The sequence below is a fragment of the Vanessa tameamea genome, chromosome 12 (assembly GCF_037043105.1).
Source record: "Vanessa tameamea isolate UH-Manoa-2023 chromosome 12, ilVanTame1 primary haplotype, whole genome shotgun sequence".
In the NCBI taxonomy this organism is placed as follows: domain Eukaryota; kingdom Metazoa; phylum Arthropoda; class Insecta; order Lepidoptera; family Nymphalidae; genus Vanessa; species Vanessa tameamea.
The window spans coordinates 4,678,614-4,750,702 of NC_087320.1; the positions used below are offsets into that span (position 1 = coordinate 4,678,614).

General features: G+C 31.2%; 1 protein-coding gene across 1 annotated transcript; it reads right to left on the reverse strand.

The window, feature by feature from the left end:
• Positions 1-20,259: 20,259 nt before the first annotated feature.
• On the reverse strand, positions 20,260-51,729 carry LOC113393079 (homeobox protein abdominal-B-like). Its single transcript, XM_026629777.2, has 5 exons — positions 51,676-51,729; positions 34,455-34,546; positions 30,465-30,511; positions 26,160-26,762; positions 20,260-22,810 (listed from the first exon to the last, which is right to left on the reverse strand). The coding sequence occupies exons 2-5, from the start codon at positions 34,463-34,465 to the stop codon at positions 22,416-22,418; spliced, it is 1,056 nt and encodes a 351-aa protein (XP_026485562.2). The 5' UTR covers positions 34,466-34,546; positions 51,676-51,729; the 3' UTR covers positions 20,260-22,415.
• Positions 51,730-72,089: the final 20,360 nt, after the last annotated feature.

Sequence of the window (72,089 nt, forward strand, 5' to 3'; positions counted from 1 at the left end):
CCGCAAAAGTGTAAATATTTTATTAGGATGTTCTAAGCTTATTTTCTCTGTACCTACAGGACGAGAAGAATTTAATAAAAGTGCTTAAAAATATTATGTTTAACATGAACCAAAACTTGTACTTGATGCACAGACAATTCAGGTTGCAGCATAAAAAAAAACAAAATTTCTTGTGACCTTATTGATAATAAATACCTACCATCTGAAGAAAACAATATTTTTATTTTTAAGTTTCATGTAAAAATACATAACCTCAATACATTGTTAATTGTGTTCTATAAAGAATTATAATTTATATATATATATACATTCCGAATTTTAAAATGTCTATCCATGTTATTTCTAATAAAAGTAACAATAGGTATATAATTATGTAATATAACTTATAATATCATCTTACATTTAAGTTTAACCGTTAAAGTCGTATTTTTGAACTACAAGAAATATCACATTAAAAAAATATGTTGTTCCTAAAACAAAACGAGTTCGTTATTTAATTATGAGATATTTTTCATCAAGTACCAAAATAATAATGATATTTTTAAATAAGTATATGTACACATATCTCTTACTGCACTTACTGCTCTAAAGGTGTTCTTTAAACTTTAAAGCGTGCCCCGCCTATTTCATCATGGTGGTACTACTGCCTTAGCATCTTAAACAATCTGTCACAACTAACACGCGTCTGTTTATCTCTCACTGAATGAGATATCTGTATAAAAAACTACATGCATCTGAAAGAGATAAGAGTACGGGCGCAAACGAGACAGATATATTTCCAGGTGCACTGCACTAGGTTGAATGATTCTTACTAAAGTGAGCTCGGCGTGATTCATCGGCAATGCAAGTGCAACCTTATTTTCAAACCTAGAGAGTTCTATTTCAATTGCCTTGTTGAATAGCTCTGTTATTGTATCTTGGCTGGTTAGAAGAGATAAGGAATAGAAAAAAATATCATAAGTTAGAATAAGAAAGAAAATAAATGGATTCCAAGTACTTTAAAGTTTCTTCGAGTCCTTGGGTAGTTATGAAGACTTTTAAAAGATGGCGCTACCAGTAAGTAATAATAAGTAGATGAAATAAAAATGATTTGACGAATAAATGGTTGTTTCGATGATGTAAAAGTTATTGACGATTGCATATCGATATATTGCTTTTCAATGATAAATCTGAAAATATTCTATAATTACCTATAAGGTAAAGGTATAAGGTAAAGTAAAAATTAAAATGTATCTATTTAACCCATGTAAGTAAATAAGTTATTAACATTTAATATGTAAAATGTTACAAGATACACTGTTACATAACATATACAATTTCATGATCATACTAAATATTTATAGAATTTATTTTGAATAAGCAACGTAAAGCTGAAGGTAAGTAAATAGAACTGAAACATACATAAGCTTAACGATGAATGAATTGTGGCTTAAAAAGTGCGTTAGTCATTTTCTAACCTAAAACATATAAGTAAATTAAGTTTACCAGTTGCAAAGTCAGATTGAACCAGAAACGTTCAAAGTGTATCTGTTAGGAGATAGAGTTCCTTACATTTTTGTTGATTACTTTCAATACCTAGTGATTACAAATATGTTATTTGTATGATTCTATTTTTAGCTTGCTCTGTTACATACCCGTTAATTTTTCCATACCTACTATCGAATTCAAATTAAGTCATATTAGATACGAACTTTGTATTGGTGCTTATATTAGGGTTATACCTACACATGGTTCTTTATCAAGAAGGTATAGTTTCACAGATTCAGCAGCAGCAGCAGCAGTACTACTTAAGATTTATACTAATATACATATTTTTATTATTATAACATTCACTTATTAGGTATTAAGCAAAACGTGCTACCTTGGCATTGAGAGAAACAGGCTTATAGATAAAATAATCCAATATACTTGTTTAAATTGCCTAAAGCAACGAATATTCTAATTGAATATGATTTTCCTACTGCTACTGACACAGTGTAGTTTTAGTCAAGGTTTAAGTATAAGGTATGTATGTTAAAAATAGTCTTCTCTCTTTATTTGTTCAAAGTTCTTTGACTCGCTGGGTCTTGTAATTCACTTTTTGTCAGAAACTAAAATGTATAAATTTGATAAATTATTAAAACCTATTACTTACATTTGTTTGGAAGCTGGAAACGTCAAACTAGTTGGAAAACACATCGCGTGCGCTCGCCGCGACGGCGTGCCGCGGCGTCCACGCGACGACACCGGTAATCGCGCGATTTTGCATGAAAAACACATAGTTTCACACAAGTAACACTGACGAATTTCGGTAAAAGTACGGAGCGTGCCGAGATGTGTCGTCCGTGGCCGCGTTCGCATCTAAACGGCCCGAGTTTTATGTTAGATTACAGACGTAACTTTTATAGATCCTCGGTGCTATATAACGCGGTGGGCGTGTTCGGGGAACAGTGGCCCTTATGTGGTGTAGTTAAGGAACATAATGGCGCACGGGTAGCGTTGCACGGGTGTCATTAAATGTCGCGCGACGAGGGGCGAGGCGGGCAGAGGTGTGTGGGTAAAGTTTTGGGTATTGATTGAATATGAGTCGGATTAGTCACTAATCATCACCAATTGGGTGTCGGCCAACTTAATTGACGTGAAAGGGGAACTCGAGCTCAAAGGGTAGCTAACAAATATATACCTATATATATGAATGTATGTATAACTTGAAAAATCTTATACCAATTATAAAGTACTATAATTTTTATTTAATGATTAAGTTTTTAACGAGGGAGAAACAATAAGAATGTGGGTGTCCTATTTCTTGTGTCGGGAGGTACCGATTGAGATCGTGTTGTTTACATAGATCTGATAGAGACGTCCGTGAATGCTTCAAGTAGTAGGTTGAACGAGTAACGAATATTTCCGTGTGGAGGCTATCCGGTATTCTTATCTATCGGGTTACTGAACTTCTTAAGTCTTAATATTGACATTAAATAACCCTATAAATCGTACGGTAATAACAAACCTGATCATGTAACAATGATTTAGAGGACTTCTTACACAATAATAAGAACAATACAAGATCGATTAATTCCAGTATTTACGATTGTATTCCTTATTCAGAATTTGTAAAGTAATAAATAAAACATTATAAAATCACGTATCTGTGAGTATCAAGTGAGTGAGTGACATACAATCAATCGTTCCTTCTCACGTCCACACTATCTGATCGATCCCTTTCAACGAAGTCTTATGAGCAATTTGGATTCGCCTCACATCGAGTGCAACACAAGATATACCCACAAATGTAATACGAAGGATTGTACAAGTGTTTAAATACTATAAACACGACCTATCTAATTTATTATACCTACACGAAATTAAATTGTTGTGAGTGATTGATATAACTAAGATATACTTACCTAAATGAATTCATTTAAAACCCGTTCTTAACGTACTATGTTTATTTTCTATATATCTGTTATATTATTTTAATTTAGAGTCACTTTAGATAATGTATTTCTTTTGCCGGTTCTTGTCTCCGAACGGATGGTAGATTTTACTGTTATAATCAATAATTTAATAAAGAACTTTAAATCTGAATTAGAAATTTAAGTTAGCTGATAGATAACTAAGTTATCTTAAGTATTTTAGAAGTAATATAAAGAAACGTAAAAACTATAGTCATAAATTAACTTATAGCTTACCTTATGTCGTTATTTTTGAGAATAACCAAAGAAGTTAAACGTACATTTTTAATTAAAATATTATGCTCTACATTTGCCTTAAACATTTTTCTCAATACAATTTTATTTTTGTTAACGCAAACTAAATTCAAATCAATTCATAATTCATCAGTTTGTTAATATTTCGTTTGTTCGAGATCAGTATTTATATTTGCATACGAAAACAATTCTTCTTTACATTAAACTAATTACTAAATCCTTTTAAGATGTAATACGTCTTGTTGAGATTCATATCACTCCAAAAACATACGAGTATTTGAGGACAGAGTATTAAATAAACACGTCGTTAAAACTGTAATTTATTTTACATGAACAACAAATATTTAAGCATGTACGTATATACAAAGCTATACTTTGTACATTTTTTTTTAGCATTAGCAGCCTGTACATTTCCCACTGCTGGGCTAAAGGCCTCCTCTCCCTTTGAGGAGAAGGTTTGGAGCATATTCCAGCACGCTGCTGCAATGCGGGTTGGCGAAATACACATGTGGCAGAATTTCGTTGAAATTAAACACATGCAGGTTTCCTCACGATGTTTTCCTTCACCGCCGAGCACGAGATGAATTATAAACACAAATTAAGCACATGAAAATTCAGTGGTGCCTGCCTGGGTTTGAAATCATCGGTTAAGATGCACGCGTTCTAACCACTGGGCCATCTCGGCTCTGTATACTTTGTACATCAAAATGTATTTTATTTTTATAACATAGGATCAATTTGATAAAACTACTGTTTGTTGTAGCTAGGTACAGCCTAAGCCAGCGTTGAAGGTTTGTGTATAAATTGTTGTGTGTAAGTTAAAAATATGAAAATTATTTTCAGGATTTTATTCATATAGTTTCAAATATGTTTCTTCAAAAGTGAGAAGATCTTCTTCAAGCTGTTAAGCAATAACGGTCCGTAAGTTAACTTTAAATACAAAAGTATTTCAAAAACTATAACTAAAGAAAACTCTTCAACTTTACACAGTACCACATAATATTTGTAATATTTATTCTAATTCTTATGTCACTCTGCCTAAACCAGCTCCACCCTACCTGCACTTATAAATACTGTCACGTTTCATCATAATACCTGCGCTCTTTATGTTTTATTATGTTTGGCTCTATAAAACAGAACTGCTACGCGTCCTATATATTTAAATAATACAAAAAGTTATTTCATTTTGCTTATTTATTAATAATAATTTGATTTGGTTTTCTTTATTTTTATTTAATTACTTAAGAACGAGCAAAGAGCCTATCTAGGTAATAGTAAGTGGTGACCGTCGCTCATAGACACTGATAAATATAAGGAGTATTTATATGCCACTAAATGCACCGTCAATGTGCAAGCAATCGTAGAAATAAGACAGAAACACCTTGTGTCTGTAATTACACTAGCTCACTTTAATTTAATTATAATAATAAAAAAAATTATAGCTTAAGTTGTCCTTACGAGTATATTAAAAGTTAGATTAATGTGAATCGAGTAAAACTTTTTAATTGTTTAAAATTTTACAATAATAAATAAACATTTGAATGTGTATTAATTTAGAAGTATTATTACAAGTAATTGTAAACGTCACTATTATATTTTATTGTCAATTATACAAGTTAGCTAACTACTTAAACCGAGTATCACATTAAGGAGCAGACGGAATGAATTTCAACCCCTTCTAAGACATTGAGGAGTTTCCTTCACCGCAGAGAAGCATTAAGGGGTCTTAAGGCTTAGTCTTGTTTTAGTCCCTCGGTGCCAAAAACAAAGAGCAGACCGGGTGGGGGTGAATGTGGGGGAATGCGGCTGTAACAGTTTTACGATCGGATATTCGCAGTGCTCATGCGCGTTGCAGCTCCAGTCCAGAATTTGCATCAGATTATCGACACGTCTACGCTGTCCGATTTTTATGTAGTTAGATACACTATGATCCAGCACGGTTGTGAATTCGGTCTAGGGTTAAGTTTTGAATCGTCGACATTATTAAGCAAATGTATAACCTAAATTTATATAAATATTATTTACTTTACCTTAGATCTATGCATAAGTGTATGACAATAACTTAGATATTTCTCTATCTTAGAAGATATATATCTTAAATTATTTAAGTTAAGTTTAATTTATTTTTCAGATGTAGATGGCACACATTGATATGTACCTACACTAATGTTTACGAAGAGTGTGAAAAAGATCGATTGATATTGATAAGTAGATGATTATTAACACTAGCATCCAAACAGACACAAACATTCAAACGGATATAAATGTCACACACAAACCTAAAACTAACTTATGCTTTCCAGTAATTGTACAAACTTTGCATTATGGAAGATACCTTCTAACTTAGATATTTCAATACTTACTGGCTTTCTAGTAGGTATATTCATGAATGTTAAAGGAACGAAATAAACTTTTTTTGAAATAAAAGTTTAATAGACAGTTTTCTTAGTACCGTATACCTTAATCTTATGTGCCCTTATCTTAATACTTTTTTCGTCTCGAATTTTTTCTATTTTCTGATTATTTCTTTAAAGAATCATCTTGTTTACATTTGTTACAAAGGTATCTTAAACAAAATAAATGCTATCCATCCGTACAAAATTATTCTTTTTTTAGTTTTCTTGCGATCCATAGATATTAGAATAAATAGTCTTATAAGAAGTTCAAATGTTTTAAATCAAATCTGGCTATAAATCATCATTCAAGCAATTGTCAAGCGACAGACGTTCACACTATTTAATTACTCCTTGCGTGTGTTGTCAGTTATTATCAATTGAAATGATTCTACGCTTGCTTACTTTAATTTAGGAAATCGTCATAAATAACGGTTTATGATTGGTGTGCAGGACTCACTGGCATAATTTAATAAATACTCTAATAAAGGATATTAACTGAATAGTTCAATTTACTGCAAAATATATCAATTATTATATTAAGTGTCATTGACATTTACCAATAAATGAATACATAAGTTGTGTTGTAATGATAAATACCTACTAATAAATAAGGTATATTGTACTGTAAAACATAGGTATAAATGATTAAAGAACACGGTGTTAGTCTTCGCAGATTTTCATAAAAGATTCAAAAATTTAATTGAATATTATGATGAGAGTTTCTTGAAGTTGAGTTTTCGATAAAATGCACATACGTATTTTTCTTTTATAATGAAGATTCAATAGTTTCTGTATATACCCACCGACTTGAATAAAGAATATTTTAATTTTATTAGTACATGGAATATATCTTCCATACAGCATTGTTATATTAGTGGCTAGTACTAAATTCATTTCATCCATTTGAACTTCTTAAAATACTAAGACTTAAAATAATGGCATGACTGTAATCTATACCTATGCCTACCTACCTACTGTTGTGGCAGTCATTTGTCTTCTATATAAAATATTAAAGTATGTGCAACGCATTACTAGCTTCAGGGATGTAACGCTTATATGTAAGGGAGGGAAATCTTTTTGTGTCAGAAACTTTTTATTTCGTAACTTTGCTTTTCTCAAAAATCGCGATCAAATTAAAAACGAAATTTCTGAGTCTAAGTTTATCTTTACAATAAATAATCTGAAGCGTTCAAATAGCGCAAATAGTAAGTTTAAATACTTACTATATAATATAGTATTTGTTAGTGCATATAAAATTTCGAAAGAAATACAACCGCCTTAACACCAATAATGTTTGCAAGAAGTCTGGTTCATATCGTATCAAATAGTAAAACGGCAAAGAAAAATGTTGCACCTTCAATTTAATTTTTCGATTCATATTATTCTCAGGAAGTAGATTAACATTTAAAAAAAAAAGACTAAAAAGAAACTTACTTAATTCATACAAAGTTAATTGAAAAGAATAAAAATCAATGCAAAACGTCCTATTTAATACGAAATTTATTGATCAAGTTCAAACAATACAATAAATTGTCTACTCGTATAACATTGACTCTACTCAGTAAAATGCATAATATTAAAGGACCAGTAATTGAGGTCATAGGGTTCCAAGAAACTAAGGCTTGTTTATGCGCGTAGGTAGATACGTACATAAGGCAATATATTCAAGTGGCGTGTAGGCAGTCGTTTATTAAGGAGTAAATACGAGAAGGTATAACAAAAGCGATGCATTATTCCTTATCTTATTAAATATTTACCAAACTGTATAATTTTGTTCGATAAAAAATGTATGTATACATTATATATTAAAAATACTGGAATCTATGTGAAAACTCAACGCTTTGCTATTTTCAGATAATAGTCCAAAAAGATAATGTTAAATTGAGTTGAAATTTATTTATAAAATATAAGTAATGCAATGAAGAATGCCAGTGCATTTTATTAACATAAGTTATCTTTATTAAATACTGTTAATTTATTTCAAAACACTAAGTAGTATTCAATAGAAATAAAACTAAAGTAAGTAATAAATATGCTAACTAAGGTAGCTAACTCACCCTTCGTCAGTCTGAAATTAAAGCGGACACTATAATTTAGGCACTAAATTTTTAAAATAATACCTCACTACACAAGTTCCACCGTTTTTTAATCATATAAAATAGTATATAATTATTACTTACTACTCAATAGAACTTATTTAAAATAAAACGTTATTACAAAAAATAACTTTCAAAAAATCAGTGTTATAGCGTCTTGACACTTAAGCGTGTAAAATTATATTGATTGTCGATATAAATATATAATTAATTAAGTCGAGAAGTCACTTAATTTATATTCGTAATATTATACAGTGACCATGAAATTGTAACATTAATTCCGGGAATATAAAATATTAATAATTAAGATTAATATTATTTTTGCTCATAACGTAGGACGTATAAGCTGTTATGTAATATATTTGTCAAAGATCCATTACGATCAATGAACGGTGTGCAATACACTTATAAAGTAAAATTCAATTAGTTAAATTACTAAACGATGAATCAAAATTACCTATATCGAATCTATATTAATATTTTAAATACGTCAAATTTATTCTACAGATCCAATTCTAAAATGTATTTCACCGGTATAAAGTTATTATTATTAGTTAATCTTAAGTTCTATATGATAGGCAATAATAATATTTATATCATATCATTTTCTTTATTAATAAATCGTGAGGAGCCGGGGCGGGTCTACTAGTTAATATTATGTCAAAATTGGAATTAATTCAATTAATAAAAAATAAAATCAAATTAAATATTTACGAATTTCATAATAACGTTTTGCCAATTACCATTTAGGTATCATTTTTTTTCTTAAACATGTTCAAAGTCAATCCTTTGAGCTCTATTGGTAATTTTGTTAAAACATGTTATTGAAAGAATTACTACCTATAAGTACTTATCTATAATATAAGAAACTATACTATTTAAGTACATGTAGGTATTACCTTTTAAAATGCCATGTTTACTTACTAATTTACAAGTTGATTTTTATGTATTAAAAATTCAGAATTGTATAGGTGGGTACCCTATATAATTCCGAGAAACCATTTACGCAATATAGGTAGATACATATGCATTCAGTTTTTATGGGATGATTTTAAACTTCTTATCAATGTTATTTGTAATTCCTGTATATTGATTATTTTTGTATTTCTTATCGATACTTTAAAATTATTAAATTCATTGGGTATCAAATTATTACTTTAATGATTCGGATCACCAGTTGAACTCACTCGAAGACTGGATCAGAGGATAAGAAATATACCTAATGTACCTCAGGTAAAAGTTTTGATTAGAAGGTAGGTACGTTCCTTAAAATACTCGTCTACTTATAATTTTATAACCTATGTAATAAAATTATTATAGTGGGTATACCTACATACATCTTAATAATTGAATATTTTATTATTGATAAGGTAATAAATTTGATTAAATATTTAGCTTTTACCATTTATAAAAGTATGAAATAGTTTTGGTTAATGACAATAAAGATTAAGTAATCTTGAACATCCAATAAAAAAATATACATATTTATATTTCATATGAAAAATAACTGTCTTTTAATTCTAATAAGACAAATTGGCCACGCATACGTTCATCGGATATATGTATTTGTTACTTTCAATTGAAGCAATCCAGCCGTGTTGCTATTAAATTATAATAATAATTTTTAGTGTAAAGGGTAATAAAGAGATATTTAAAAAAAAATTAAGCACACTTACCAACACACACACACACACACACATAGACACAATATATATCCTTAAAAGACAGAAATGAAATCAAGTACATTTCTGTCTTTTTAGAAAGTTTATTAAGAAACGCGCTAGGCGTTGAGAACTGTCAAATTTGACCTCTGTAATCGAACTAAGTAATAATTCTACCTATGTACATACTTTATAAAAATAAGTTGGGTATTCACTAAATATAAGACAATTGCTCGCTTAAATTATAATAGGTGTATATTATATTGAGATGTGTATGTAAAACCTATTTGAGTTCACACACATAATATAACACGCACAATTTTTCACGCACATTTTACAAGTCTTGAATTGTTTTGTTAATAACAGTTTGTTAACGAATTGCTAAATATTATTTTCTGTAACGATCACAAGCCACTGGTGTTACAACGAGAAACGAATTCAAATTGCTTAGGTTCAGAAGTGAAGGCATTGACGTAGTCAAGTTGATTTGCATGAAAATGATAGCCCTCCCTCGTCGACAAACAAAAACAACTCGGGACCGACTTTCGAAAGACTACTGGCTATTTAATTAACATATTCGTTAAGCAAACTTTGTACCAAAATATGATTTAGGCATGCGAGTAGGTACTATTATGTACCAGTAGGTACATGGTATTTTATCAATTTGTTACAAAAGTACCTAATAAATCGAGTCTACGGAATATAAACTATAAAATATTATTTTTCGGTTATAGACACTAACGTATCTTTTTATTGAAATAAAATATCGAAAATATAATATGTCTCCTATTATTTGGATTTGGGTTTGAAGGAAGGAATTCTTCCATCCTTTATTATGTAAATTGGGTGTAAGCCTGACGCGTTCCACGGAAATCCAGTTGTTAATATCATTCCAATAAATATCGCGTGACAGACTGACTAATATATGAAAATATATGTATAGATCCATCCTTTATTTATGGGTATTCATATGTATTTATTTATTTTTTTATTTTCAAGGATTCAGAATGAGTTAAGTTTAAAAGTAACACAATGATAGGAAAACTACATCCTGCTTTTGTTACTTAATAAAAAAATTTTTTTTAAAGTAGTTCCGTATTAAATCATAAATTTCATTATGTTAATTCAATTGAATGAATTCGTTTTAATAGCAATTACACATTTTATACTAGACTAAATAGCACACCGTTTAATTAAATTGATTACATAACATTTAAAACAAGTTTATTTATAGGTATTATTAATATGTAATAATGACTACGTTAATTTGTTTTAAATATTCGAAAGCGTGCGCTCGCGGTCCGCCTTTAGATGACAAATGCAAATTAGGCGATAAAGAAAGAGACTCCTTCTATTGCGTCCTAAACAAAATTTTCAATGACTGTTTCCGTCAACGGCTTTTAAATTTTATTGTTATGATAATTTTTAGAAAGTTTCGTCAACAAATTAACTGTAGGTATGTTTATGCAAGGATAAATAAAATAAGATTAAAATACAAAAGTCATTTTTTGCTAAGATTTTAAATAATTGGGTATTGTATTCATGGAAGTTAATATAATTATACACGTAGGTAGGTATTCGTTGCTAGTATGATATTCACGCACAATTTATCAACGATTATCACATTACATAACACGTACTAGTAGCTTATATATGTCAAAGACAATATAAAAGGTAACATAAAGCAATTGAGTTCTGAACTTGTTAAATAATGTGTTTAAAATCAAATAGGTCTACAAAAAAGCATTAATCTGCATTGATAAAATATTCAACGATTTTAAAATATAGTCTTTTCAGGCATTGTATAAATATTTTGTATAACAGGTCAATCTATTTCATATAAAACGACTTAAAAACACATTAAAGCAGCAGAACCGAAGCGTATTTTAATAAACATCGACAAAAATCAAGTAACAGGAACAGCGCACGTTTATTTGCTGCTAAAAATAATTAGTTATATGTACATATATGTATCTACTACCAATCTACTACGACGAGATTATAATATAAGAACCGGTTGTCATGCGTCCTTAGCAGTCGAGTTCAGTACAACGTAACCACGCAGTGTGTTATGACGCATTCTGCTAGACGGTGCAACACGAACACACTTATTAACATAAGCTACAAATGTTAATCTTAATGACAAGCTACTCACGTGATGAGGCCGCAACATGTGGGCGAATATTATCACCGGCATTGTCAATGTCACTCGGCACGCCAACCACGCGAATCCTTCCGTCTTGCCACTATCACTCGCGTATCTACGCTCGCGAATGCGAACTGATTTTTTTCTCGCGTAACGGCCCATTAAACTTGTAGATTTCTGTCTCACTCCTCGGCACGAAGATATGGCGGGGAGAGACAAAGAAAGTTGCGGTTTATAGGTTGTTGATAGAATTGGTATCCGCTCCGTATCGTACCGCCGCCGTGTTGCATATTTTTACGTACCTATGTCCTTGTAATGACGTACGGATCTATCATAATGTTTTCAGTAAATTTATTCTATTAACGTCAATTTTATTTGCTTTTTAAATGTTATATACGTTATTAGAAAATAAATAAATAGCTAAATTTTCATTGTTTATATTTCTAATACTCATAACAAAAGTACACGTAGCGAATAAAAAAATAAATACAATTCTGCGAAATTATTTTGTCAGTAAAAACAACCGAATAAAAAGCGAAAAATACGTACTTACAAGAACATAGCGCACGGTATTATAACGCCGAAAGATGTTTAGGAAATATAGGCGTCGCCCAGAGCGCAGTCGTACATCTTGCTTTATATCGTCTCCACCAGCATTGGAGAGCAGAACATCAAACGGTGTTATGGCCCCCGGACGTGCTGGCCGCCGCCGTCTGAAGGGGACGGAGTTATATGAAAAAAGGGAGGGATATTTTTGCACCAACTTTATTGTTCACTACACAAACAAATATTTGAATTGAATATTCGCAGAACGTATACTACACAAGTTAATACGAAAATATGTTGATCGTCAATTAATGGCAATATTATTGTTATTGAAAACGATTATCAAAAACATTATCCCAATAATATAAATATGTATATATATATATTTCTTTAATGTTCGCTGTTTACCGATTTTGATCATAAAAACGTTGTTAGGTACTAAAAGCACAAAAAATATCCTAAAACAAATTTTAAAAATATATATTTATTAATATCGTTACCATGAAATGGACGTTAAAATTTCAAAATATTTCTAGTAAAAAGCATAAATATTTTGAAAAATTTACGTACATTTTTTTCTCGGATAAATAATATATTAAACATAAGCAAAATTGCCAATTGGGTTAATCTGAGCATCCCAAAATATCAATTCTAAATCTTACGTGATTGAACTCATCTTGACTACGTATCTGACGAGGCACTTTATTTACATTCAGACAAATTGAATCCTTGGTTCGTAGCCAACATATCTAGGGTAGGGCGGGGTCGCGCGAGATTCGATTTGCCTAATAGCAGGAGTGAGCCGGGGAGGCACTCAATTACGTAGAGAGCTGAGTACCGAGGTGTCCCGTAACACTCAGTACATAATTACATTATCTGATAAACGGTTGGAGCGTCGCGCTTTATAACGCTTGCATTTTTGATGTTTGTATTTATCTACCTGGCCACTATCGACTTTACTAAAATTCTGTTTAGAGGACGATAATATCATGTTTTGTCTCCTTCTTTTGAATGTGAAATCAATGATGTCCGACAGAGAGAAATCAGTTTTTAGCTTAGCACCCGTTAAATACCCTTTATAACTAAGGCCGTTTATTTTATATTGCAAATAAGTGCTTGTGTAAATTTCACTCGAAAATATATTTTTTATATTTGAGACGAACTTGTAATGTTATTTTAATAGATGCCTACTAATAAAATACTGATTTCAACTATTTCCATTTTATGAGTAGATCATTCTAACGTATTGCGTATTGGGGGAGGGGATTGGGGTGGAATGTTTTTCGAACTAATTAAGATAAAAAAAATGTTAAAAAACGTTGGTATATGGTACAACAAACCCGTCCCTCCTCTTCCTATAAACTGAAGAAATATATTATAAATTCAATGATATTATGTACGTCGAAAAGATTCGTTAAATTGCTATAAAATACGAGTAAATATATTCCATCTTGAATCAAGTATTAATGAATTACATTCGTTAAATTAAAAATAATGAGTAAATACAATAAATTTTTTTTAAATAAGTACGAATATCAACTCAAATCGTTAAGTCTAAGAATAAAACAAGTTTCAGATAAATATGTATGTGTCAATATTAGACAATTAAATACAAGACAATTCTTACACTGATCCTGTTTTTTGTACCTTATATGTACGGTATAATAAAATAGGCATATTAAAGTCCCTTTAAATTCCTAACGTCCTACTAAATAACTTATTTCATTACCGCTTATTAATAAAAGTTACAATGTTGCATTTAATATCAGTTTATCATATTCACGTATAGGTCTACAGAGAAAAACATATTTTTTCTTATCGTTTTGTTCGGGTTCACGTTATATCTCCTAATCCGATTTATATAACTTTTGTTTGTGCTTTTAAGACATAGATAATTTTCGGTCAAGCATTCTAAGCGAACGCTGCCAACTATCGTTGCCAAAACCATTTCTACTATTGTTGTAGAAAATAAATGTTTTTTTTAATGTGATACATATTTGTAGATATCGTAAATGTTTTATAGAATTGTCCAAGATGGAATATCTTTTATACATAAATAACAATAATATTTTATTGATGCCTATTTATAATAAATATTTTATCTACATTAGTAAATAAAGTTTCACTTTAGACCAACTTATTTGCCACATTTATTATTAAAGTGAATTTTGTAAATGAAAATTAACATTTACAGTACCGGTTAGTATGTAATCGTAGCAATATAATTTTTTGTTTGTTGCTTTTATTCTTATACTTTTTGAATTTGAAAAAAAGCGTGAAAAAGAGCCCTAATGTATGATATTGCAAAGAATAGATCACTTGGTTTAATATCTATTGATTGCAATATATCTTAGTATTTGAAAAATATCTGCCGAAAATAATCTTCCGTGTGGAGTCAGTATATGTAGCTTGCATAGACAAAATATGGACATATACGTATCTAAAATACCGTCAACATTTGTAACGCATTTAGTTAGTGTTGTGCGTGTTTGGAGTTTGACCAATCGACGTCGGACGTTTTGACCGTAAATATGTCCAGTCGATTGTGATCCGAGCCATTTAAACGTTTCCTGTCTCAGTCACTCGTAAGTCCAAACAGTGCTGGGTAACAGATAGGTCATTTATAGATGGCCGGTAATATAAAGTTGTCTCGGTCGTTTCATTTAAATGCTAATTGATGAGGAGGCGGCCTGCTCTAGAATAACCGGTACGATATGATCGCATACATTTATTATTTATAAATCAATTTAGAAAATAGCATATTGTGTGCTCCATAAAAGATCATATATTATATATACTTCTAGAATCTATTAATATACGGTAAATATTTAGTTATCATATTGTCAAACCTTGTTAACTACTTATATTATTTTTTAAATTCTGTGAAGACACCGAATATAGCATATATGGATTCTAATTACAAATGGCTCTTCCAAAATACCGAGCTTCAATTATTTATTATGTGCTTGATTTATGTTTATTTCTTCGTGCTCAGTGGAAGTAAAACTTCGAGAGAAAAGTATCATGCTGGAACACGCACCTAATTAATTCATCTTTAGAGATGAGACTCTTATGCAGCGGGCGAGTATACTATTTAAAATTCCAATGTTTTAATGTCAATTATTAAAAAAAATATTCCAGAATCGTACCTATTGTTCTATAGTAATTTTAAATATGTTTGCATATCTACAATAAATGTTCGCTTACCGAATAATACTTGAAATGAATGGCGTTTTGAATAATGGCATTTTTTACGAATTTCAATTATAACAATAAACAATATTTACAGCATTCTAATTAGAATATTCTATATAGAATAAATGAGTGCACTGCTAAATGAAAAGGCTTTTATTTCATTTCCCTCGTTAGCTGCTTAGCCGAGAATACCAGATGGTACGAGTGCGTGAATCTTCACCACGGGTAAAACCAAACTAAAGTCAAACCTAGGCAAGCACCACTGATTTTTGATGTCCTTGACTTAGTGAATTAAAACAATATAAACATAAGGAAACCTGCATGTATCTTTCGTCATATGCGTATCACCAATCGCGTTGGAGCGACGTGATGGATTAACCTTCAAAATCATCTCCTCAAGTGAGAGGAGGTTTTTAGCTCAGCAGTGGGATATTTACAAAGTGTTACTTTAATTTTACTAGTTTATAATACCAATACATTTTATTAGATTTAAAAATATTATTAAAAACACATCACGGTAACTAGGTATTCCCAGTCCTTCTTTGAATTTGGGTAAATGTTAATTAAGAAACGTTTTTACCAAGCTCTTCAGCAATATTTTTGTATGACCCCAAGTGTGAGTCAAATTGTACAACTGTAATTGAAAAACAATTTATTGAAATGATTATTTTGGCTGAAAATTTGCTCACGATGTGCAGACAATATAATAAAATTTATTTCAGTTAATTAAATTATTTCAGTTCAGTAAATTCATTTCAGTTTCAATGTAAGTCAATTTAGTTTCCTCATACAAATGACGTTTGTCATGAGATAGGATACAACCTGTAACCTGTTTGAACTAAACCTAAGCATGTCGAACATTCTTCATGCTTCAATCGGTCATCAAAATATAAATATTATGTGATATAATGTTTTTCACCACTTACTTATCCCTAAGTTAATGTTCGAAGTTAATTATTAGGTACCTACTTACTTTGTCTTCAGAGTAACAATAACAATTTTATTTTCACGTTTAGTTTATATAATATAGTTTATAAAATGTTATAATGAACATGTTATAAAAATAATGTTTAAAATTCACTAATTAATTTTAGTATAAAAATAAGTTCCTTACTTACTTACCGAATTATAAAAAACAGCTGTATTACGTAATAATTATACATGTTAAAATTATATAAATTATTTAATTATTAAATTAAAAAAAATACTAATGTGTTTTATAAAAATGTAGTATAGGTACGTATTTCTACATACCTACTCGTAATATGTATTTGCCGAATTAGGATAACTTGTTTTTCATCAGAGTTCACATAATCAAGTACCTAAGCATTGTAAGTTACAACGCTTAGTATTTTCGAAAGTTATTTAAAGAACTTACATACTACCCCGAGGTTAAGATTTGTTATAGTACCTAGGTATGTTAAATGCAGCACACGCAGCACGCAGCACGTGGAGTTCAGTTTGGACCAAATACCTACTAAATTTGTGATCATTTTACCAATTTTTTTTATTAATATAAAATATTTAAAATACTAATTCACTTTAAAAAAAAAAAGGTTTAATTTTAATATTTATAATGATAATGTATAATTTATAATAGTAATTATTAATATGCTTTCTACACTCTGAAAGTTATTTATGTATTAATTGTCATAGGAAACTGTTTTGGTTTAAGGATTAATTATGTACAACATTTATAATTATTAATAGCACTGTTTGTTTCCAAAATATAAATAAATAAATAAATAAATAAATAAAATAAATGTCTATCCGTATGGGTTCAAGCTTACTTTGTACTAAATTTAATCAAAATTAGTTCAGGAATTTAGCCAGGAAAGCGTAACAGACAAAAGACTGAGTAAATAAATAAATAAGTATGACTTTTTAGTTCTAAATATAAAAATATGTTTTATATGTATATTCTAAGCTTATAAATAGATTTATTTCATAAAACCTTTATCCTATCATTAAGAAAACTGCTACGATATAGGTAAGTATACAAAACTCCTGTCAATGGAAGTTATAGACTTACATAAGTACAGGCTGTATAGTGCAGTATCTGTAGATATTTCTTCTAATGTCATCGATTTCCAAGATCCAATTTACATATTCTTTATAATTCTATATATGGCAAGCACTATGATTTATAGTCCAAAACATAATGGATTATCAAATTTTCCTTAAGAAACCTTATAATAGTATACCGATAGATGGCGTTCAACTAAAAGTTTTAAGTAAATTCATAAAATCTTAGGTAAACAAAATATATTGATTTGTTTAAAATACACTAAACTAAACGATTGTTTGTGAAAATTTTAAGTTCTTTATATTCTTAGTAATAGTTTGGTTTAATAAATACACTCTACAAAGGTCGCTCCATATGTACATACGTGTAGAGAAATCGGTTTTTTTTATGTATATTTTATAAGAAAATATACATCAGAAAAACGATTGTAGTAATGTAGGTAATTTAAATACTTTTGTTATTTTATTGTTAATAATTTAAATTTTTTTAATTTCTATTCTATAATTCTATTCAATATTTTTAATTCTGATCCATTTTTTATTTAGAACAGATTTTAATTTTCTGGATTATATATAACTGGAAAAGCATTCCATAACATCCAAAAAATTATGTATGAAATTTGAATCTTACTTTAAAACTTACTCTACCTGGTGGTGGTGCTAGCCAGTTTGGTTAGGTATACTTATCATTTATATTATAACGCCAAACACAACTAATTAGTATTGTTTTATTCCGGCTTAAAGGAGAGTGTGCCAATACAAATGGTACAAGAGACATAACGTCTTAGTTCCTTAAGTTGGTGGCGCAATGACGTTGCAAGTGATGGTTAATATTTCTTACTGTGCCAATATAGAGAGGTGGTGGTGACCACTTACTATCAGGTGGCCTATTTACCAGTCAACCTATTTGAAAGTAATAATAATAAAATATTTTTTATTTAATATCACGTCGTTTCTAATGCATAGGTTTTAAATTTGACGATACTTCATATGATAAAATAGTAAATAATATTCGGTATTTCGTAACTCTTTAAAAACATTAGTTAATACGTAAGTTATATACCTACTTAGATATAAATGCAACTACAAATATCAGCGTATGTATCTAGCATACTTAGGTAAGTTCTAAAATGAAGGATAAGTACAAAGGCCATAGTTTAACCCTACCTAGAGAACGCTAGTACGAGCAGGACTAACATAAAAATTTTCTTTTGCAAAGGTTGGTGAACAAACCCGAACACTTATCATAATTTAATATATAAAAAAAATACAGAAGCAGAACTTCAAACAGAGTAAGCTATTTTGGATTACAAACTAGTTAATAAGTACGTGCAACGTATACAAATGCAGGTATAAATATATGTCATAAGCAACTTTCTCAAGGGATACTTACAAACTGCAGAACATATATATGTACTTATATCTGCTATATATGAATGAGCGCAAACTAAATACCCTCTCTGTTTGCTCACTGAATCCGATGAAACGAGAAATCCGGCACGACTGGAGAAACTGGAAGTTTAGACGCAGAACCAACGTCTATTTTTTAAGAAAGAAATCTTGATACATTTGACTGTAATTGAGAATATCTTGACTGAAAAACGGAATAACTTTCTATTGAAGACCCGAGTTATAAACCCAATATATCGAGACCTAAGTACAACCTTATTCGTTTCAAAACTTCATAGTAAAGTCATATCATGTCATATGTCCACATCACACGATATTCTTTTATAGAATGCATCACAATCTCTTAAACAAATAACCACAGATAACAAATCTTTGTAATAAAACTAGGTAGACTTGAAATATTATCATTACGTAAATTATTTTTAAAATTAAATGTTAGTCTGTTATCGATATGGTTCAAAGAGAGTTAATAAGACTTACAATTAGTATTTTATCATCAAAAAATATTATATCACATAGTCTAATGGACCCTCTGAATAAACATAGGTATTATAAGGTTTGACGAAACTTCGGTGAATTGCTTCGATGTTAAAATGTCACACTTGACTATTCAATGTGAATGCGAATATATTTATCTAAACATCCTTATTGGATAGACTTTTTTTTTTTAAGATGTTTTCTATCAAACATGCTGTTAATATTCATTTTATATCACCTCTATTAGAAAAAAATCAGTACGAAAACAGGTTCATTACTTTGAAATCAGCACATAAGGTGAAGTCGGTAATAAAGAGTAGTTAATCGTATATTAAAAACAAGAATTTTATACTCTGTGCGGTAATTATTTACATTGTAATACAAAATAAAAATATGAATGTTGTAATGAAAAAATGTTTTATGTGAGAAAATAGAAAAAAAAAAATTCAATTGATTTGTTGTTTTTCTTCGTCAAAATAAAATTATCCTATGTAATAGGGTGACATTATTGAGTTTGTAAGGAAAGGTGTAGGTACATAGGAACGTCCAATAGGATTATTACAAAACAAAATTAAGTAATTTAGTAATAAAAGTTGAGGTATAAAGAAAATAATCCGAGACACGACGAAATATTTAATTCTTTTCCCTTTCATACAATCTTTTCTAAATTCGTCATAAAACTGTCGAGAGCACATTCATTTAATTATACATTATTACTTAACAAGACCTCACACGGCGGTGAGACTTGAACTACATTAATTTATCTGTACAATGATAATTACGAGACCTTTAATTATTACAATATTATATAGTTTATAGAAGAACTTCTAGATGCGATCTACTGCAATGAAATAAATTTTACATTACAAATATCTGTAAAGCAACTTTATATATATTTGAAAGACTCCACGTTGAAGAGACATGACGCGATTTTATTAATGATTTTTTTGAAATGTGTGTGTATCTGTTAAGTTAATAAAAACATTAATATTTATTTAAAGTTTACTTTTCAGATAATATTACAATGTATCCATGTAATAGTAGAAAATGGCATGACAATAAAAAAAACCGCTCCGTTCATTGACATTGTGCAGAAACATTATTACATTACAAATGTATTATTATTTAAGATATGACCACATATTTTTTTAAAACAATTTGACAGAAGATGGCGTCATAGCTGAAAATATATTTTGTATCAAAACAATTAATATTCAGCTATCATTCTTTAACTTATCTCATAAACAATTAAAATAGGTACGCTTAAGGATTAGTAGTCATAAGCTTTTTATAATAGTGTATTGTCTCGTTGATGAGACAAATGATAGAGAGATCTGATTAATACTCCTGTGGCCACTCCATTATAATCGAATTGCTACCCACGTAGAGATATCTAAGATGCCTTGCACTTATGTAGAAATTCGGTTACCTAGACGAGGTCGCCATTTTGTACGAAACACTTATAAACTCTAATAATGTTACGGACAATACAGATTTAATGAAATAGATTTAAGTAAAACACTAATTTTAAGATAGAACATTCATTATATAGATATAAGATAAAATAGGGAAGATGTAGCTAGTGACTTTAATAGTAATTCTATAGTTACATTCTAAAACTGAATGATTCTTCACGTTCCTACATCTTGTATAGTAAGGTATCTATTACACCATAATTTTACTATTTTATTTTCAACATCTGTACAGCGTACGTCTAATAGTCACGATTTACTTCGATGTACTAGAGCGAGATACAAGTTATATTCATTACATAGAATGTTATTTTCGTGTATATAAATAAATAATAAAATATTTAACTAAAACAAAAAAAAAATAATAGAAATAGACAGGCTTAAGCGAACAGCACAATGAGTCAATAGAGGACAATATTAATGCACTTGCCCATACACGTAATTATATTGATTATAACATCAACTTTTAATAGTTTCAAAAAAGTCATAACAGTAACTTAATGCATAATTCTACTGGAACCGAGTTAAAGCTTTGTCAGAAATTCATAATTTATATAACGAATAATGAGAAAAGAAAATAAACAGTAATAAATATTTGATCATATTGCGAATATTGATAATATTATAATATGTAAGAATATATCGACGTCGATGCTACGTTAAATATTAGGTCCGGCGATGTGTCGACTCCTCGGTCTAACCCCAACGCACATCCACACGAGATTTATAAAACTGCCACCAAAGCAACCCGAGTAATTCAACAATTTGGTAACGAAAATAAAAGTTAACCATCCTTCGAACAGCGAATACAACAATAAAGCAGTCTCACAAAATATTTTACAAAATTATTTTTAATAAACTATCTAAATACATTAATTCATCGGTGACGATATCATTTCGAACTTCGATAGTTGAATGATTTTCAAATACTTATGTATTCAACGCTATACTAGATATTATCAATATCAGGAATCGTTATCTACTTATGTACTTAGTCTCGTTAAAATTACAGAAAATAATTTCGTAATTAATACTATACACAAATCGACAACACAATTATCTTACTATGAGATTCTCTGGGACTCGCGGCGCACCGGTGCGGGTCCGGAAAGCGTCCACATTACGTACGAAACGGTACAGCGATACGTTCCTCGAGTCTATTGGGTAACAACCCGACGAACCTTACGGATCTTTAAGTACGTCCATAAGCACAACACACTGAGTCCTTTCGGAACTTTTCCTTCGTCTGATTTAGCTGGCTATACCGTGATGAAGGGGATAAGTCCCAGAGAAAGGCGCGGGTCACTGATGATGCTTGGCTGGCGGGGCGTGGTGCAGCGCTACGTGGTGCGGCGCGTGGTGGTGACCCGCGTGATGATTGTGGTTGTTCGCATTTGAATTATTGTTGTTGTTTTGAGCTGCCTGCGCCGCTTGCCGCTGGGAATTTTTCTTATTCTTCATTCGCCTGTTTTGAAACCATATCTTGACCTGTCTCTCTGTGAGATTCAGATTTCGTGCCAGTTCCCATCTTTTCTGCTTCGAAACGTAAGCGTTGAACAGGAACTCTTTCTCCAGCTCGAGAGTTTGGAACTTTGAGTATGGTTTGCGTTTTTTACGCACGGTCACTTGACCGGTCCAATCTAAGGGGTTTGATGAGCCGCAACCGACGCCGACGCCCACAGACATCGATAGAGATCCTGTACAAAAAAAAAGCATTATAAAACATCATATAAAATATTTTAAAATTGATAGGTATTCTGATTGTATCTGCATATTATATTGTATGTATGTTATAATGTTTTATTAAAGTGTGTGATGATTGATTATACAAAAATAAAATAACCTACAAAGTCGCGAATGCATCGCGGTAGGTTTTAATTACTCGAAAGCGTATGGAGCTCCGCGTATAGAGTCAGTTGTTTAAATGCTCGGTGCATTTGGAATAACTAGCTATTTCTATGCAGCGCGGAAACAATAGTAGCCACGGTGCGTTAGAAGTTGCATATAGCTCAATTTATGTGAGCGGTCCTTTTGATGAAATCACCGCCTATAAACTTTGTATGCAGCCCACGGCCTTCTCGATATTCGATGCTAGCAACCGACTGCACCATTTCCTTTTATTTAGAACGTTACACTCAACGTTGCGAAACAGATGCTGCATTGTCTAGTGGATGAACGCAAGTCGTTGTGTAATACATGAAAATATCTACATCATGTTTATGTACTGCGTACGTACAGCTAGTTATATCCTATAGTTGTCACTCTTCATAAACCTAAATTGCTCGACTAAATTTATTTAAGACAACCAGTTAGTAGAGCAAGGCAATTGTTCTTCTTTAATGATAGCTGTTTCCTTATTTTGATTTGCGTTAGAAAGCGTTCTAATGATTTCTTAACAAGCTGTAATTAGTATTGGATGCTTAGAATTTATTTAATATTTTATGATTGCGTATGATTTACTATGAGCAATAAATTTTAATAAAGAAAGTATGTTTTTCTTGTTCAAGATAAAACATTAAATATATATTTTTTTCTCATTTACCGTTTCGAAATACTTCTCACGGAAAATGTTGATATTATTACTTAGCGAAAAACTTTTAATAAAAAAGACTAATTAATTAAAGTGTAAATTGAAAAATTGTTCTACGACAGTGAATTTAAAAAAAAATCCAACAACTATTGTATTTACTGAAGTTCTAGACTGTAGATTAATGGTTATTGAATAGCAATTAAAATTATAATCTAAATTTCACGAAACATTAATTAAAAGTTTCGATTGTGTAATTTCCTTGTATGGTATTATGTTGCATGATATATGTTGCCTACGATCAGGTGTCTGTTTTAACCAACTTTCTTTCTTTGATTTAATTTGTAAGGTAATAATGTAATGTTCTTAAATATAAAATAAAATATAAACACATTCATATAAAACGACTACTGTAAAATACCTTTTATTTATGTTTCTACTACAAGTCAATTATGATATAATGAGCGCAGAAAGCGCTTTAAAGCTTTTTATTTAAAATAATCTAAAAGCTATTTATTGTAAAAATTCAATTTATTTTTCTGATGTCCGGTGAGAGAAACAATTGCTCAAATAGAACATAATGACTAGTCGAGTTGTCAATTATATGAGGATAGGTAGCGATCAGAGGCAATAAAAGTGCGGGTTCCGTTCGACCGTAAAAGCTACCTACCCGACCGCGGCTCGACTATCTCGTGTATTTTGCTTTGACAAGGATCTCGCATAAAACCGTAAAACTATAGAAATAAGGTTCAAATTTCTTTGATTCTACATTTGACATTTGAATCTGTGTCATTCCTGTTATCGCTTTAAAATGACGTACCATTTTGCAACTTCATGTTGGATGAATTAATTTTTTCGTATCAATAAAATTAAGATATGGGGTGAATAATAACCTTTTGCATTTAATTTATTGATTAATAATTTAAGCCCGAGCGCAGAGTTTGAAACGATAATTCAAGCATTTGTATATTGTATGGTTTTAATGATCAATGGCCGGCGTCATGTCGGCGACGTATCACTGAAACATAAGAAAGTTACTTGTTTCGCGCTATGTTCTGCTCTCCAATATAACATAACTGTTCCTGAGACCGTTCGTAGGCCATAAATGTACAAATCAAAGTCAATGTCAACCTCAGGTGGGCCGTAAACATACAATCATAAAGTGACGTGAACACTCGTATAACTTTTTCAACAATTGTTTCCTTTTAATGGGCCATTATATGCGCGTTTTACGCAAAATTATGTCAAGTTACACCTCTGCCGTAACACCGGTACGATAAACTCATCTTTATGGTTAGGCGGCGATCGAAAGCGAACTAGCGCCGACCGTTTATGAATGGAGGCTTTTTATTGCTCTCATATTGACATGCTGCTCGACGCTGCCTAATTACAACTTACTAGCGATTTAGGGAAGAAACCAGTACTATTATTGCATATTCGTGACGTCGTAGTTTTACGATATCATAAAATTGATACACATCTACGACAAGTGTACAACCGTCTCGTATGCGTTTCTCGCCTCGGGCTCTAGTTTTTTATCGCCTCATCAGCCTAAACAGTGTTTATTGTAGCAATATTTGGTTTATTGCTACTACTCAAAGATCGGTTTATTGTCTTAACGCTCAGGTATCGTGTTTATTTATTAGTTATACATTTTTATTAGCGCTTTATTTTATGTAAACTTTAATTTATTGTCGGTTGTATAGCGCCGTTTAACATTGCCTATAAAACGATGCTTACTGTTCGTTTTTAAACATTTGTAGCACGTGTTTCGTTCATTCATCAAATTTATGGTCCGCTGTGAGAAATTTGTTTTGATTTCGTCGATTTTACCTCTCAACGAAACTACTACTGCTCAGACATGCATCCCTTTCGGTAGAGCAATCGTCTTAAGCAAAATATATAATTTGGTATATTGGTATTTTTTTTACATAATCATCAAACAGGTCCAAATGAGTCGTAACGAATTTTTGATTTAAATTTGATTAATATCACAGTCACCTATTTTTAGAAGCCCCCATTACCTTTGCAGCGATTTCAATTTAAAAAATGCAGTCACGCAAAGTATGCAACAAACTGATAATGATAAACGTGTTACTCACACAGGCAAAAAGCGCTCATGTGTGCGTGACCGCACACATTGAAAACAATCTCTTAGCTGTGTGCGTAACACAACTGCCATCTAGCGGCAAGAGGTGCCACCCACACTTGCAAGGGTCAAGGTTGATAAACTCATAATATATTATTTACAAATCTATTAATCTGCCTCAAAAATCAGAGAGTTTTATTTAAAAAAGACACTATTATTTAATAATTTCACTTAATTTTGAAACCCCAATACTCGAACTTTGAGGTTTGATACTATATAATGTTTACAAATTTAAGCAATGTTTTCAACACATGTTACTTCGATAAGTTTAACTTAGGATTACAAACAGCACAATATCGTGACCGGACGTAAAAAAACGTGATCTCAAAGTTCGAGTATTTGTAAATAAGTACACAAACAAATTACTTACCAGGTAGAGCACTCGGAGGCGGGTACGGCGCGCTGGCAACTGATTCCGGCGCGTAGTTTCGTAAGCCATAGGCGTCATGGGAGAAACCCGATGCTTCGGAGACAGCAGTTCGGCGTTCATCACCACCAACGTATGATAACGGCTGATCCCCACGCGGAGCGCCATAGGGGTAATTCCAACAGGGCTGTGAAAAACCTTGATGACAGCCATCAGCGTAAGGTTTATATTCTCCTCCCCCTGTCGGCCAGAAGGGTAATGCAGATTTGCGCTCCCTTTCGACAGGCAGATTGTAGTAAGTCGGGGTAGTGGAGTATTGATGCTCGAAGGAACCAGGTGCATCAGGTGGGTAACCCCAACCTTGCTGCGCGTGCCGGATGACTCCCGGCTCTGGCTCATAGCGCTTGGCCGGGATGTGAAGTGGTTGTGGTGGGTTAGAGCCCACGGAGGCAGGTGAGGCGCTGGAAGCTGAAGGTGGCGCGGCGGCGGGCGCGGCCGGTGGTGAGCCGCCCGGAGGTGACGCGTGCGCCTCCTCGTAAAGCGCGCCGCCGACGCCGTTCATCATGCTCCACCAGGCCGGCCCGGCGGAGTGCCCGGAGGCGGGCGCTGGCGACGCGGCAGCCGCATCGCAGGGCGCGCCGAGGCCCCCGACATGGTTGTCAGGGTACAGGGTGGCGGCCGGGCAAGCCACGGGTGAGCAGGAACGAAGCCGGCAGTTCACGCGCGCCGCGGGCACATTGCACCACGCGCACACGCGACCACGCAGTAGCGGCACATGAAAGTTAAAACGCGGTTCCCAATTTAGCTAGCCAGTCGGACGAGAGACGACTGCAGCGGGCCGACACAGTTAAGTAGTCACTCGAGGCTACTGGAAAACTTCGGAAAGCGATATCCGTCAACGAGTTGACGAGTACAGTTCGTTTTGTTTAACTTCATAAAAATAAGTCCAAATATCACGAAACGATGTTTTTTTACGATAAATTTAGTTTGTTTTTTTTTTTAATAAGCAACGTTAAATATTCAAACGATTGATTTCAACTCAAAAGTTCTGCAAGGCACCAGTTCTAAATAGTTTGTAGTGCAGCGAGCACAAAGTCGCGAGTGTATCGTAATGCGATCGTAACGCTAAGAGAAAACACGAGACGCGCAATCGGCGGCGCGGTCGAGCGCGGAGTGGTGGCGCGCGGCGGTGCGCGCCGCAAGGCACGAAGCACACAGGCGCGCGGCGGGGCTCCATCTAGCGGCGGGCGGATACATTAACCGCTGCACCCATGACCGCCCGCCCGCCCGGCACACGTCTCTACTTTTATAGATTTCAGTCTTTTGTTGTATTTCATTTAAATATCATACTTTTTATATTTTTTGTATAATATTTTTTAATTTTTAATATTTCCATGCATAATTCGTAAACATTCTAATTTCAACTTTCATTATAAAATAACCTACGCTATACATTTATCGCACCAATGATCACATTTTTTTTTATAACTTAGGGTATTAATAGCACGGTTCATAGTTTATATTCACATCTCGATCTTTACTATTAAATCGTGCAAGAGTTGTCAGAGTACAGTAGCGCGGGTGCGGGTGCGTAGTTAAGCGATTAATGGAGGCAAAATAGCCATAAACTGCCGTTTAACCAAACTGCAAGCGTCACTCGACCATCACCGAGTTGCCACCAATAAAAAACGCGAGACTTTATGACGGCAACTCACTCACATTTTATTGTGAGTATAAACTTAATTTTATCGTCTGTTAATTTTACCATAAATAAATAATCATAGGTAATAGTTATCATATATGTAATGTTACTAGTAAAGTCTCAACGGTACATTTAATAGAAATTATCACGGACATATTTTTGTATACCTATTTCGCTTTTTTATGGGTAGTACGGAGTGCATTAATAGTATGTACGCTAATTATTCTTTACCAAAGAGTGTGTATAGCATGGGGATAAGACCTCGGAGCAATCTGGTAAGGCGGCACACCCTTCCTTTACACTTAGTCGTAGGGAACAATGCTTACAACCAATAAATCTACTTACAATATTTCACACCTATAGAAGCAACATGTACTGTTTACACAAGACACGGCTATAAAATATGTCAAACGAACAAAAGCAAAAACATACATAACACGCTAAGTAATGTTATCATTCTTGTTAACAATTTTTTGTCCTGTTATTATGGTAATTGAAAACCAACTTGTCAAAATAATATATGTGACTCAAACGCAGGACTAATTTCCCACACGGCCTTATAGTGAAACTAATTATGATTCGACAATAAAAGGCAGCGTACGGTATGAAGCCGATAAATTTTGCGAATTATGTACGTGTCTATAGATTTTACAACAAAGATTAGTTAGTTTTATGCAGGTATTACAGTCGTACTTTAACAATGCAAGTAAAAACGCAACAATTTATGGTCAAATACAAGTTACTTTTATTTATGAGCTATATAAAAATAAAATAATATCAAGCATAACACAAAGATAGATTACTAATAAATATTACCATTATTTGTTACAATACGTTTGCACTGTTCGTTGTGTACGTACTACCTAAATATCCTTACATTGGTTGACAGTACGTTGAGAAAAAGTTATCTATATCAAAACCAATGAACTCAACGCATATACAGATTTAACTGAGGCGTGTTGAATGACAGTAACAAACATAGGAACAAGTGTGCGCCTTAGCCGGGCTGTCTATAAATATTTACGTTAGGAAACTCTCCAGGCCAGTGTTCGGCCATGTTGTGCGTAAATAAAAGTGCGTTTTCTTATCTCAAACATGTGTTGCGCAAACGCAATGGGGCTAACGTAAGCATAAACAATTGTTTTAAGCATGTAAAACATAATGTTATATATTACCTTACAGAAATACCATTCCGTTTAAAAACTACGCAAGCGAACAAAATCTTATTTTTTAATTAATTTCAATACCATTACGAAAATGTTCTCAATATAGGTTTTTTTTTTATTTTCTTTTGGCATGTATTAAGTTTTTAACAACACAAATATATTGTAGCCATATTATACTTATGTATAAATATTATTTATATAACTTTTAATTAAAAAATGTATAATTAAATGAAGACAAAATCGTCGTTAAGAAACAGGATTTCCATTATCTTGAAAAATAAATAACATTTAATGTGTCTTCAATCTGATATTAACCGGTTCATTCGAAATATATTATTGATTTTTAATTTTAAAATGGGTCCCTAAGGGCGCGTCTCCAATGAAATTGTGGAAATATGACTTTGAATTGCAAACTCATATTACACGGTGTAATTTTTATCGACATCTTAAGGTAAATTAGGGTATCATCTAAAGTATTTTGAAATTTGTGTGTTTGGTTCATAAAATTTCTGTTGGCAACTTAAGGAAATTTCAGGAACTTTTCCGAAAACCGAACGTTGATAACACAAAAATTGCTAATTTTAAATGCATGGTAGACGTAGCTTTACGTGTCGCGGTTTAATTTTATATTCCAATTCTGTTTCAATGGCCCTTTATATATTCTACATTATATAAAAAAAATATTTTCATGCAAATGTATTACCGTTCTCATTATCTCTTTAATTTCACTGTCATTAAATTATTATTTTTATAATTGATAACTTCACCAATAACATTTACTTGCAAATTACTTACTTTTATTTTTAATAAAAATATTAAACAGGAATAAAAAATTATCTGTAAGATAAATAAAATCTAAATAAAATTTAAGCTTGTTTGTTTCAGTTATAATAGGGTGGATGTCCTCTTGATCGAATTTACGGCGACCATATTATAGTAAGCGCAACAACCTGACTCTCAAAATCTGATGGGACAGTAAATCCATTACTACCGGAAAGAGTTCAGGCAGAGAACCAACAACTTTAAGTGTTTTCTAGGGCAAGATAGTGTAAGCGGTGCTAATACCGGTACTCTGGGCCGCTACTGTGAACTTCTATGTTTTTTATTGGTTCGACCCGAATTTGTGCCCAAGACCTCGAGTTCTGCAGCATTATAAGCTAGTCCTATAAATTAAAAGAGACAGACTAAAAATTTAAATAAAATAATAAAGGACTTACAATAAGTATCTAATCGGTAACTTTTGACGTTGATGTTCATATGTGTAATAAAAAATATATTTTACGTTGTTGTTGTTTGTTGTTGTTGTTGCTCGCAATATATGTTATCGTATCGTAGCGTAGATATTCGTTCACATATTTTCAGCATATATTGTTTATTACTATCAGTTAATATGCCTTGACATATGATTAATGTTATTAATAATAAGGAGTTAATAATCACCTTGACGCAAACTGGCTAGCGAAGTCTGTGTGAACGGGCAAGGTAACCTGAAAAATAAAAATGTAATCAATTATACGAAGACGTTTTGAGTGAGAAGAAAATTTATCATAATATAAACAAAGAGATATTTATAAAAATATACTTCAAACATTTAATTTAAAAACTCGAAATTATTATTATTCTAATTAAGATATCAAACATATGGCATTAAACAAAACATTTGTATAAAAATAGCAGGTCCGTGACTAATAATCTACTAAGGCAAGTATGCGGCTTAAATGATGGCGACGTGTAGCGGCTAGGGGCACGTTACCTAGTTTATTTTCGAGTCTCCACGCCCCACACGCCAGCTATCCCATTGACTGAACCATACAATTCCACTATTTTATTCTCTAACTTCGCTCGATACATATAAATAAATCCTTTCTAAGTCATTCGATATGGCGCATAGTCACGAAGTTTACATAAAATAGGTGATTTGCGCCGATTGCCACGGTTTTTTCTAAGTTCCCCGAGGGTATGGGACGCACCTACTTGTATATGAACGCGAAAAAGCCGTGTTTACAGTTTTTTTTTTTTTTACTTTTAACGATCTCTGACTTTACTAGACATGTAAGCGATCGTAAATTCCGTTTTGTGCTTTTTAACAATTACATGTTTTCTTAATGATTGATTTAAAACAGCCTATAATGTACCACGCGCGTGTGGAGTCACTAATGAATTACGATCATACTCAAGGTTTAATATATTTAGCAAAGCGTTCGCGTATCTTCAATCACCTTTAAACTAACTAAAGACACAGGAAGGGCGTTGGTAAGTAGGTACAGTTAACTTCGGAAACTTAAGTCGTATTCCAACAAAACTTGGTCGACGTGTTCATTTAAGTTTATCCCGAGCGCAAGGTTTGTTGGACTCCTATCAGGTATCGTAATATAGAAGGAAATTTTGTTAACTATTTTTTTCATGTGTAAATGACAGAAGAAAGATGGCGTAGAGCACTCCAGTTGACTTTTACGACTTCATTTCCAAAGCAAGCCGCGAGCGAGCCAACGGGTGCGTTTTAACCATTTTAATAAGGCCTTCCCCTTCACGTACTGATATTATAATACGGGAAGAAAATGGAATGGAAAAAAATATTCAAGTTCAATTTATAGTGGTATGTTTCGATAGATCTGGTGACAGGACGAGTTTGGGGTACATTAGAACTGACAAGTTGCGTTATCTCTCACAAGTACGTTACGTTAAATAGTTCGTCTCCCACGACTATTTAACAAATAATTTCTTTACAGATTTGAATAATTTAAAAATATAAACCCAATAGTTGAATATTACAAGTCCCTACAAATGTTTATTAATTTCAAAATAAAATGTAAGTATTATGATACTTAAACATAATATTATTCAAAATATAAATCGTAAAACAGAAATATAATCAACAAATAGATGAATTTGCGTCAAATAAGACATATTTACAACAATAGTATCGAGGGAGGAGGTCCGAAAATTTAATGGTGCGAAAACTGACTGGATCATATCACCGGGTTTACGACACGATGTAAACGGCCGATTCATTTGCAATTCCAACTGCGATTTAGCGACGCTTCGACGTTTCTCCGACTCAAAATAACAGATATATAACAACTGCTTTTGTGAAATTACTTATCTTAGAAATACAACTCGATTTACTGAATAGAATTATACCACAAAATTAAAAACTCACGGAAGGCAATGACATGAGTGTTGTCATACATTTATAAATACGCAAAGAAAATTATTCAGCAAATTAACAATACAAGCGACATTGTGAACTGACAATAAAATGTAAACGGGACATTAAATTCAATCACGGATAATTTTCAGTCAGGTATACAGACAAACAAAGGTAACTTAACCTAAAAACTACTAACTAACGAATGGATATATTTACGCATTTTAATATACTTACATTGAATGAAGTTCTAACCACAAACATTGAACATCCTAAATTATTGAGTAAAAAAAAACGTTTGTACATGATTAAAGAATCATGTAAAAATATCATATTTCTTTAATATTCAATACATATATATATATATTAAATAAATAATAAGCATAATTTACACAAAGGCAGTAAATATATTAAGGTAATAGAACATCAAATCAAAACTATACAAAGTTACATTGGTATTAAAATGTACAATGTAAATGTGAAAATATTCCCATCGAAAGCTCGACTTACCTACCGCTTTAGGGCATACCCACACATCCTACATACTAAATATTGATCGGCCGGTGGTCCTTGTTATTCAGTATTCGATCCATTCCTATGTGTCCGATGTTATCAACAAGGGCACATACGTATTGTGATTCGTCGGATGATTCGAAATAGATTGGCTGATATCACGTTCGATCGGTACATTTAAATATCCACAGAATGTTGTAAAATTACATTGATCTCATTTTAAGTTATACTTAACATGATGTATAATACTTAGAACCATGTACGATTTTTTTTTTCGAGTTCTTTGCAAAAGGAAATCTAATAGAAAAAAAATTATAAAGTAGGTACCTATTATAAAGTAGGTAACTATTCATGTCTAGAATTCTGATGAATTAATAATAATAAAATTGTTTTATTTTAATTAAGTTTTCAATGATAACACCTCCTCCGTGATTTAACTATTAGACACGGATTAGTGATTTGATCATAAACTCATGTCATTCATAAAGCAATTAATATTGATTTGAATTTAATGTATACGTCTATGTACCTATGTAGTTATTTAATAGTATAAATTTAGTACGATTTTTTTTTATATTCTAACAGTTAATTAACACATAAATATATCCTTTTGAATATTATTTTCATTATAAAGAAGATGAGATTGAAATGTCAACATGAAAATAATAATCGCAACATTGTTGTATCGTTTAAGCAAAGCGATAAATTAGCGATTTAAATAACTTTAGCGAAATGATCGACTAATAATTTAAATACGCATTTTTTTTATTTTTAATGTATATATATATATATATATATATATGTTAATATGTTTTTTAGTAGCTATATTCCGTTTAAAATGGTAGATAAGAAAAGGCAAGTTGATTAAATTAAAATGAAATTAAGAGTAGAAACTAATAAAATAAAAAATATTAATGTCTCGATAATAATTATAAAGTTGGTAAGCATAATATTTTTTCAATTGGAAAATAATAAAATTAAATGCTATAAAGATCAAAATATACAACATAAAAGCCACTATATATTTAAACGTTACACGCTATCCTCCGCCTTTATAACTACATATAGTTAAACTCACGATCAGACGGTCCGAGGGTTCATGCAATAAAAATGCAAATGCATTCGCATGAATTTCGACCGAAGCATGTCTGGATGCATCTACCCATAATTATACCTATACTCATACCTGCTCGTTTAAAATTCCTTTTATTCAGTTAAGTCGAACGTGAGTATAATAAATGTACCATAGTAAGTATAAGAAAAATCCGCTCCCTTGCGCTATAAAAAGCGTAAAGTTTTGGCAACAGCTTCAGACGAACGAAATGGTTTTACCACAAGTTGATGTATAAACACGAACAGTCGTATGTAAATATTTTCAATACAAGATATAGTTTTATATTTGATAATATTCGTTGAAAGACTAATAGGAAAATAATAATTACAGGTACATATTTTTACACCAGCTCTATACAACTGTCTTATCAACCAGCTGGCAATTAGGACAAGGTGAGGTCTAAAGGTGGCTCAGTGTATATATATGACAATATGTCTTTAATATTCTTCTAAGATTTCATTTAATAAATTTAAAAAAAATGTCAGCTCAAGTACGTATATGTATAAATGAATAGTAAATCAAATCGATACATTTGAATCCATGTTGTTTTTGATGTCTATTGTGCGAGAAAATGTCAAAGAATAATCACCTTCGAGTGCATGCATTTAAGATAAAATGTGTTTTAAGATGATAAAAATAAAGTTCAAATTCAAACCTTAGTATCATGTTCTGTGTGGCGTCGTCGCCTCACCTGTTAGTAAGGTCGACCGCGAGGGACGCCGCGCCCGAACCTTACTCGCAACACGCCTGAAAATAAGGAAAACATTTTATTTACATATAACAACTAAGAAATAATTTTATATTTTTATAAATATAATATATATATATATACAACAAGACATATAAAGATAATTTAACAATGTTTAAGAGTTTGCTTTATACCTAATATGTTTAGTTAAATATATTGATGGTGATATGTATTTTCTTTAAATTAATGTTATTATTATTATCTAAAATAATCATTATTAATAATTTACGTAAATTCTTATTCGTCTTAAATACAATTTAAAAATTTAAATAATATGTTTCCTACCCGATAACGACTTCAAAAAACAGTATCTACTGCTAATTTTAGTTATCAGTCTCATGTCTGCAATAATATTGAATGAATGAAACATGGATGATTTTAATTTACATGTTCGTATTTCGTAGTTATAAGTTCTTAGCGATAACGCAGTAATATACAGTAGGTATATACTCGTTATGTAGAACCTTGTACAGTAGGTACGTGCATAACAAGTCTCATTTTAACGCCCACACACAAACATAGTAGTTGTTTCATACTCTACCGCAGTAAATTAAATAGACGAGCGTATCCAGCGTATTTTACTTCGACCAACACAATCATTTCTTTCATATTAGTTTTTGTTGTCTTTCTACTCATTGGACTTTCGGTAATAAAATTACATATGGAAAAGGAGGAAGGAATAAATAATTTTAAGCGCTCGTTTTTAATAAAACTGTTACGCACGATACTATATTCATTGTTTATACTTTGTAAGTTATATTAAAAAATTGTAATTGATTTTAAATTACATGTATAATAAAATATTTGTATTATCTGTGATCGTATCTTTTACAAGATATTTATTATGATCAATATCTTGATTTGACATTTAAAATGATCAATTGATTAATAAGTACCTACCTACCTACGTTTTAAATCAATTTTAATTTTGTTAAACACGTTACATTGCATTTTCGTATAATTAGATAAATAAATTGTACCTATAGGTATACAAGTTTATAATGAAGTTATTAACTTTTTTTAATCGTATGAAATATATTAACACACTGTCACGAATAATAGAGTTTAAAATCAAAGGTGGACCCGACTCTGAGATTTCTGTGACGGCGTTACTAATTTTATTTTGTAGTGTATAAATTTTATGAACTGTCAAGCGGCTGTGGTTCATATGATAATTTTGTCGACACCTTAGTTATTTAGAGATCTAAAACAATTTAATTTCCTACTGATTGGTGACGACGACGCGCGGCGACTTTAGGAACCATTACTTTGATACGGAATATTTAAGTGAGTCAACTTTAGACGTGTTTGTTTTGTACTAATCACGCGCGTGAATACAAGTAGGTAATACGGAATTTCAATATTCTCAACAACAAAAGCAATAAAAGGTTTTTTCTCTGTTCTAACCGAGGCTCCATTAGCAAGAAGGGAAATGTTGTACCCCCCCTCCAAGAAAGCTCTAGAAATCTCAGCAATAAATGCCCACAAGCGCTAAATTTATTTTATCGTTTGTTCCACTTAAGGAATAAGATTGAAAAATGTTCCCAATATTTTTCCGTAATTTGTTCGTGTATTTTTCTCTGGGGCTATAAAATATTTACGGGGCTCGAATGAATGAAGGAGAGGATCCTCATTTGGCGAATTAATTCACTTCCTCAAACAAACAGAATTATTATTCATTACAAGATACCTATTCCTAATAAATATGTTTTTGTCACAATATTATCATTCATGTAATTATTTATTATTTATTTTATGTAAGTAAAACAACGGACGATTTGCAGAAAAGTTATACTGTAACAATTTATTAATTGCATCTGCGTGATGTATATAGGAAACAATCATCTTCATCGTACTTTAATTTAAATTAATTACTCATAAATATGTTTTAATTTTTATTTTAACGTATATATATTTTCTATAAAATGAGAAAATAAAAACAGTACACGTACCTATTGATTGCCAAATACAAAACGACTGCTAAATTTAAACTAACTTTTAGTTAGCATTTTGTTAATATTATTTACCTGCTTCTATGATCATTTTAACACTTACAAAACGCTAATTTATTAGTAGCTATATGTCATATTCTATGTTATAGCTGTAGCCATAAAAAAAAATTGTTTGTGTAAATTATAAAAACTTTAAGTTAAAAACCATTAAACTATCATTTAGTATACATACACAAGAAAATACAGCACTTGCCGACGCATAAACTTGGCCTTAGAACTTGTACAAGGTCTTTATGCCACGGAGCTGTTTTACTATTTTTCATATAACATATTAAACATATAACTACTTTAAATGATAGTAATATTTTCTCAAATAGATGTGATTTTTCGCATTACGTTTTATTCCTCTATTTATCTATCATGAGCTCTATGATGACATATAATGACTCTACATTAAATATATATTGTGCTTTCTTTTATTTATGATTCGCATACATTTGATAACTAACTCTTTATATTTATATATTATGAGACGACGTGTCTTAGTACCTATAATTCAAATGTTTGTTATACATTCCCATAAGAATGTACAGTTACCTATATAAACATAAAGATATTTGAGTGTGTAAAATTAAAATTATGCAAAAATTCTTTACACTGGTCTTATTTCTCTGAAGTGCAGTATCAACGATCTCTTAGTTGTTTACGACGAATGCAACGATGCACTTTTAGATAGTATTCTACAAACCACGAACAATAATGAAGTCATTTGATTAAGATAAAACCTCACACGTTTTGTACTTTTAAACTGGAAACTTATAGATATTTACCTCGACACGAACATTTTCATGATAATTATAAATAATACAAATGTTGAATAAAGTCTGTCATTATAGTTATAGTCGGTGCTATTTATAAACGAATTGTATCAGAAATATTTTAAGACGAACAATTATGAGTATATACTTACCCAATATGGACAGAAACGACATCTTGCAAGCCATAAGATCAAATCTATTATATCATTTATATCCAAATAATAAAGAGCATTGTCCTTCGGCAACAGAATAATCGATCAGTTAGTGTTAGATACCTAAACAAGCTAGCACTGAGCTTTTCAACATACACATTGCACTGAGCCATCTGTCAGCAAAAACAGAATCACGTGGTCGTTTGAAACATTCGGTTCATAATATTTTCCAATACATTATGTAAATATATATTGTTACTTACCTACCTGATACCTACTGTCAGAGATACATGTCTAATATAGGTACACCTGCGTGCAAAAGTGCATCACGTCAACGTTTATGATGCTGAATATCATATTTAGGAGGGCGGAGATAAATGCATCTCTTTGTTTCGCGACTTTATGTACGTTTTAATGTGAGGTCGAGAGGTAAAATCGTTGGTAGTTTACCGTCTTCGTGTGTTATATAATGACTATATTATATGACAGAATTTATTCTGCGTTGCATTATAATTTAAAATTATATGTTTCTGAATTCCCACGTACATAATCGTTTATAATATACACTAAAAATTACCAGTCTTAGTTGTTATATAAACGAAAAGTTAACCTGGAACAATTATTTTCTTTCTCTTAAAAAAGACAATAGATTTGTTTCTTTCTTTTTTTTATTTAATTAAGCTTACATTTTTTTATAAATGCAATATCGAAAAATGTATCATAAAAAGGTGATAATTTTGTGAACCTCCGAAAAAAAAAAAATAAGCCACCGCCGATCGAGGCACTGGAATTTTTCTACCTCGGTTAATCCTATTAAATGCAATAAAAAGTGTTCTTTATATCAAACGTCGATACCAAAATACGTTCAAACATTCTCAATAAAATTGGATTGCATTATGAAACAAGTTTATCTGAATCGGTTATTGCAAATATTGCAATATGAGATAAGCTGGGGAGCGAGCAATGATTCAATATACGGACATATGTCGACCCAACTTGCGGACTTTTATTAAGCGGACTTATTTGGGAAACAATATACGTAGCGGCTTAAATACGTACACAAGGCTTTATTAACTTTTGTGAGTTGACATACGAACTACAGGCCTAAGCATATACCTACAACTTGTCCCTGATTATCTTGTCGGAACATCGCATTATTAAACTGTTACTTAACAGTCAGATTATGATATATGCTACAATAAATATAGATATAAAACTTATATTAATTTAAATTTAAGACGAATGCAATATGAAAGCAGCATAATCTGTTTACAGTTGTAACGAAGCTATTTCGAAAATTACTCTTTTCCTTTAACTGTTACAACTATACGATTTATACTAATAAATGAGAATAGGTTGTTTTTGTAACCTATAACTGAAAACACTAATATCCATAAAACTTATACCAGAATATGCACCGCGTTTCACAGATTAGCTTGAAATTAGATTATTGACGTGACAAAATTTGAATTGTGAATTTCATGACAATAAGATTACCAAAAATGTAACCATAATATTACATGAGTATTTCTTTACGTTTAAGAACAAGAGTAGTACGAATAGTGATCATAGCTTGAAGCAATCCGATGCCGGGCCCATTTAGACGGGTTATGGACTCTATTGTTTTGTCGAGGAACGTGTTTCTCATAGCAAACACTTGTTCCGAGAAAGGAGACCGTCTCCGTATATTATGTATCCGGAAGTTCCGTCGAAATAATCCTATTATGTCATCGCGTTTTTCCAATTTATTTTCCGGTTCAGTGTTCGTAGACAAAAGTTTCTAATGTTGATATTAATTAGAAATATATTTACTAATCAAAAATCAAAATATACTTTATTCAAGTAGGCTTTTACAAGCACTTTTGAATCGTCATTTAACAAACTATATTAAGTAAAGCTACCACCGTTTCGGAATGTAGATTCTACCGAGAAGAACCGGCAAGAAACTCAGTAGTTACTCTTTTTAAACATTTAAAAGTCATGTTTAATACAATTATATATGTATGTTATATATCCTGCCTGGAAGTCAACAAGCATTAACTCCACGCTTTTTTATCATCTATATATTATTGTTTACCAGGTATTTTTTACAAATGATTTGAATTTATGAAACGGCAAAGTTAAACCTAACCTAACCTAACATTTTGATTTTGTTCAATGTCTCATAATGTAACTACATAATTGATTCAATGGATTTAATGTTACCATAACAAACATATTTGGTAAATAAACCATGAATTAAATCCGTACATAAGAATCTTATTACATTCGTTGCATCTGGGTTGGAAATTATTTTAGCTCCGCTCCTAATTCTGGTACATTTGCGATGAGCTTAACAAGAACGAGCGAGCGGCGCGCTTTTCATCTTTGAAGCGCAACATTTACATTTTCGTCTCATTTATTTGCTATTTCGGGCCAAGTCTCCCCCTCCAGCCCGTTCCCCTCATTTCTCCCTCCAATGAATAAGTCTTGGCGTGCGTCAGACGCGAGAGTAAAACGGAATTGGGAAGGAACGCTCTATAAAGTCTAATTAACTTTGAAGTGAATGCACAAATGTAAGGAAATATAAAAAGATCCGTCAGGAAGAATTAACTACTCGACGCTCGGGCTACTGTATATTTTACTTTATAAAATTCGACACTGAATGATATTAACACAAATTAGTTTTTTCGAGTAACAATGAACATCCTATAATATAAATCTTTAAATCCAAATAAACGTAAATCAAGACGGCTGAAATCATTTAGTCGATGCTTAGCGAAAGAGGAAGCAAGATGGCGCATGATCAGAATGTAATCGTACGATTTGGAGTTTTTATTAAGATATTTACGAAGAATACCCTTCGTATTGTTATTCAGCGGTCGTCTCGTATAAAAATAACGCGTCCCTTAACGCGAGCCTTTTGTCTCGGGGCGGTGGTTTCTTATAAGAAATAATTTCGTGTCCACCCCCTTGTTTGTCATTCGCGGCTTGCTTTTAGCAGGATGCAACTGTTTCTTCGTGATTAAAATTTAAATGCATCCAAATACAAGCCGTGACAGTTGATATGAATACCAATAATCATATTAATTGAAATGAAAGTATGCGTGTATTTTATACCTTAAATTTAAACTTTATAATTCTGAGTTCTAACTAAATAGAACTAGACTAGAAATATTTTATTTAATAAATGTATTTATTTCAACGCGATGAAGTACTTACTTATGATCCAAAATATCATGTTCTAAATTTAAACCGTAAAAACAATCGTATTGAATTATACAAATCACTCTAAATGTGAATTGTACCTTGATATATTTTATATGGCACGCATCGAGCCAGATTTCTGATAGAAAAACGCGCGAGCCCCGAACCACCCTCGAATATAAATCGCCTTGTTATATTTTCCGGAACATTGGGATTCATGAAGTTTGTGAGGCTTGACGACATGATTCTTGATGACATACAACCTATATGAGTTTTTATCTTTACATATTTGCTATATATTTGTTGTTTACATAACGTAAAGTAAGTATCAAAATATAAACTTATTATCAGCGGCTTAGTATGTTATTATTATGGTGGCGTACAATAAATCAATGTTATATTTTGTTATATTATGTAATACTTCTAAATATATATGTTATGTAGTTGAATGCAACTTTTTCTTACAAATGGTGTATATAAGTCCTATATTTGCAATTTATAACGTCAATAAATAAGTTGTTCTTAGAATCGTAAATATGTAAAAAACAAGTAGTTAAATTAAGTAAGTATATAAATTGTTTCATAGCAGATTGTGATACTAGAGCTTTTGAGAAGCTTTAGCGAAAATATTCCCCCAGATGATTATACAGGAAAATGTAAAATTATTTAATAGCGGATGATGAAGTTCTTATAATAAATTATCCAAACATTTTTCACTTAGTTTAATAAAGATGAAATAAAATAATGTACTATACATTTATAAATGCATTTACATTAGTACCGACTGTTCATTATTTTTATACGTAATTTTAAATCAAATGAGCGAGTGATTTTATTTAATTTTTCTTTAAAAGCAATTGCATATAAGTAAGATAACTTCGTTTTATACTACCACATCAAATTCAAATTAAATCCAGATACCCTTATCCGACAAATACTAGTAAAAACCAGTTATTTGGCGACTCGGGTCCGAGTTATTATCATTCAAATGTAAATTAGCATTTTCCGCAGATATCGCTCCGAATATTATTTCTTTATAAGTGTAGGAGATGAAACCAACACCATATCTTGCAGTATTCTTTTTTGCCGAGGCTTTTAAATTTACATATTATTCACACTTTGGTGTGAACTAAGCGAAGATGTTTTCATGTTGCTTTTAATAAAAAAAAATATCGTAGCTTCATTCTTATATAAAAAAAAATGGAGAAAAATGTTGTACTTATTAATGATTTATTTTTTACTAAAAATTTTTAATAAACACAAATGAAAGAAATAACTAATGTGTAGTCATATAATTGCGTTTTCAAATGGTAAAATATTTAAATAATAAGCCGAAAGTAACACAATTTGTATCCATAAAGATAAATTTCTTTAAAAATTAATTCAAATAACAATGGTTCGAGTGATAACAGAATAAAAATTAACAAAAGGAAAAGGGTACAATAGAGCGGTTGCGTAACATAGAACAAAGGGTGAAAGGAGGTATGAATATGAATGAATTACTTCGCGAAATTGGGCCACGCTGAGCGAAGCATTTGTCCTTTCAGATCTTTTGTATTACTTTTTATTTTTCAAAAATCTCTTTGCTGTACAATAACTTCCTCGCATATATTAAAATACGAGGAGATGAAAGAGCCATGTGTTGACTTAGATATTTTAAATCGGATAAACTACAAAACGAATACACACTACAAAGTCGACTGTCTAAAATTAAGCAGAAACACTTCATCCTAGCCAATTAATCAACATAATGTTAGATATATTTAATATTTGCCAAAGTTATTTCACCACAAGTTTTACTACTCGTGTGATACGTAAAGACGTAATTCCGCTGGGTTCAGACGAGTTGCTCAACTGTTTTGGGCGGGTATTTATTAAATTGCAGGGTTCGGACGTAACTCGAGGACAGCGTAAGCCCGTACCTTCCAAATTAAGGCCCGGATTATATTAGATTGTGCCTATAAAGCTCACCACCATTCTAAATAAGGAAGTTTAAAACTAGATAGTACGAGTTATACATTTATGTACGTACATTTACCTACAAAATGATTTATTTTTTGTGTCATTGTTTTTTTTAATAGGAGTAATATTAAAAATGTATAATAATTAATTCTTTAAAGAATATAGGTACTTTAAAGAAATGTCAAAACACTCTTTTTTAAAGTAATTACGATGGATATGTGCAAGCAATATTATAAGTAGGTATCTTATTCTTATAATAAGTATAAGAGTCGTTATCCTAATGTGACAGAAGAGTTGTATTCATCGAACAAGAATAAAATACCTAGATTCAGTTTCTCTTCACACTGCGAACCGTGGTTCGCATACAAACCATCTCAGGACACAATTGTAATATCTTAATGAGCTTAACGAAACTAACTAGAACAAAACAACTACACGAATACCTATGAAGGCAAATAATTTTGTTTAAATTAAAGTTTTTTTTTTTTTAAATAAAGTATTCGTAGGTATATTAGTACTAAGCTGTATTCACGGATATTTCTTTTGAGAAACAATCGATTAAATTCAGTTAAATTACGAGACAGAAGATTGTCAGTTATGTCTGTGGAGACTGAATGTGCCGAATCGGTGAACGTCTAAGTGCTCGTAAATCTTGTGAGCTCTCCGGTGGATGAAAATAAGCGACATGACGCGATCGCGTCGAAAATGCTTACCAAATAAAAATAAAATAAAACAATTCTTAATTTTTAAACCTCTAATACAAGAAAAACAAATTAAAATTAACATTTTTGTTTTAGATAATATTTAAGCGTTTGGCTAAAAATCTGCTATTATTTATATAGATTAAAAAAACAGGACGCACAACAATTATTAACACACAACACTTTTTTTTAAAATAATAAGTTGAAATAATTTATTTTAAAATCAGCTTTAAAGTTATAATAATAGAGCATAAAATCGTTCAACCGACTACTTGATTATAAACGAGCTTTCGGAAAGAAGAAACGGGTCCGTACAAACGGGCACCTTTTATAAATACATGGCGCGGCAACCATGTTGCTTTGAACGCCAATCAGAGCATTCCGCCGAGAGAGAATAATATGGCGGATAGCTATGGGCATTATCACTCCCTATTATTATATCAGATTAAGGACCGGCCGTAACGAAACTTATGGATCTTGGACTGCATTCAAAAATTTTAAAACCAGCGGTACAGGTGACTGAACCGATTTAAAAAATAAACTTTTATTAAGATTTCTTATAAAATATCTAAATTGCGCTGTGCTGAATAACATTTTATTAAGCCATATATTATTAAATGAAAACGCGGCCAAAGATTCTTCCTTAGGTTGTAATTCAATGTAATTATGTTTAGACACTCGTAAGTAATGAAAATTACTCGCACTCATGACAATAATAAACTAGGTTTATAGCAGAGTCATGTATTCCAATAACGAGATAACAGGCCAAGTGTAAGTGCAAGTGAATGTTGAATAGTATTGAGCTTGATAAGTCTGAAATATAGGAACAGATGTTTGGGGTGAACGACACTCGACGATGCGCTCTTGCGGCGCTCTCTGTTGACTTATTTATGCGCCTACGCATGTAATCAATGTAAAAGGAGGAATATTTTATTGGGTAAAATTATGGAATGTCATGGACATTTTGACAAGAAAGTAATTAATTTATGGCCTTGTTGACATATCAAACGCTTGATTCAATACACTGAAATGATACCTATATCAGATACACATATTAAATTATACTAATTATTTCGATTATCAATAAGATTAATGGACAATCATAAATATTCACACATATTATTATATATAATAATTATACATTGAATATATACATTAACGAATTCTATATAGCTTCATAACTCAGTAAAATTGCTCTCGAAGGAAAAATAACCTTCGTTTCAAAGGCAGTATAATAACGACGTTAATAGACAGGTTGGAGGGCAGAAGAGTACCGGAGGTGATTTAAGAAAATTACATTATAAAAAGAGTAAAAGAAATAAGGGATAGGGTGCGGCTTCTTTCAAAGACATTATTGTAAAATGTACCAATTTAAATTCAAACATAAAGACCTCCCCACACTTGGATTATAATATAATAGGCAAAACTAATTGGAATAGAAATAAGTATAATATAAAATTAAGGGGATTCAATATCCTCAGGTGGAAGCGAATTATAGACAAGGAGGCTGTTAAATTAAAATAATCCTCTTTCAAATTTAAATAAAAATATCCAATAGGACTACAAAATTTTATCGAATTAACTTAAGGATTTAAAAAAAAAAAACATAATTTCAAACATGTTACGTATTATTTCGTAAAAGTATATTTAAAAAGGGCAATTGAATCAGTAAAGACATGGCTAAGTAAAACATTTTACTGCCACCTTTTCTTAAATTGGAATAGCAGAGTCGGCTTGACTACGAGCCAGAAGTTAAACAGTAAAAACTTTCTTTGTTATCCGATACTATCGGCAACGGTACTCTTTCATTTGGTTCTATAGTTGAAACGTTATATTTCGAAGGGGAAATTGCAAACTCGAGGTAAATAACTCTCTGAACTGGTACTTCTAAATATATATACCGGATTTACAGGTGTTCCATCAATTTATTTAGTTTAATTGCGCACTTAGCGAAGCTCGTTCATGAACGCCTTAGGGACCTTGGACTCGGTTATAATAGCCTCAAGATCGCCCTTGTACAGTTCTTATTTAAATATATTATGTAAATATACATCTACTTATAAACAAATAAAACAAAAATAAAGATATACCTACCTGAATTTTCAATGAATATTAAAAAGTGGCCTAAATTAGTTTTATCTAAATGGTTCGCTTAATTGAAAATGGTTTTGGTTTTGATAAAGGTTGTAAGCTGTAGCTTGCTTGTATTTTCATTTAAGTATATATTATTTATTTACATATATGTATATAATATATGATTTTATTATTTCTCAGAAAATAAATATTTCGAATATTTATCTAAATATATCTAATATATTATTTTGATACGAGGAAATATGTAGTGTCTACCATCTTAATATTTTATAGTTTTTGTGTTTCCTTGATTCATCTTAAAACGGTATTAAATGTTAATTTATTATTAAAAATACATTTACCACGTAGTTTACATAACGACACAAAAAAAATACAAATAAAAATAAAAGAAACGTACAATTTATTTAGTAAGGAAAATTGTACGCCAATCTTCGTTTTAATAACCGTCCATGATATAATTGTAAGGTAGGATATACCCATTCCACAGCCTCGGGCTGCAATTACAAAATATTCTGGAACGTTCCAATTAAAACGCTTATCCGCAAAATTCCAAGCCAGCAAACTTTACAGATTCTCAGCAGTAATGGCTTCGCGAATTCTTCGGATATCTCACTCGCAAATGTTCTTTATTCTAATTTTAACAGAAACCTTATCGTGATAGGGCGGGATTAAATTACCTACCTATAAATTGAAACGATACAATTTCTTAAGCTTTAAAAATTGCTATTTATTGATATACTTAGGTAACTTAGGTAACATTTAACATGATGATAAATATACTAATTGCCTTTTATTTAAATTATCTTTGTCTAAATATAGTATATACGTAAACCATTTTTAAGTGTCGTTATTTAATTTATGTTTAAGTAAACCCTAATTAAATATTTATCGACGAAACGTTTTTTAAACATACTTAGATTAGTCGACGAAAAGTTTCTTCATAAGATTGCTGAACGAGAGGCGAAAGAAATGACTTAATAATCCCAGAGGCGTCTCTCTCAGCACGAACCGACAATATTTAACTAAGAGTAATAATATAAAACAATATACCCATAAGAGTTCGCTACATAAAGTTCGCCCCGAGAATAAATGGATTACTTATGTCCGCGGCGCGCCATCTAGTGGGGGGTACGCGAAACAGTATGAGTTATTGTTATTGCAGGATTTTCCCGCTTCCGATATGTTTTCACTTACACCCCTGTTATACGGAAACTAATAAAAATCTAAACGAAATATTCTATTGAATTGTTCGTGTTTTAAGATACAAATGGCTTAAACGCGTTTAAGGACATGAAAAAGATTTCCATCTATATTCAAATGAAGCATTTTTAAATTGGGGTACACGTATTAGAATATATTTATAGAATCGTATCGCTGATGTATTATTTTAGTCACCGTTTTGAAGTAAAACCACGTAACTAGCTAAATAAATCAGAAATATAATAGAATACAATTTAAAAAATAATTAAGTATTTATTTCAATGTTGTAATTTATCATTAAGTGCGTGAATGGTGAAGATTTTTTTCACCAATTTAATTGTTCTTGTCTACGTGAAGTACTTTCAACCAATATACTTAGTTATACCTACTGCCTATATCCTGGATACCCTTTGCACATACCTACATGAACAAAGCTATTACATTTTATTGTTATTCATAAAACAAACATGTAATGCTGTAAAACTATCATTCGAAATTACAGAAAAAAAAAACTAAAATTAATTTTATTCGTATTTATAAAATAAACTAAGTATAATTTCATTTGTAATATGGTCATTATATAGTCCACTATTACAAAGAGAAGCCGATACCGATGATATTAAATTATTAATATACTTTTTTTTATTAAAAAGTACTATTTCTAGCGACGGTGGGTCGCTATGTTCTATAATTTTTTATCGCAATACGATAAGCTAAATACATACAATCAACTGGTACAATCAGCTAGAAAACCACTTCTCGTTAATTGTACCGGTTTCATGAAAGCACGAACAGAAGGCCTGGGGCTTATTAGGGGGGCCGTAAAGACGCTACAGCGGACGTATATTTCATCGGCGTGGAACACCCGCGTCGTACGCTACCAACTACACCAATCATTACTTCATCGACTAATTGCTGAATGGCTGTGATTGTACTAATGAATGAGACAGTTCACGTATTTGTGTAGAGATTTTTTAACGATTTTCTTATGACAACGACATATTTTGTACTCGAAATAGGAAAAACCGCATTTATACTAAACAATAGAAAAAAAAATAATAATAATAAAAGTAAACATAATGCGGTTTACCTAATATTCCTTACAAATTAATTGTTATATCGAATAATAAAACGCATTAATCGTACAATTAAACAATTAAACTTACATGATGCGTACATTTGGCGTTATATATTTCTTTAAATGCTCAAGAAATCGCCGGAATAATTTATAATCTTCACTCGAAATCACTGCAATAAATTAAGTTGCCATAAAGTAGGTACTTAAGACGCACGAACTGATTTTAGGTAACATTGAATTTTTAAATAAAACTATGTACCGGACCACACACAGAGAATCCGGATTGAGTAGTTAACATACTTAATTTATTTAATGCAACATCCATTAAGTAGCAATAAAATATTTTTGAATTAGTTAAGAATGTTTCTTAGTAACTTCAATAGTAGTTATTTTTACCGAATAAAATGAAGGTATAAGATGCAGGTCGTTAAACACGTGCACAAATAATAAGATTTGTCAATTACAAAATAATTCAATAACCATTATTATAGGTAGTCCAACTAATTATTCTCCCTGTATAACTCCTGTATGTATTTAAATTCTGACGTCTTTAAATTTAATGATATTTCAGCTTTAAGATTAACTTACAAAAGCTCACTCTGTGTCATTATTTAAAATATATAATTAAGTTATACCGAACTATGTTAAGACCTCTTTTCCTTCTGAGAAGATGGTTGAAGCTTGAACGCCACGCTGTTTTAATGCGGGTTGGTGAATGAATATACATGTGACAGATTGACATCAGATGCATGCAGATTTCTTCGAGATGTTTTTCTTTACCCTCGAGCATGGGATAATTTATAGAAAAGCACATGAGAGTTCAGTGGTGCTTGTTCGAGTTGGCGCCAACGTTCTTCAATTACGACGCCGGTTTGACAATCTACTAGGCCCTCTCGGCTTGACACGTAAAATTACATTAAAATTGTGTAATAAATAAAATAATTTTGAGTACATATTGAATTAAAACTAGTATTCAATTTACTGATTATTAATGCATATATCTAAAATAAAAGTGAAAAATTCTAAGATAAATATTTTATGTTATATATGTAAAGATAAGATAAATAAAACGTACATATCGACGTATAACGTACCTATGCGAATTTCCACAGCTATCCGGTTGTTAGACTGGTCGAAAAATTGGCTCGACGCCAGCCGTCGCTTGCGCATTCAGGCGCAAAGTTATCTTTTACATAACTATATAAAATGAAATCATAGAATACAAATAACTTAAACATTATAACAGAACACACTACTTTCACGTTTAAAATCTTCAACTGTACTGACTTCGCGATGGACTGGCTTTCTCTTTACTAGCAAAAAACTAATTTAAATTTTTATACAAAATTGCAGGCCGAGCTCACGTTTCTAGGAAACGGTTGTGTAGGTTTTGTGCTATATCGTGTTATTATTTTAAAAATTTTAGTCCAATATACATATTTAAAAAATAAGGTTTTATGTGTAGAAACATATTGGTATTTTTTTTTTTTTTTTATTGGTATGATGTAGGTATGTAGGTGTATGTAATTGTAATCTATATACCATATACACCATATATATCTATATACACCAGAGCCATGAAATGAACTAAAAGAATAGGTAACATGTTTGATATTACATTCTATTGCATTGTAATACCTTATATAAATGTATGTACCATATATATTATATAATATGAATTAATGGACGTGTAGGTACATTATAATAAATATACTCAATGTAAAAAGGAATAGGTATCTGTGCATAACGAAATTCTTCTTTTTCTGTACAAATGTACCTACATATTAGATAGGTATACTATAAACAAGAAAACTTTATGCGCCAGTGCTAAAGTCTTAATTATTCTTAATCTGTAGTAGGTAATATAGGCACGGTTTTGTAGAGGAAGTCTGTTTATTTTTAATGAAATAGGTACATTCGAGAGATACTAATCTAGTGCCGCCGGCGTTAACGCAAAATTATTATTTATAAATGTTAATTTGGAAAAAAGCTCAGCAGATTGTAATTATTTTTATACGTGTTGGTCGTTAGTATTATAATTAATTTATGAGAATATATAATAAGTCACATTTTTTTTTCTTTTAAATAAGTTTAAGTATGAAGAGAAACAATCAACTGCGGAGTTATTCTCTAAGGACAAATTCGAGACACAACGAACATATTCTCAACTCAAAGAAAATTATTACGCGGCACCGGCGTACTCAAAAAATCTTGGCAACATTTTTTTTATTTACGATTTAAATTTTCTTATATTAACATTTGGTAGACAATAACAGTATTATACTTACATAGTATGAGGATTTAAAAGAAAAAATTATGTACCTACAGGTAAATATTAAAAGTAAATAGGTATGTTGTTACTTTGATAAATACAAAATTGGATTGGATAACGGATTGATTTTTAATACTGACATACTTATAAGTATATAAGTATATCTTTAAAAGCGGTCGTCGTCTTAATATAATAAAACAGACTTAATTTTTTAAAGTTTAGTGCCGGTGTTTTCTAATTTTAATAGATATGTCAATATAAATGTCGCTGTATTCCAACTTGAATGGCGAGTAAGCCACTGTAATTAGCCAGGCAAAAGAAACATAAAATCTTATATCCCGTGATTGGCGGCACATTAACGCTGTAAGTTGTTGAATACAGTACCAGTATCTTTGCACTCAGCATTTTTTATTAAGCACGCCATCTATCGGTGTTGCTTCGAACTTCTAGAAGGTTAGACAATTAGTAACTATGGAACTTTTGGTGAGTTATAATTATGAATGTATGTAGAGCATAGATTTAAGATTGTTACTTGTTACATTCTGATGAAAATAATATATTAAATATCATTTCCGTTTGATTTGATTAAACGAAATGTCAAAATCGATGAAAATATATTTATATTATTATATATGATTTTATTAGTTACTTAACATGCTCTTTAATTATTTTAAAAAATATTCTTTGCCGTTATAAATTAATGAAAATGCTATTACGAATTTATTATGATTTATATTTTATAAAGTTATAGATTAAACAATCCATATTTTCTGAGCTTTTTTTTGTGGAATATTCAGTACAGATACAGTACAGAGGAGATAATATTAATTCGAAAGCGCCATCTTTGTCGCTTTGAGAAAACTACGATGTGTAACCAAAAGCAGGTTTGGTCAACATTTTGAGTTTTTTTTTCTTTTAACTAGAACATAAAATTAATTAAATGTTTGAATTATGTTATGTTCTTTTATGAAATATATGAAATGTAACAATAATTTGTAATTTATTAATATCTGTTTACGTATAATTATTATAAATTCCTACTTTCACAAAATGTATTTCTTAGGATACCTAACTGAACATTATCCAAGAAAATACTCAAAAAAAAAATACAATATATGCAGAGGAAAATAATTTTCAGGTCGCATTACATAAATTCAAATATATCAAATACCATTAATTAGTTTCAACGTTTATAAAAAAAATATTCATATATTTAATGGAATATCTTAAAGTGCACAACATCTGATCTGATATACCCTCCCTCACGCAAATAAGATTAAGCCCACACAGTCACAAAAGCTTTACATGTGTGCTCGAAAATTCAGGTGCCATACCCGTTCTCCTCGCCGCCATGTTTGTTTATCTGCCGTCTCTCTCTACCACGAAGAAAACTATACGTGCAATGTGAATTGAAAAATGTAGTGTTATCTCATTCGTTCAGAGTAGTGGCATCGATAGCAGATTGGGTTCTTTTGATTTGAGAAGGGGAATGAAAAATTTAAAAGTTCCGCATGGCGGAATGTTCGACGCATGTGAACGATATTGGAATATTTTTCGTTACGGCTTTAAATAAAATTGATATTTCATTGCGGCAATCAATTGCAAATACATATTCAATCTTTTGATAGTATTCCAATTTTAAAAGTAATTTCGGAACTTTATTGAATTTATGAAATAATGTGCATAGGTACAAATAATATAAAAGCATCATACCTTATAGGCAACGTTTTGCAGAATTTTAACAAGCCTTCTTCTTTAAGCCATCTTGACGAAATCTGAAATAAAGAAAAAAAAAATCAAATTTTTTTTAGAACTTTCTAACAAAGCCTTTAATTTTGAAAATGGTTTTAATTATTTATCTTACTAAAAGAAAGTGTTATTATCGAAATCCGAAAATACGAATAAGTTAAATCAAAAATGTATTTAATGATAGTTGAATTTTTTTTACTATTAATTCACAAATAATCTGTTCTGGTCTTCCCTAATGTAGACTCGAAGATGAAGAAGAAAAACTGTTTTTACCGATAAGCCCGCTTTTTGTACAAAACATATAAATATAATTATGTACCTATAGTTCTAAATGAATATAACAATTTTCCCAAATGAAACACCTACCTAACTTAAAATTTTAACTTAATTATTAGAAAAAATAACAATACGACAAAAGTATACAGTGCACACGAATCAAATTATGAACAGGCAGAAAAAACACGCAAATGAATATCAAGATCGTCCTTTAAAGCTTAAATTTAAATAACCTTAACTTACAAGTAACCTTAAGACGCAGCTGTTTTTCAGAACAAGCAACTCGGCTCATAAATTAAACCTGTAGGTACTACAGTGCACTAACGTAGACTATTTACAGCCATATGCGATAATCTCTACTAAGTGCACATTTTACAGTATCCAGGACCTTACCACTTCACTTTATGGTAAGCTAAGCAAATATTAATGGTGAATTTATGACTGCTCTAAAATAACTATGGCCTTTCTTTAAACGTGTCCGTGTTTATGTACATTACGTACTTAAAGTTGGAAAGTAACTGAAAAATGGTAAGTCTATGTAATGGTATTTAATCTACCCCATTAATTACTATATTCTTATCAAGTACAACCGCCGAAAGGTCATTCAGGGGGGTATTTCCAGAACTGGTGACTCAGTATATATTGAAGTTATCTTTAATTAGTGAAAATATTTTAGCTGACATTCATATTTTAATAGAAATTAAAACAAGTAGGTTTTTTAATTATTTTAATCTATGCGTTGTTTCGTTTTTAGTGGTTCAAATAATCATTTTATAATTTATATACTATAATATAATTAATATATGATTGTTAATGTAGGTGACAAGATAGTTCAGATTTTTAACACTTTTGGAATCAAAAGTAAATCGTCGAAATGAAATAAGTAGTATCCTGTTTAAAAAATCCAAATGTGTTTATGCACTAGTATTGTTTCCTGTATTCATCCATATTTTAAGATCTATTAAAATATGGATGAATAGTGTAACAATGTTTTTTTTAATCATCTCATTTCAAGAATTCCCCGACCTCACATGACAAAACTTCGTAGCAGGTCTGCAAAGTTGCAAGAATTTATATTGCTTACAATAAAAAGTAATTTACTAGGCAGCCTCACGGAGGTCACGACGCAGCGAGGGCCCGGGCCTCTTCAGTCACACACCCATGATTGATACGCAATAAACTAAATTTATTACGAGACCGCCATAAACGCGATCATGAATGGCTAATCATCTATTAATCGCAAAATAACTCGTCGATACTGTCAAATAGAAATTAAAAGAACAAGCGATATAAGTTGATTACTCTTTATTAATCTACCCGGGTCTTAATTATTTACCCCGTAGGTAGTATAAAAATCCATTAAAGCACACGGAAGGAGTCATAATAGTCCATAACCTACCGCAAAACTTTGACATAACAACGTCTCGATTGTTTCAATGTTTATCAAATAAAATTTATAGTACCAAAGGTTACGAGTGCAGTGTGTATGGTCGTCGACCTTTAAATTGCCTGATTACGCATTTTTAATGGCTGAGCGGGATTTTGTTGATATTTTATATGTGCCGATAAGAATCAACTCATTGTTTCAAATGCCGCTTATAATTGGATGTTAATTCCTTATTTGACATCTACGTTTTATATTTATATTTGATAATTATCATTCGAAGTATACATTAAGTATATAATAGATTAACGTATGTAGATCCATTAGAGAATTTGTACTTCTAACGCCACAGCAAAGCTAGTGTACTAAACCATATATCGATATGTACGACCTTCCTTTGGTCTGGAAACGAATCGATAAAATTATATAATATCCATGAGGTTTAGAATAGACACAAGACTAGATAGAGCATCGTAAGGAACGCATGTAATCCGTTCCATTCAAAGGCGCAAACGTATCGATCGCCCAAACACCGGTTGTTTAGTGATGTTGTAAATCAAATCATCAATTATCGACAAGCGTTTACACTCGTGACGCCGCCGTGTAAACAATCTGGACGTTAAAACTGCTACCTACGTTTTACGACTATTCAATTTGGGGGAAAATCGATTTTATTCGCTTGCTTTCTAATCGATTCACGTATAAAGTCGCTCGTAGATTACGTTAGCGCGTGTATTCTAATTTTTTTACACAAGGAAGTGGTTGGCGGATACGCATGGTTGGATGCAGGAGCTGGATAAACAAAATCGGAGCTAGTTTGTTTAGTTATTTCTTAAACCTATTCTCAAACGAGTCATGTTAAAAGTAGCTACACTAAATTCAGGTGCCTATTGCTAAGAATATAATTTGAATGTAAATATATTTGTTTGAAGGAAGGTAAATGAAGATCCTACCTGATTAAATTAAATGAATTTCATCATTTATGTAGGTATTGTATTGCGAGCCACCTTACGAGATTTTGAAAACTAACGCAATTGATTAATTGAAATAAGATATTTGTTTTATAATAATTATGATATACATACCTAGAAGTATTTACGTTATGAATTCGAGATACAATTTAAACACTTAAAATAAATAATTCATAAAAATAAATCATACTTAATTACAACTATTTCTTTAACAATTTTTACTTAAATATGGTTTAAGAATACATCGTCTTAATAAGTGGTTTAGATAAAACAAACTTACCGGTACAAAGAATATCTTATCACTACATATAAATACAACATTCTTCGGCCAGTGTCGGTCAAATTACAGTGTACGAAGACCAATTAAAATTATAACACTCAAATAAAGTTAATTCACGAGCAAGCGTTCAGTGGAGAGCTTTTAACTAAACTGAGACCGTGCTCATCCACAATTGTATTCCATATTTATGCCGCTAACAAAACACTAACAAATTGATATGTTTATCTACAAGGGACAATAAATTCATTCAGCAAGGGCCCACCCTTTAGTGTAGGGATCCACCCTTCTTATTTAAAAAAATTACAAAATATTACATAAATAATAAAAAAGTCCATTCCCCCGACCAGTCCCCATCTATCTTTGCGATAGATAATTTTGGTCGAGTCATAGTTCCGGTGAAATGGTCTGTAAAGCACGGATAATATAAAGTCATACATTATTCATATTTAAAGTATATACCTACAAATAAATAGTGTGAGAATTTAAAGCAGTATTTAAGTTTAACAATTCAATATAGAAAATCGAATGTGTCATTTTAATTTGATTTAAAATTTCGGACCTTGATAATCTCGGAAATTATGGTATACTAAACTTACGAATCATTATTTTCATACCATACCTAATTAAAGTAATGTGGATTGTTTAAGATGAACAAGCACTTTTAAAATTATTATTATTCATATATAGCCATTATCTTTATATTAGTTAAATGCTGTTCGCATTCTTGCCATCATTCCACGCGGTCATGAGTACAGTAACTATTTGTTTTTATTTGTATACAATTATGGCCTGAATGTAAATAATTCTTTGGTAAATAATATTGTATAATAGCTATCGATTATTAGATTTCAGGTTAACGATTTACTATAGGATATATTCAAGAATTCATCCTTTTATTTAATACCTACAGCATTCATGATGAGTACTATACTATATAGTAGTAAGTATTAAAGAATATGTCTTTAATAATTATCTTAGAACTCACAGGTCGATTAGATATGGTCTTAGTTAAGGTTGTTAAAAAAAGTCAAAATATATAATGTAAAATAATAAAATTTAGATCAAACCGGTAGATTATTTCAATTGTTATGACGTACTTTTACATATAATAAAATCTATTAATCAATATTTTGAAAAAAAAATTGTCCATGTCTCATTTTTTCTCGTTTAGAATTTTGTAAATATGACGGCCCGCATTACTTTTTACACACTCCCACCCTTTTACAACATTTTTTTATTGTGGACGCTAATAAAATCAAATCAGGTTCTGATATTTAAAAAATAGGGGTAACTATTCTATGTTTTAATTTCGACTGTGATAAAACTATCACAGTCGAAACTATCACAGATGGGAAAAGTTTTAATAGCTGGGAGCCCGTGTAATTGTAGTCGACACCTAATTGGTCATGAGAGACCCGCGAAAGGGTGGATATTATGGGGGAAGCTTGTAGACACTTAATGATAATGGAAGATGGTATTTACTGAAAAATTTCTTGTACACAATGTTAAATTAATTGTATTTATTAAATTTAATACAGAATTTTGAATATGACGTGTTTATAATTTTATCGTTTCAGAAGTATTATTTGTGTTCCTATAAATATTCTTGCCTATAATCTAAACATTTCCTTAGATCCATTAATAACACGTACCAATTTATGTAGGTGTATCACATATTATTCAACTCGAATAAGTATAATCTTGTGTAGCCCTTGACTCCTTAAAAGTACATACCAACGTGAAATCCGAAGAGGTATGCAGCCGATTCAGATTACCCGGCGTCTAAAATTAAACAGAGTTTTTTGTTACCGGTTAGTTTAGAGCACTAATTTTGAATGTTTACGACTCGTCCGCCAGATCAACCCGTTCCAGAATCCCACGCCAACGAAATGTCCCTTCACACGACTTTCGAGTGCGTCGAACTTCAGTAAATTGTACAATAAATGATATCATTACGTTCGACTAACTAAAATTGTTTTTGACATGTAAAATAATGGCAACATAACTCCCAAATAAGTTGATTTTATTATCCGGTACAAAATGTATGACTAATAAATTATACAAAGATTTTTATCGATCGTATCACAGCATAGAGCATTTATGATATTTACGAGTGCGAAACTAAATTTAAAAATATATAACTGAATATCTTGTTAAAAAATAATACAAAACAATATTATCAATTAGGTAGGTAGTTTGAAGATTATTTTATTAAGTACACCGGATCACGTGCGTGTGAAAGGTTCTAATTCATTTCCATTTACCTCCTACACGTTATGTTATGTTTGGAACATTATCGAAATAACGTTGAATAAAATTTATCGACACTGCTCGCATCGAACCCGTCTCGAGAGTTCTCTGATTGGACAAGAGAATACCTGAACGGTATATGTAAGTGCATAATCGTGTACTAGCATAAAGATATACCGTCTGTTTTATCAAAAAACTTTACTATTTTGTAACAAGTTTTAAGCCTTTTTATGTATCGTTCAACCTTTTCGAGAATATCAAATGGACTGAATACTTTAACTGTTGTAACGGCTTCGCGTCTCGGAAGTGGGTAAGTGTATAACAAATTTAAATATTCATGTGATATAAAATCAAATTGTTATTTAAACGGTTATTAAATAAGACACATAATTCGGAAGTAATAATCGCGAAACAACTATGAAAGTCAATGAAACTCGAACCATAGTACGAATGCCTAGATTTTAATCGCATTGTAAAGCGGGCACGCGTTGGGCAATCATAAGTTATTCGTTATAAATCCCAACTTTTTATGTACCACTAAACTGTTTTATTGGTTATTAACACGTGTTTGAACGACTAAAAGACTAAAACATTTGTAGAAAAGTACGATCATTAACATATGAGTGTGATGGATTACCATTCTGATATTTCGGTTTATATTATGGCTCACCAGGTGATTATGGCTATATTTTATTTTATTAGTAAAGTAATTTAGTGCATTGTTGATTAGTACATTTATGTTGTATTACGGACGTTTAATTGAAGCGGTTTTCAGATGTTAATCTTTATGATTATGATTATTTAATTGCACATTAATTAACAGTAGGTATATAATTAAATAATACTACGATACGCGTTTGTGTTCACGTTTGAAAAAAAAACTTAAGGTAAAAAATATATTGGTTCGTAAAATTTATGAATAGGTCATTTTTATTTAGGTCAATAAACAATCAATGGTGAAATTAATACTTAACACGGCATCAAATTAACATTAATAACCGGCATAAATCAATTATTCGTTTCAAACACTCATCGACTTTTAAATCGTAATAAAATGTACAAACGGCAGTCAATTTATTTATTGCCTTAAAGTTGTAAAACGATATTACACGCCATAATGACGTGCGTTATTGGCATTTATTTTAACCATTTTACCATCATCGACCACTTTATCGTTTATGGTAATAGTCAAATTAATGTCAATTAATACAATTAAACGTGTGACCCCAAGGTTTGTGTGGTTATAATCGAAACTCTTATACAAATACAAAAACATAAATATAGTATTCCCTATAGTTAACTTATGTTTAGTTTGCTACATAAGTTTAATATAAAAATAGAAATTCCATTATTATACACCCCTTTGACACTTTCGCCAGCACTCATATATTTTTACTTTTTATATATGCAGCCTAAAAGTAGAATGTAAGCGTAATCTAATGTAGGTATAGGTGATGAAGTCCGACAGGAGTGTGTATGTGTTTGAAGTAAATTAACTACAACATTCTCACAGCACCAGACTGCCAAGAAGGTTGGTAGGTATATAAGGCAACATTGTTGTTCAATATACCACATGCTTTGGACCATATAAATTTGCGCCTGATTTATTTATTACTCGTACGAAATGTCAACAATGAAACCATTTTAAAAGTGAAACGAAAAGGATTATTCAAAGGGTGTCCGAGCATTGTGCCTTTGCCCGGTTATGCAAATCAGTACGCTGAAACCGAAAGTGTGGACCAGGCTTGACAAAAGGACAATACGTTGCGTAACCTTTTCATAAATTATCTAAACGCATTAGATAAATTACGATCCATTGTAAAGAAAAAAAAATACTAGTTCAAATGAAACAATACACTGAAATCATTGCTCACATTGTCCGTCTTGTCCTTTTCGATTTGAAAGGGTAAGATTTGCATAATGTGGTATATTTTGTCTGTAAATATTTCTGTGTTTTGCGGGAAACGAAAGTAATATCGGTTACGTAAGCTTTCAAATATTTGCATACTAATAGTACGAAGTCGGCTCCGATGCGGAGTAGTCATTGCGTGATTTTTGCATATTTGCGTTATCGAAGAACGTGAGCACGAAAGGAATTCATAAATCGCGATCGTGTCATACACATTTTGATAAGTGCGTTACCAGTGTAGTGATTTATATTCAGGTGTGTTCGTGTTACCGGATAGTTAAGTTTTTACGGTCACGATAGTGGGGTTGAGTGGAGTCGACGATTTGTTTATCGGTTATGCCGAGGCGACGACAGGCGATGACGCGGTATCAGAGTCATGTAAAGTAGATCTCTTTATGTGTGTCACCTTTAGTGCCTTGTTTATTGCCTTTAGGTAACGCTTGTATCGAACATGGGAACGCGGTACGATTGAATATTTTATTATCAAATGTTTGTTTTACCTTTATTCGAACTTTTTATAAATTCCCTGGTATATCTTATAGGTATAAATATTATTAATTTCAACTACAATCTAATATAAATATCTACCTACCTAATGTATTTTAGAATAAAAAATATTTTAATCCATGATAATCTATGACCTACGTTTTCTGAATGTAACCGCAATTTGTGGTATCAATACAAGATGGCGTCGAAGTGGTACAAAGTCATCCGTCATTGTTGTCATAAAACAGAGAAGCTGGCAGGCAAGATTGCTTTCTCAGAGCATACTATACTAGAATTGACTTGTATTCCTAAAGAAAACGTCAAATAAATATATATTCATATATTTTGGAACATTAGGTTATTATTTATCTATAAGTTATTTCTTCAGGATTTTGTTTTAATACGTTAAACGTTTCGGTAAAGTTTTATTATTCGTGCGATCGTGCCGAATAATGAGATGTCTACTATATTTTTATATTATAAAGAACTCCCGTGGATAAACGTGTTAACAAACACATATTATAAATGCTAATCCATCTGACCATCTTTACCTCCTATTTAGATACTGAAGCTTTTAAGCTATGTATATAGCATGGTTATGAAAGGGCCCAGGTTCGGTCCGAGAGTGGTGTCATAGGGGTCAAAAATACTAACTCCCCGCCAAACGTATACGTAAAATTAAAACCTTCTACAATTAGATAATTTACGCAAATGTAATAAAATATTCTGGAATTCATTCGAAATCGAAATATTATTTCTTAAGTCAACAATAAAGCTTGGTTGAGTTAATATTATCCAGATATAACCACAGATATTTCAAATGTAATGAACTGTCCAAAGAGATTCTGTCCAAAGACTTCCAACCTTTTCCAACTTTTTCCAATTCGAGTTTCACCCCATATTTAAACAACACGAAAAAAGACTAGTTGCTACCGCGCCTGAAAGGGCCTGTTGTTTATAAGAGAATACCTATTAATTATATAAACGGAATAGGTACATCGCGAGCATTTGAAAATGTCCAAATATCGATCAGCTAAGCATGAACATCAAAACATAATAAATATATTTGAAATATGTTCTTTATAAATATGTTCTGTTATTATTTCTTATAATATAGGTATCTGTTTATTCGTTTATAAAAAAAACATGAGTTAGATACAAGTAATAACATAATTAAAATAAGCATTTTTGTAAAACCATAAATTTTACAATAAGAACTTTAGAACTCTGATGAGATGTTACATCAAAAATTTATAAGTAGGTACCTAACTAAAGCATACTCCAATCGAACCTTACATTCACGTAATTCATGCAATTTTCTAAAAACTTACCTGTATTGAGCACTACTAAGAGTTCTTAATGAATATATAATTATTAATAATATAACATTATTACAATTAACTACTTATATATTCATACTTTTACTTCTAAAGTTTCGATATCAGCCTAAACGACATTCAAAACGCATTTTTTCGCAAACACACGCCGAATATCATAGATTATTATTTATTGAGGCTTTCGTTCAAGGATATCGCGTCAAATGTTGTTTATTTGTATCTTGTCCTCTTGTGGTTTGAATAGGCTATACTTGTAAATACAAATATAAATACTTGTAAATAAGATGATCTGATGGAGTTCAGTTTGCACTTGGTAGGCAGTATCTGCTACTGATATAATAGGTATGATAATTTATTTATTCATGCAAACATTGAAACCTATGCCGTGTAATTGGTTAGTTATTATTTTAATTTAGGTTTAGGTACTATGAAGTATAGGTAAGTACGCCATTTCTAATTTAGCTTGTTATCCGAGATTACTATGAATCATAATAAATCAAACCCGCAGAGGCCCGCAGTCCCTCTAATTGAGCTAGATCTCTCTCGTCTACGATAAATCAAATAATTCAGCTGCGGGCACAAGTTTCCATTTTGTATAACGACTCCGTCGTAAATTACGTCTGAAACTTCGGTTAATGGCGCAATGTAATTTGATGTGAAAGAAAATTGCAGGTTTTTTTTTCTGAGGAATATGTAAATGGTATAAATCACATTGTTATTTTGTTATCTAAAACGTACTCAATACACTCAATTTGTAAAGTGAGGTCAATGGTATTTAAATAAAATAATAATTGTGTTTATTGTTACTGATTAGTATGTACTTATTATTAATCGGTTGGATTAAATTTTTACCTTTAAAAATGAAATTACGTTTTGATAGCTTTTAAAAAAACACAAATTGATATAAAATGTTTAAGCTTCGACTAAAAATTTATAAACGTAAATGAGACATTCAAAAATTATTAGGAATATTCGTAAGGTATAGTCCTAAAATAAAATGTTTTATAGGTAATAAAGAACTATTTTTTTTTATCGCTGTAAAAAGCATTTCGTGATTTTGTACAATGTGTATTTTGTAATTAGTTACAGGTAGGTATTTATCATATTTTATTTTGAAATCTTTTAGAACATTTTCAATATGAAACGCAACGCAATTTCATAAAAAAAAATTGTCACTATATTTTTTCTCGTTCTATCTTCTAGCGATTCTATACGTAAGCTACTACAAATAACTACATTAAATACGTCCATTTTCGCTTGCGCAAACGTTACTAACTTAGAAACGCATCGGGAAAGTTATTCCAACGTAATTGACTCTCACTGAGAAACCAATAAATTGTTATTGGCTGTACTAATAAACCGTTTGATGATTAATCTTCAGCATACAACAAATATGTACTTACATAGGATAAAGAATATAAGTTACGTGCATTGTAATAGAATATACCTATATTTATTATTTTAATGTGTATTTTTCAATATACTTCGAAATATTTTTTTTTTTTCTTCTAGCTACCTTTGAAATAATAAGCTATCTACTTGGGTTTTAGAAGTCAGCGATCTGATCCTTTGATTTCGTTCTCGGGCTGTTCCTATCATATTTTTTTTAAAACAAACCGTTAAAACTGTTATCTATATTTTTTTGTAAAATATTGCGTACCAGGATTTTTTTTACATTGGCCTTAAAAATATGTATAATTTAGATAAAATTTTAAAGACTAAATAGCAATGAAAATATTTTTTTTTCTAATTTAAATAAGTATAGATATTCACAAAAAAAGCCATTCCGAGAATATGACATATAAAATACAAAATTATTAACGTTTAATTTTACTATTAGACCTCATGTAATAAATATATTTTTATTGTTTACTTAGTCAAATAAAATAACTCGACCAAGTTCTATTTTTTAAGACTCAATAATTAAAATACGCTCAACCCATATTTAGTGACTTTATTACGTAGGTAGGTATTTTAAGTTAACATTTTAGAATTTGGATCAAAATTTATCATTTCCGCGTCAGTATTAAGTATTTCGACGTTTTATGTTTTAGAAAAATATTTCACGTATTTGTGTTCAGCTCAAAATTAGAAATAAACCACTTGAAATTTATTTATTTTTTTCCAGACAGTTCTATTAATATGAAGTGACTTCACTTCATTGAGACGTTTCTCACAAAAATATTTTTAGATACCACTAGTTAATTACACCTCTAGAACTTACTTACTATTATTTTATCACATATTGTCCAAGTAATATTTAATTTAGTGAATTGCAGTAGATAATCATGAATAAAATGAGAAAATAACAAACATTAAACGTGTCAGAAAAATGACATCGAGGTACATACTAGCGCTACGTGAGCGAAAATAATGTCACAAAGGCTAGCAGCATTTCCTCGTTGAATCGCAAGTCTGATTCTCTGAGAGAAAACTGAACCGTTCTTTATATCACCCCTGTAGAGGTAAAAAGGTTTTTGCAATAAAACTCTGAGGTTCATTAAGAGTTTCAACTGCAAAAGGCATATATATAGGCCTTCAGTCGTTGAGCATTTTCCACTGTGGTTCTCCCATTTAACATTATTTCACTGACATAGAACAGGGCTAATGTGTCAAAATATAAAGAATCCTACAATATAATATATATTCCCAGGAAATCAATGTTAATCCATAAACTCTAAGAAATTATTAGCTTAAAGACAAAATATAAAAATTATTCTTCTTAAAATTTTCGTCAACATAGAGCTGTTATGGGTCAGGGGATAGAACGGGGATTAAACGATTATTATCATCAAAATAATTCAACTCGCCGAAGAAAATAATTGCGAAGATATACGCGCTTAAAATACAAATAGAACCCAAAAAAAAACCGTGGGGCACAGCTAGTAACATATATTCATTAGACGAGCAGCTATTATCTTTTCGAACCCCGGCACAAATCCGTATGGAACATCTTGGGCCGTAAATAAGTCAGGCATTTTAAGAACCTCGCCTAGTATTTTACGTGCATTGGCAAATACTTCGTACAATGCGCCAATAAACCCTCTTAATTCCCTAACATAACAAAAGAATATAAGACGTTATCGTAAATTAAACTTTATGGTTACTCGTGAATGGTTCAATTTCAATTGAAGGAATATTTCTACATGAGCTTGCATTGCCGCTATACCAGAAATGGCGACTCACGATTTGAAAACAGATTTATGATCGGCCACGATAGCGGGCTTGCGATAAAAATTTTGCTATTCCGTAGAGCACGTATGTGATAAACCTAGAAATCTACACTGAAAAGACAAGTTTTCATGTAAACGTGCTACACGATGTGTTTCAGTATCATACTCACGAATTTCTGTCGTGAAGATGTAATAATTAATCGGTCTCATCGATACTTACTCCAAAGTCACGATTAATAAGTCAGCCAGCAATGATATAGGCAAATATTTTAGGTAGAATAATATATACATATATACAAGTACTTACTCAATTATATTTACAATATACTAAAAACTATAAGCATTTATTTGAAATTATAAATAAAACTTATATTTTAAAAAGGTGACAATCTAGCGTTATAATTTTTATATATCTATAGTGTTTTTATTAACACATTATTGTAAAAAAATATATTTATAGCAAAAGTCTTAAATTGATCCAATTCAATGGTAGGTATATAGGCAATTGTTAAAAGTTCTCTAAAATCTTATACTTGAATAATAGGTATACCTACTCAAGCGCTACTACGTGAAGTAAATAAGTAGGAGGTAGGTTTTTACATAAAGAAAAGCTTCAATATCTTAATAATAATTTAGTCTGAATAAAAATATATATCAGAAAAGTAGTAAATTCACAAATTTTAATATCGCAGTGTGCTCTGACATCAGAAAACGGACGTTAATATCATTTGAGGCAGTTTTATGTAAAATGACGTTATAATGATTAAAAAATATATCGGTTATTATGGTTTGATTGTATTACATTCTCTACTCACAAATTATTGTACTTTTGTCGTGCTTTTTGTGTCGACAAGAAACTAATGGATTGTTCCTAAATATACCTATGTATAGTAAAACTAAGGTAGGTAGGTATAGTATGCTATTTACCTTAACCTCAAGCACATATAATTATGTTTAAGTAAACTTGTTTATAACCGGATATATAATAGAATAAATTGTAATAATATAACATATAAAACATCACATAAACGAAAAATATCGTAGTAGTTATGCATCGAAAATTCTGATCTTGCGACGGAAAAGTTCGTGACGATTTGTAACAATAACAATATACAGAGAATATTATACGAGATGAATAAGTAAACATTAAAGATACTCACTTTCAATATATAAATCTCCAAGTTAATTCAACTCTAGGCTTTGAAAATGTCAAAATGACTTTGTAAAATGTTTAACATATTTCTTAACACTGACTTACAATGTCTTTTTTTTTTCACAAAACTTCGATCGATAGATGTCTGAAAAGATTTCTCACTAGAAATGTTTTACATTATCGATATCGAATTCGGTGAATCACTTAAAATTATATTGGTTTTTTTAGCAATTCACGGCCATCTTTATCCGGCGTGCGTACGCGCCTGCGCGCCGCGAGCAGCGCGAAATTACAGGCCGCGCGCGCACCAACGCCGTCGAGTATAAAAATAAAATAAACTTAAAACAACGTCATATTGTGCACGTGTGCGTGAGCCGGTATTTATTTATAGGCTAGTAGCTATGTAAATGTAACGAACGACCAACTCCAGAACAGTATTTCTTGTGGCTTGCAAAATGTCTTAATTTAATCCAAAGAATAATTCTAAGTCCCTTATCGGATAGTTGAATTCTCGAAATATTTAATGAATTATTTTAGGTTAAAATATTACGGTCCTAAGTAAGAGTTAAGAGTTCTTTTTTTATTTATTTGGTGTAGGTACACAACAGTAAATAAAAGACAGTTAAAATCGAACATCATGCGTAAAATTTAAGTACGTTAATATAATTAGAGCATACTTAATCACATATATACGAAATACTCATGCAGATACGACAAATAGCAAATAGTGTAGCGGTTAGCTCATCGTCTATTGTTTCAACTGCTGTTTATTATAATTGCCGAGTACATTTTTTCATTTCGCATTAAACAAAGTCTATAAAGTAAATTAACATTAAATTATTACACATATTTAAAACGCATTAGAGTTTATATTAACAAAAAACACTTTTATGAATTAAAATACAAATTGTATAAAGTAGGTACCTGCCTCGAGGTGATAAAATATGTAAAATATTGCGAGTAAATTGAAGTTAAGCTAGGGGCAGACAGGCTCGAGGTATTAAGCTCACCGAGATATTGCGAGCGATATTCGAACGCAGGCGGCCGGTCGACGACCCGTTGCCCCACGCCTTGCTTTTTTCAGGGCTGGTAATAATTATATCATAAAATTTTCCTAAAAAATATACTTAATAAAATTCGAATGAGATCATTTATTTTTAATCAGTGAGTTAAAATATTTCAACTGAAGTGTACTTTGAACTTCGATATCATTATAATTTTTTAAGTATTATAGGTATAAACTGAATGTATAAGGTAACTACCTAAAGCATTTAAATTTACTAATTCTTAGAGAGGTACCTACCTATCTTATTCATACATAATATATCGTTTTGTATAATAAATAATATCCTTACATAACCAACTAGGCATCTACTTAAAAGTAGGTGTAGAGTAAGAAGCGACACGAGACTCAGAATATTTTCTTATTTAAGATTGTCTTAGTTCCTTGCACTTATTTAACGGAATCTTTTATGAAGGTAGCCCTGAACAAAAAACCTTACGTCCGCTTTTTAATTTTACATCACAGCTGACACACGCCTGTATAAACACACCCTAAACCACACAGTAGGTAAAGTTAATAAGGTAGGCATAAGCATTTCGATTGGCTGTTATTGTCCTTATAATTGCAGAAACGTCTTAATCATGAACATTATTGCCTCATAAAAATCCTCGTTGACCCGATTTTTTTTATCGCTACATTGGAATTTTTTAATTAATTTTTTAAGTGAATACAACAAATGCCATAAAAATTGTGGAAGATATTTTTCTTCCAAAGATAATTTCCTCTTTTTAAATACTTTTTTGACAAATTAATATACACAATATTTCATATAAAAAGCCTTGAAAATAACTGAATATGGATAAAGCGTTTTCATTTTCGTTGAATTAGTTGTAGGCAGCAATACTACTGGTTATTAAAATAGCAAACTTAATTAATTTAGCCCATTTACCTACGTCAAACAAAATTACTCTCGTAAAAAAATCATCCAAAATATAGTCATGTTTTTAATTTATAAGAAACTACAAAGTTGGTAATTATCGAAAAGCATAAATAACGTCCCGATGTCTCTATAAAATTAATCTCCAAAAAAATACAGATTAAAAATAACGATAAGAACATCGGTTATTCAAAAACTTGATTTTAGTGTCATCCCGATGTTTTGTAAGCATCTCGTGTTTAATAAAATATATCTATGTATCTTCCCCTTCAAGGAAGCGCCATCCCCCGCCCTCGAAAACAATAAATATGTCAGTGGAAGATATTACAAGACGTTAAGACTCGGGCTACGTCTTCGCAAGTAAATTATTACTCTGCAACTTTCCTGATGAGTTCTGTTTTGTACTAAATAACTTTTTACTTTTATGGCTATGTAGGATTAGACGCAATTCCTATAGGTACTTATTTGTTCGTAACTTAATCCTGGCGAGAAACATAAAAAGTTATAGCAATGTGTATTTGTTTTGAATGTTTATTTGTAGTTTTCGTTCTAAGTAGGTTTCGTAGTTTCGTAGTTTTGTAGTTTTCGTTTTAAGTAAAAATAAAAGCATAATACTAATACAGCCAACAAATTAAATATTTTTTTTAACATGTAGAGCAAAATAAACTGCATTATATTATTCAAATAAACGATGTAGTCGAGAATTTCTCTATTTTTGTATACAATGTAGTTAACGTACGATAGCGATATAATGATAGCGTGTTAACTTCACCAACAGTTATATGTCAAGCGAACGTTAAAGAGAAAGCTCTATATTCAGACGGACTGAAGAAAAACACTAAAACCACATTGTAGTCGCTTTACAAAGCAAACAAAACAGTTTTCCACAAAAAAAATCGGGAAAAAGCGCACGAAGAAAAACAACGTCTATAAAAGAAATAGCAGAGTTGGCGGGAGAATGCGGCTTGCTCGCTCAGCGAGACGCCATTGGTCATGCCCCCCTTCCTCCTCCCGCTCCATCCGACCCCCTCCTCGTGCCCCCGACCCACACGCTCGACACTAACTCACTCTTCACTTGTTTTTACGGCCGCCATTTTGTGACGTTCACTTCGTCGGAACCGGTATGTGCATTAGTGTGCGTGAAAGCGCTTTGTTTTTTTCTTGTACGCAGTATCATGTCATAAGGTTGGCAGCATTTTGTTAGGTTTTTCACAATTTATATTATTTCATGTTATTGAATAAAATACCTAATAAATAAAGTTGTTTATTTTTTCGTTTATATTACGATATCGTATACTATTTTGTATTTGAGCTAACTTTTAATATAAATTTAGGTTTTACTTAGCAAAAATAATTTAGGTTAAATTAGTAATTGAATGTATGAACATGATTTGTTTCTTTATGGAGATGATTAATTTTATAAAGAGTAATATATAACTACTTTGTGTTAAACAGAAACAAAAATTAATAATTAATAATAATAATTTATAATACCTAGCTACCTGCTTTGTCTAGCTTTCTAGCTCTAATTTCCATGAATATTCTGCACAATTAGGTACCTATATATTTCTGGTCCAATCTTACAAATACTCCTAATGCTATATGTATAAACCATTCCATCCACATTTAACCACCATTAATGGATCCACGTCCCTCGTAATGAACCTTTACAGATGCATGAGGGTCGGTATAATGGACACTCAGCCAGCGGCCTATCTTAATGTCTCAATACCAATAGCATCAGTCTCCTCATTAAAGAAGACAATTATGTTCCTATCCGTGAGGGGTATCCAAATTTTTTGTGTCTATAGATGACTTCTACTACATAGGTACTTACTACGTGCTTACCTACCTACCAAGTAGATATTTCTATTGCAGTGTAACCATGAAACTATAGTTTGTAATCGATGAAATATCGGATGTTCCTCAAAAACATGACCACTAGACATGTTATAAAAACATTTCTTAATATTGTTATTAACAGATTTTTATAATATGGATCATAGCTTGGAACACCCACTTGAAACATTGACCGATGAGATTTCATCTGAATATTTGAAACATCAATCGATCATAATTTATATTTAAGAAAAAAAATTAAAAATAATAAAGTACCTACTTGGTACTTTATTATTTTATCATAAATTCTTCAAGTAGGTATAAGATAAAGAAAAATTGTACTTAGTACCAAACAATCCTTTTTATATTGTTTTTTTGTGTAGATAAATGTAACATATTAAAGCAGTTCGAATGCCTTATAAGAAAATATTTAATTTAAAAGTTAATTAATTGAGAAATAAAGAAGGTTGACCCCGAATAAATTTGAAGAAGATAAGTATGGAAAATATTTAAAAAAAAATTAAATAAATTGATTACATATTTTCGTCGTGTATATATTTTATTCGAAGTGCAAAATTTTGCAATTATAATGTACAGACTCATAGAAAAATCATAGAAGTCCTTAAAAGCAATTCTTCTTATTTTGATGGAGAAGGTCCTCCAATGCAGATTGCTGAATCCTCAGGATGTTTTACTTTACCAACAAGTACGTCATGAAATATAAACACATGAAAATCCAGCGGTACCTAGGTACTTACCTACCCGGCGTAAACCTGAACCTCAATCTTTAGTTAAGATTCAAGTTTGAGTTTGTATACAAAAGCAATATAAAATAGTTTAAACTTCTGATGATACTGTAGAACGGTCAAGTTTATAGTAAAAGTTTATAGCGGTAAAAGTGAAATGGTTGTAAAGCGGCAATTGTCGCGACACTCACCCGACCCTTGTTTACGTCTGAGTTTCATTTCTTTGGGTTCATTTATTTCTGCGAAAAACACTAATAGATCTTATAAATTCTTATCATGACCTTCGGATTGACTAGAGTTTTCTTTATAATTGCAGGCATAGTTTAGATATTACTGTTTTATAAATTCCATTGATTACGAAATATAAAAGTTGAAAAACGTTTTTTTTTTAACTTAATCGTGTCCACGAATATGAACATTGCGTTGATACATATTAAAATGGTAACAAGCATACCTAAAATATTTAAAGATTATTACCGATTGAAATAAAAAACATAGACAAAGCTACGAGGTATTTTGACGCATCTTACAAACCTATTATTCACTTTTCGCTGGATGTAAAGAAAGTTAGTTGAAATAATTATACAACTTAAATTTTAAAATTGCTTCACATAATGATTACCGTACTAAGGCTTGACTTATTTCCATACATTGGACAAAGGATCCGAATAGTATACTTTGCATGACAATGTTAGCACATTGTTACTGACACAAACTGTTGTGACAGGCACTGGTTGTACAAATACAAACAAAATGCTAATTTAAATAAGCAAGGACCTTCCTCCTAGGCCTTTCTACCTTGCAGTAAAAATTACAAGTATTGTATTTTAATACGTCTTAACAAGGGTGTCAGTAACGTTTCGTATGTTCGAATTTTAAACCTTCCAAAAATAGTTAAGCGCTCGTTTATTCTTACATCATCGCGCCATCAAATAAGTCTATGAAATACTCTGAAAGATTGATGAGTTCTCGAGCACCTTCCCAAAATATCGGTTCAGGCCCGAAGAGTTAGAGGGATACAGCGCCATATGTTGCCGCTGAAACAATTTTAATTTTGTAAGGGAAATCTTTACATTATGCAATTTTGAGCCTTAGTTCAAGGAGAGTATGACAGTCGGGAGGTGGCCTGGATGTTTACAGCAGATCGATATAAGTCCACCTTGAAGGTGACATCCAAACTGTCGATACATTTCACAATTGTCGTAAACTTCTGGAGACGGAAGGGGAGCGCAATAAAATTATCATTTTATGCCGTTCGACGACTGAAATGACATGAGAATGCTGTAAAACTGATTTATTGGACACATCCCGGGAGTCACATGCTGAATTTTTGACGAGATCTTTGTTTTCAGATAACGTGAAAATGCAGAGATCGCTGAATTAAATTTGAAATATTATCATAATTAAACATGAGATTGGGTAACATAAAAGTAAATTTAGATATTTTATATTCATATAGTTCTATTCGTATAGAAAACTTTTATCTTAATGCATATACCTTGATTTTTTTAGAAAAACTGTAAAAATTACAAAATAATTTCAGTAGTATAGTCATATAGTCACTTACATCCATTATTTATACATACCTAATATATCAATAAAATTGAGATAATCTTATCCTATTGTTCGAACCTAAAGTGGAAAAACGGAAAGGGTGAATTGATGAATTAACCAAATACCCCATCACAAACAGGTTACCTCCATTGGTCATTTGGACAATTTGATTAAGCCGGCTCACCACCGTTTTATTAGCCTATATTTCCTGATTAAGCTCGCCCGACCTACGTTGTCATGGCTCTCTAATAAACGGGGATTGGGCACGGTGTCTTATATCGTAGGTGTGTGATGTATGAGACAAGATATAAAGATATTGTTATATAATATTTCCCATATTTACTTGATGATTTATTTTATTAATAATAAAATTATAATTTTTTTTTTAAATGCAACTTAGTGCGTATGACGAATTGAATATTAAGAAAAGTTTCTAGATAGAGTTAGTCATTAATTATGTTGGTTATATTTAAAATTCGCCTCTTTGCTTTTACATATATAATTTGTTTTAAAAGATACTTAAGCTTTATGTCCAATCACACAATATGTAGTTACATTTAAAATATGACATTAAAACTGTAATGAGTCACTTGTTTTATTAATAAACAAATAAAATTAACGTGTCAAAAATAAACGTTATAAATGAATGAGAAAGCAATTGTCGCGACCTCTCAACTTGCGAAAAACGCATTAAAACAAACAGTGCAATAAAAATAAATCTAACTGCCTATAAAAACTGCCATAACTATCACTTAAACGCTTTTGTATTTTAGCGTCTTTTATCTCTTCTGCCGACAAAACGCAGAAACAACATTGTGTTCCCCGCTAAAGAGTATGTGAAAAATCGTTATGCTAAATAGATTTTCAATGTCTCATCGAACAACCATTAATGTAGACAATTTATCGACCAGTTGACACCAGCCAGGCGCGGCCGAGGACTTTGCAATTTTAATAAATTATCCTCTACCGGTTTATACTATTATATACAAGACCTGCTTACAATGAACCAACTACCTAAGTTACCTGCTTAAGTGCATACAGAGTTGAGCCAGCAAGTTAATAACTTGATACAAAAAAAAG

Excerpts from the sequence above, each read along its gene's own strand:
- LOC113393079 (XM_026629777.2), bottom strand. Across the intron at positions 26,763-30,464 it reads GCTAGCCAGTTTGCGTCAAG|CGCCCGCCTCCGGGCACTCC; the intron begins GTGATTATTAAC and ends CCGCGTCGCCAG. Across the intron at positions 22,811-26,159 it reads GCCTCCGAGTGCTCTACCTG|GATCTCTATCGATGTCTGTG; the intron begins GTAAGTAATTTG and ends TTTTTTGTACAG.